Here is a 72,089-nt window from a genome sequence, read left to right on the forward strand (position 1 = left end):
CATGAGTGGATGGCTAGGTGGGGGAGCAAGGAGTTTGAGGATAGGGGGTGGGTGCAAAGGGAGGAAAGAGAGGGGTGAGGAGGCGGAGGGAAGATGGAGAGCAGTAGATCTTTCCAAGAAAGGAGGAAAGGTTTAAAGGATTTCATTACAGTAAGCCAGACTGGAGGGAAGAGGAAGGAACATCTTAAAGTTAAGACCATGCTACCATCCAATATGTGTCCCAAAATGTTACAATAATATTACCACCATTCGATAGGCACTTTTATCCAAAGCAGACAAAGTTTTGGAAACGTAACTTCAATGCCTTTAAATTGTCAAACTGGGTCAGAGAAAATGGCTGCCCTTCCACGACATAATGTACCTAACCCATAATGCATTATATCAATGACTTACACTACCGTTCAAATGTTTGGGGTCACTTAGAAATGTCCTTGTTTTTGAAAGAAAAGCACATTATCAGCAACCATCACTCCTGTGTTCCAATGGCACGTTGTGTTAGCTAATCCAAGTTCATAATTTTAAAAGGCTAATTGATAATTAGAAAACCCTTTTGCAATTATGTTAGCACAGCTGAAAACTGTTGTTCTGATTAAAGAAGCAATAAAACTGGCCTTCTTTAAACTAGTTGACTATCTGGAGCATCAGCATTTGTGTGTTCGATTACAGGCTCAAAATGGCCAGAAACAAATAACTTTCTTTGTCTGTCTATTCTTGTTCTGAGAAATGAAGGCTATTCCATGCGAGAAATTGCCAAGAAACTGAAGATCTCGTACAACGCTGTGTACTACTCCCTTCACAGAAGAGCGCAAACTGGCTCCAGATAGTCAACTAGTCTAAAGAAGGCCAGATTTATTGCTTCTTTAATCAGAACAACAGTTTTCAGCTGTGCTAACATAATTGCAAAAGGGTTTTCTAATTATCAATTAGCCTTTTAAAATTATGAACTTGAATTAGCTAACACAACGTGCCATTGGAACACAGGATTGATGGTTGCTGATAATGTGCCTCTGTACGCCTATGTAGATATTCCATAAAACATCTGCCGTTTCATGCTACAATAGTCATTTACAACATTAACAATGTCTACACTGTATTTCTGATCAATTTGATATTATTTTAATGGACAAAACATTTAGCTTTTCTTTCAAAAACAAGGACATTTTTAAGTGACCCCAAACTTTTGAACGGTAGTGAATATACTATACACTAGATCTCTGACAGTGGGGGTGCCTCCATCTTGAAGTCAAATCAAATCAAATGAAATCAAATTGTATTGGTCACATACACATATTTAGCAGATGTTATTGCGAGTGTAGCGAAATGCTTGTGTTCCTAGCTCCAACAGTGCAGTAATATCTAACAATTCACAACAATACACAAATCTAAAAGTAAAATAATGGAATTAAGAAATATATAAATATTAGATTGAGCAACTGAAATTGAGCATTGACTAAAATACAGTAGAATAGAATACAGTATATTCATATGAGATGAGTAAAGCAGTATGTAAACATTATTAAAGTGACTAGCATTCCATTATTAAAGTGGCCAGTGATTCCAAGTCTATATATATAGGGCAGCAGCCTCTAAGGTGCAAGGTTGCGTAACTGGGTGGAAGCCAGCTAGTGATGGCTATTTAACAGTATGATTGCCTTGAGATAGAAGCTGTTTTTGAGTCTCTCAGTCCCAGCTTTGATGCACATGTACTGACCTCGCCTTCTGGATGATAGGGGGGTGAACAGGCCGTGGCTCGGGTGGTTGATATCCTTGATGATCTTTTTGACCTTCCTGTAACATCGGGTGCTGTAGATATCCTGGGGGGCAGGTAGTTTGCCCCCGGTGATGTGTTGGGCAGACCGCACCACCCTCTGGAGAGTCCTGCGGTTGCGGACGGTGTAGTTGCCGTACCAGGCTGAGATACAGCCCGACAGGATGCTCTCAATTGTGCAAGTTTGTGAGGGTTTTAGGTGACAAGCCAAATGTCTTCAGCCTCCTGAGGTTGAAGAGGAGCTGTTGCGCCTTTTTCACCACACTGTCTGTGTGGGTGGACAGATCATTTCCATTCCAGATTGTCAGTGATGTGTACGCCGAGGAACTTGAAGCTTTCCACCTTCTCCACAAAATCGATTTAGATGGCGCCGACTGATATGGCAGCTCTGCTTTTAGCTCCATCTTGGCACTCCCCCAACAGTGCAAAAAAATATTTTGGGAGCTACAGCAATGCATTTATTAATATCTACATTGTTTTTTTCCACGTTTTGTCTCCTACAGAAACCTTAGTACATACTTTAAAATTATATTATGTGAGCTAAACATACAAAAATTTAAAGAAAATACATTAAAAAAAATGTCCTTAAATTATATCTTTTTGAAAGTTAAAATGTCACTGTCCACAACACAACCACATTTGTTTTGAATGCATGTACTTTTGTTCCTTGAAACATTCAAATACAGTAGAATTCCTATTGAGGACTGGTTCTTCTGGGGAGAGCCAATATGGTCGACCGGTGGATTTAAAGCCTCTCATTGGCCAATACATAGCATCTGCAACCCTGAGTTTATATACAGCATTGCATTATATCCAGTGTTAGGGTGCTAAGCTTAGTGCTAAGCTTAGCAACGTTAGCAACCGGTTCAAAACATGACTATTCTATTTCGTTCTTTTTCTTTATTACACTGATTTATATATTGTTAACGAGCTATATTTAACAAATATGATCGATAGTTGCTTTTATATTGTCTCTCACAACCGAGCGTGTATCTGGTTCCATTCATCCGTAGGAGATGAGGACTAGTTTCCCTGTCTGTTTGGGTAATCCTGTCTTTGTATGGCCTTAATGAGATGTAAATCCACGTCCTAAAGTGATTTGCTTTCCCGTGTTTGAAATAATTATACCAACTCTGTCTTGGCTGAAAACCTCTTCAGTTTCGATTGGAACATGACTTTTGTGTCGTTGCGGCAGAAATGTGCCTTGTTGTGAACATCTAAATCCAGCTGCACTGTTTGTTTACCCCTGTTGAGAGTGATACGGCGAGGTGAAGCAGAGCCGTAGTATCTTGGAGGGTAACATGGTTGTTAGACGGCCAACAATGCAAATCTTTAGAGGACTAAAGATTTGCTAGGCTAGAACAAGTGGCATGATATCTCTGTGGATATTAAAAGAGAATTATTGTGTCGCACGCAATCAAAGCAATTTTCTATGGTCACATCAAATCATTGCTGTAAACAATGCAGATGTGCAGATTACCTCATTGCACTGGAATTGTAATAAATATGAACATTGTTGAAGTCTCTTGAGTTGATATTACACGAGACCGTGCAAAAGAAAAGAGGTCTCTCCTTCTCTCTCTCTCTCTGCCTGGTGTCTCCCCATCCCAGCGAAACAGAGTATGACAGTGTGTGTGTGTCTCCCGTCTGGCATATGGAGTGTGAGAGTGTGTGTGGGATGTGAATTGGTTCCGTGTGGGGGCCGTATTAAATGTAACGCTCGTGGTCCAAAGTCGACGGGTTCCCTTTACACCTTGTGATTAGAGGGCCTGGTGTGAGAAAGCAGGAGGTGTGTGTGTGTGTTTGTGAATTCCTACGTGCATGTGTGTTTGTGTGTGTTAGAGAATCCATCACCTTAATCCCCTCTGGCCGACGGTGCTCGGGCTCCCAGGTGAGACAGAAAAGCGGAGAGGAGGAAAAGAGGTGGAGGAAAGGAGAGAGGGAACCAGAGAGGAGGAGAGGGGTTGTGCCCGACCGTGGCCTCAGAGACGTGACCAGACAAGGACAATCCTCTCCCCGGCTCCGGCCCCCACGCCTGAAGAAGGCAGGCAACCAGGAAGGTAGGCTGGCCCTCTGCTTCACCTGTGGAACGATTTAACTGGCCAACCACTGGGAGGGTAAAGAGTTGTCTGACCTCCCCCCTCGTCTCCCCCTCCTCCCCCACAGACAGGGTGTGTGTACAGGAACACAAAGCGAGCAAGCCTCTTTTCTGACACACGATGTGACCAAACATAGTCCTGGAACAAAGTCGCAGCAGGATGCTGTAAAGTTTGGTTCAGACAGGCTGGGTCAAGGAGAAAGAGCAGAGGAACTAATACTACATGTGGAGAACAGTGGGAGACATGGGCTGGGACATGAAGTCAATACAAACACACATCTCCTACAGACACAGTGTGGCAGGGGCGATGCCAGGCCCTCAACTCGCGCCACTGGGATGTAGGGCTGAGGGACGGAGGGTTAAGGGGTGAACGAAAGAGAGGAGATGGAGAGATGAGGAGGTGAGTGGTTGAAGCAGCAGATGGGTGAAGTTATGAGTGGATGCAGGGAGAGGAAGAGAATAGAGTGGCTGCTTGTGTGTGTGTGTGTGTGTGTGTGTGTGTGTGTGTGTGTGTGTGTGTGTGTGTGTGTGTGTGTGTGTGTGTGTGTGTGTGTGTGTGTGTGTGTGTTAGGTGAAGAGGTACATGGGTGAGGTGTGCATGCGCGTCATGATCTGTGTGTCTAGTTCTGCAAGCTATTCCCAAGGAGATGTATTACGTTTTGATCTTTGCACTTCTGTTGAATTATTTGGACCATGTGATGTTTACCGTAATACTTTAGCTGGGAATGTGTAACATGTTTAACATTTGAACCACAATGGAAATACTTACATTTTATATTGTGTTATCCTCAACAACAAAAAATGCACGCAATTGTATCCACATTTGTGGTTGTATTGTGTTCTTCATTTGGCAAATTGAACCAACCTATCACGACTTCCGCCGAAGTCGGTTCCTCTCCTTGTTCGGGCGGCGTTCGGCACCTTTCATTTTTCCATTTGTTCTGTCTTGTTTTCCCACACACCTGGTTCACATTCCCTCATGATTTGACGTGTATTCAACCTCTGTTCCCCCCATGTCTGTGTGTGGAATTGTTTGTTGTAAAGTGTATGTGCACGTTAGACTGGTTTGCGCTAGGTTATGTCAACCTGTATTGTGTTTAGTGTTCTTAGTGCCGTGTGTTTTGTTCGCTGAAATAAAAGGCTCCGTTTGCTACCCAAATTCTGCTCTCCTGCGCCTGACTCCCTTACATACCTAACACAACCAAATCAAACAGGACGAGGTGTGTGTGTCTAAGGCAAATGGTTCATGACTATGAGGGGGAGACCAGTTAGGGGACGTCTGTGTGTTGGCAACCAGTTCTAATTCCTAATTCTATGGTTGGCACCAATCACCTCCTAACCAGCTTTACCTGCTGTTCTCCTGGTGTTGAGCAGTTTACTGGTCTACTAATGCCATGCTGCCACCACACACACACACACACACACACACACACACACACACACACACACACACACACACACACACACACACACACACACACACACACACACACACACACACACACACACACACACACACACACACACACACACAGTTACCCTGCAACTCCTTGCCAGGCTGTTCAGGAGATCCTCATGTGATCCAGTGTCCCTATATGAACTTACTGTTTTACTAGCCTATTAGGCAAAGAGAATTACAGCTTTAGACTTTAATTGTATAATATAGGTTATCCCTGTCCGTTATTCTTTCCTCTCTGAGTCTTGAACCTTTGTTCCTTGTGAGAAGTTCACCCGTACTGATATACTCTCTGAGTTACACCATATGGCTCACACAACAACAGTCAGTCAAACACCTGCTCAGAGAGAGAGAGAGAGAGAGAGAGAGAGAGAGAGAGAGAGAGAGAGAGATGGGCCTTAGCCTCCCTACCCTTTGCTATATTAATCAGTGCGTCTCAGCAGCAGGCTCTAGGCAGTGAAATCCAGATATTTTACCACAGAACATACATGAATTACAACCAGTGAATAGGTCATGTGTCGCTTCTGTGGACTCATGGTTAAATGTGCACACTCATCAATGGAGATGAAACTAATTTCAAACTCACACATGAACATGTCGTGAGGCGATTGTTGTTTATTGAGATGTCAGTTTGACTTGTGTAGAAGTTGTGTGGAGTTTCTCCGTAGTGAAATCTCTCAGCGGGGAAAATTGTGTTGTATTTACGGATACAGTCATTGACTGAGCAGTGAATCGCAACTACTTGGTGGGCGGAGTTTGTGACATGATACCAAATCCCAAGACTTCAATAACACACACAAGCACGCATGCACACACACGCACATCATAATGTGTGTGTCTACGCGTGCAGTAATCAGTAGAGGTGTAAGAAGTGGCCTGGGGGAGACTTGGCATCCTGAAGGAAGTTTAAGTTTCAACAAGTCATTTATTTGACTGATTTACTGTAGCTGTCCTGCACAAAGTCAACAGAGCGTGAAAAACCCTGCTGCTCCGAACCCAAGCCAAGCCTCATTGGCATCGCACACCTCACACAACTGACACACACACCTGATACATAGGCACACACACACACACACACGCAGCACACACACACCTTACAGTAAGAAACACCTCTGTTGTCGTGAGACGAATCTGCATCCTGGATTTACACTTGCATGCTGTAAGTCAACGTCTGTGGTACTCTCCTTCCTCTCTCTTCCTCTCTCTCCCTTCCCTCTGTATTTATCTCTCTGTCCCTTCCCCTCTGTCTCTCTCTCCTTCTCTCTTCTGTGCCCTCTGTCTCTCTCTCTCTCTTCCTTACCCTCTGTCTCTCTTTCTCTCTCTCCCCCTCTCTTTCCTTTCATCTCTATTTCTCTCTCTTTTCCTTGTCTCTCTCTTGCCGGTGTAGGATCTTAATTTGATCACCCTGTTGCAAGAGAACTTTCCTTCAATTCAGGAAATGTAAAACTTGTAGTGTATTTGACGTTTTAAGTTTGCAATTTCCACTTTGAAATATCAGACTTGATTTACCTTTACAAAAAAGGTTCCAACCCCTACAAAAATGTCCATGAATTAAAATCCACATAATAATTCTAATTTCCTGTTGCTGCAGGATTATTTTCCTGTTGTAGCAAACTGGCTCAAATTAAGATCCTACATCTGTACCTATTCTCTCCTCATACAGTGGCAAGAAAAAGTATGTGAACCCTTTGGAATTACCTGGATTTCTGCATAAATGGTCATCAAATTTGATCTGATATTCATCTAAGTCACAACAATAGACAAACAGTGTGCTTAAACTAATAATACACAAATTATTGTATTTTTCTTGTCTATATTAAATATATATATATATATATATATATATATATATATATATATATATATTATTTCACCTTTATTTAACCAGGTAGGTGTAACGGCTGTCTTCGTGAAGAGAGGACCAAGGCGCAGCGGGTTGCGTGCTCAACATTATAATTTATTAAATGTGAACACCAAAAACAATACACAAAGACAGGAAACAGTTTTGCATGCTGCACCAACTCAATGCAAAAACAACTACCCACAATTAACAAACAAAACACATCCCTATATATAGGACTCAATCAAAGGCAACTACAAACACCTGCCTTCAATTGAGAGTCCAACACCCAATTACCTAACATAGAAAATACTAAACTAGAAAGAACATAGAAATACAAAAACATAGAACATAACCCAAAACCCGGAAATAATAAATCAAACACCCTTCTAAACAAACCACCACCACGAACCACATAAAACAAATACCCTTCTGCCACGTCCTGACCAAACTACAATCACAAATAACCCCTATACTGGTCAGGACGTGACAGTAGGATAGTTGAGAACAAGTTCTCAGTTGCAACTGCGACCTGGCCAAGATAAAGCATAGCAATTCGACACATACAACAACACAAAGTTACACATGGGATAAACAAAACATACAGTCAATAATACAGTAGAAAAAAATAATATATTGAATACATCATTTAAACATTCACACTGTGGGTTGGAAAAAGTATGTGAACCCCTAGGCTAATGACTTCTCCAAAGGTTAATTGCAGTCAGGAGTCAGCTAACCTGGAGGCCAATCAATGAGACATTGGTTAGAGCTGCCTTGCCCTATAAAAACACAACATTTGAGTTTGCTATTCACAAGAAGCATTACCAGATGTCAACCATGCCTCGAACAAAGATATCGCAGAAGACCTAAGAGTAGGAACTGTTGACTTGCATTAAGCTGGAAAGGGTTACAAAAGTATCTCTAAAGGCCTTGATGTTCATCAGTCCATGGTAAGACAAATTGTCTATAAATGGAGAAAGTTCAGCACTGTTGCTACTCTCCTTAGGAGTGGCCTTCCTGCAAAGATGATTGCAAGAGCACAGCGCAGAACGCTCAATGCGGTTAAGAAGAATCCTAGAGCGTCAGCTAAAGACTTACAAAAATCTCTGGAACATGCTAACATCTATGTTGACCAGTCTACGATACGTAAAACACTAAACAAGAATGGTGTTCATGGGAGGACACCATGGAAGACGCCACTGCTGTCCAAGAAAACCATTGCTGCACGTCTGTTTGCAAAAGTGCACCTGGATGTTCCACAGCGCCACAGCGCTACTGGCAAAATATTCTGTGGACAGATGAAACTACAGTTGAGTTTTTTGGAAGGAACATACAACACTATGTGTGGAGAAAAAAAAGGCTCACCACACCAACATCAAAACCTCATTCCAACTGTAAAGTATGGTGGAGGGAGCATCATGGTTTGGGACTGCTTTGCTGCCTCAGGGCCTGGACAGCTTGCTATCGAGGGAAAAATAAATTCCCAAGTTTATCAAGACTATCTGTCCGCCAATTGAAGCTCAACAGAAGTTGGGTGATGCAACAGGACAATGACCCAAAACACAGAGGTAAATCAACAACAGAATGGCTTCAACAGAAGAGAATACACCTTCTGGAGTGTCCCAGTCAGAGTCCTGACCTCAACCTGATTGAGATGCTGTGGCATGACCTCAAGAAAGCAGTACACACCAGACATCCCAAATATAGTGCTGAACTGAAACCGTTTTGTAAAGAGGAATGGTCCAAAATTCCTCCTGACCGTTGTGCAGGTCTGATCCACAACTACAGAAAATGTTTAGTTGAGGTTATTGGTGCCAAAGGAGGGTCAACCAGTTATTAAATTAAAAAGGGTTCACATACTTTTCCCACCCTGCACTGTGAATGTTTACAGTGTGTTCAATAAAGACATGAAAACGTATCATTGTTTGTGTGTTATTAGTTTAAGCAGACTGTGTTTGTCTATTGTTGTGACTTAGATGAAGATCAGATCACATTTTATGCAGAAATCCAGCTATTTCCAAAGGGTTCACATACTTTTCATTGCCACTGTATCTATTTTATCACCTTGATGCTTTTTTTCCTCTTTCCCCCCCCATCTCCTTTCACCTGTGGCATTGTTAACAAACAGGCGTCTACATCTCAGGGAGAACCGTGATGTTGCAGCATTTGGACACATTAGATACGGGATTCGAACCCATCTCACAACAACACAACATACAAAAGCGCTAAACCAACCATATACCGATAGAAGCCAAGGCACTCATAGATCTGAGATGACAGTACCATAAATACCGGAAAACACCACTTAGCAATTCTAGCCCTACCTTTTTCTGCGTGCACTAGTGTAACCATTAGAGCAGGTATGGGGTAAATGCCTTTATTATCTCTCATCTCTCTCTGACTTGACAAAAACACTGGCAGGGACATTCACCATGATTAAGGTAGCAACACTCAATAAGAAGCAGAATGAGGGGGAGAGAGAGAGGCCTAGTTCCACCACGCTCCCAGCAGTGGCCCCCTTCTCTTTCTCTGTCTCTCTCTCTCTTTCTCTCTCTCTGTCTCTCTCTCTCTCTCTCTCTCTCTTTCTCCGTCTCTCTCTCTCACTCTCTTCCCTCTTTGTTTTTCCCTGTCTTCTCTGTGTGTGAGTAATTGTCTACACAGCAGTGACAGATGTGCAATATAGCCTCTTTTCTCAGGGAAGAAATGCCAGGTTTGTCCTGCATGTGTCAGCTCTCTCTCTTTAGTGCTGCTGAGGTCCTGCCCCCATTACGGCTCATTTAGACACGGAGAGAGCAGCACACACACACACACACACACACACACACACACACACACACACACACACACACACACACACACACACACACACACACACACACACACACACACACACACACACACACACACACACACACACACACACACACACACACACAAGGAGCTAGAATGTACCGAGAGCATTCATCTGCATTCCATTGTCCACTTATGCAGTGTGTGTGTGTGTGTGTGTGTGTGTGTGTGTGTGTGTGTGTGTGTGTGTGTGTGTGTGTGTGTGTGTGTGTGTGTGTGTGTGTGTGTGTGTGTGTGTGTGTGTGTGTGTGTGTGTGTGTGTGTGTGTTTCGGTAGGCAGCCCTCTGGCCAGAGGATGAGTGGCCAGTGACAGGGCCTTGATTTGCTGAGCGGTAGAATAAATGGGTTTCTCTGAGGAGGAGGAAATATCACCATTACCAGGTCATTTAGCTCTCCTTATCTGTTCCTCAAACATGTCACTTCTGGTACTGCTGCATGGTAATTACTCCCCTCCTACCCTCCATCCCTTACCTCTTACCCTCCATCCCCTACCTCCTACCCTCCATCCCCTACCACCTACCCTGTTTCTGTGACAGTGAGGGTTGGCAGGAAAGGGGTGGAAAAGTGTGTTTGTGTGTGTTTTTGGTGTTTTGGTGGGGGGGTGGTATGTGAAAAATATTTTGATTGTGTGCATGCGGATGAACATGTGCATGTGCGCGTGCATGCGCCTCTGTGTGTGCGCGTGCATGCGTGTGTGATTGAGAGAGGATTGGCTTATATGTTCAGATGGGCCTCGCAATCCTTTAATCCTGATAAATACCTATTCATGATACTCTGTGGTGATGGGCTCATTTTAATTCTGAATAGCTGCACTTCCCAGTAAATAGGCTTCAGAATTGGATTGCGTAGATTACGGTTATCTACAAATCCTAGCGACGTGCGCGTGTGTAAGTGTGTGTGTGTCTGTCCCCACGCTTGTATGTGCATGCATGTGTATTTTTGTATGTGAGAGAAACAGGTGTGTCACTGAGGGCCACAGCAGAGTTCGAGGACAGCGACTAGCGAATTAGAACACAGTAAAAACAAATTGAACACAAAGTGTGTGGTGGAGGGCTCGGATTCATGCACTCTCTCTTGTGAGGAGGAAGAGCTAGGGGTAGTTCAGGTCAAGACAATTTAGGTCCGGAGGCGACTCGCTCAACACACTCAACACATTCATGTGTAGATAAATAGAAGTGAAAGTACAGTCTGGATACATGAAAACCAACCCTAAGTGTTCAGTCGATATGAGAGCGAACAGAGGAATCTGAAGAGAACTGATTGGATTACGTCATCGTTAGACGCAAAACAAAGTTGTTGGGATCGTATATGGTGAATTTCAAATGAACCGCTAGCCATGTCATCAATGCTAACGGTTAACGCTTACGTAGCATATTATGGAATGAAACTCTTCGAATTCTAAACAGTACACAACTGTATCAGTGTCATCTGCTTTCTCTCTCCTCTCCCCTCCCCTCCTCCTGTCTCAGCCAATGAATTAGCAGGCCCATTAACGGCAGGCCAAGCCATGTAACGCTTGCCCAGCTGACACTTGTGTGCATAAAGACTTTCTTCATGAGAATCAGGAGCGAATTTGCAATTAGCAGGACTACACTTAGCTAGTAATGACAGGGCAGCCATATTGGCCATGTGCTACAGTGACCTCTCGGCAGTCTTGCTAGCTTCACAATACCAGCATTCATTTTCAAAACCTTTCATTTCACAATCTTCCATGAAGATCTTTGTGCGGACTTTAAGAAGTGTATGTAATGTGCTCAATATTCAGTATTCCAAAACTCACATCGAACCGTGCTGAGTGTGTATGAGCATTTATAATGCTGTGGTTGTTTTTGGTAACATATTCTGTCAAGATGTCTTTGCTGGGATCATATGTGTTGTGTGTGTGTGTGTGTGTGTGTGTGTGTGTGTGTGTGTGTGTGTGTGTGTGTGTGTGTGTGTGTGTGTGTGTGTGTGTGTGTGTGTGTGTGTGTGTGTGTGTGTGTGTGTGTGTGTGTGACAATGCCCTCCAGTAGTTCTGGACCTCTCCTGACCTTGAGAATATCAGTAGACGTGGGGAGAATTTTGGTGTAATACTCAGACAATATGTCAAAATGACTCTCCCTCGATGTGTGCGACGAAGGAATGTGAGAACGTGGGCTCATGTCTTTGTGGGAGGTTTCAGACGGAGCTAATGTCTCTTTTGTCTTACTCCTGCTCTGCTTCCTGTTTGCATTCGTCCAGGTTATTACCCGTTCTCAGCTCTCAACTTATCAACCCCAGAAAAGCCCCACACACGCCCTAAGTTAGAGTGGAGAAGATGAACCGTCTGCTGGACCAGCCGTAAATTCCGACTTAGCTTCTTGGGAAAAGACAATTTCAATTTCACCCTCTCTCCCCGCCTCCATTCAGTCTGCACACAGGAGCTTTCAGTAAGCTCTTGTGTGATTGGTTGTGTTGGGATAATACAACCCCGGCCCTTCCTCTGTCTGTAACATAGAAACAATACTCCCATCAGAACCTTTACACCAGGATTATAGAACTATACAATTATCGAATTGCAGGATTGTAGAATTAGAGCTATAGAATAATGGAATTGTATCATTGTAGAACTATAGAATGATAGAATGGATCAGGGACATCATACGGTGCGTGCGTATGCTTTCCAATCCTGTTACAGGCCTAACTCTACAATCCTTCTGCTCTCCCTCTCGCTGCTTATTGTCACACCGTCCAGACTCAAGTCTTTAAGAGGGAAACTCAAATTTAATTTGGGCCCCATTATCTGGCCTGGCTAAACTGCTCACTGTGAAGTGGCTGTGCTTTGTGTCAGTAAGCTGCTGAATGGGAGAGACTAGGTAGAGATCTTCCCTGTGTGAGTTTTGTCTCATAGTCTCTTAACCTTATTAATTATGGCCATGGTAATGATGGTGTGATGTACTGTCGCGTGTGTGTGTGTTTTGGTGTATGAGTGTGTGATGTATTGTCACGTGCGTGTGTGTTGTTTGACATGCTAGTGAGGTTAGCAGGAAATGACATTGAGCTGGATTAACTAGGAAGTACTAAATGCATGTATGCAATGCAGTGTACTCTGATTGGTCAATTGGTTAACCAACCAACAAACTTTTGTGATAATGGTGGAAACAATTCACACGAGTACGGACACACGCACGCACACACACACACACACACACACACACACACACACACGCACACACAGACACACACACGCACACCAGGAGACAGAGTAGAGAGGGGTAGCCGTGGCCCCAGCAGGTTTGATGTGATGACAGTGGACAAAGTGCTGGGAGCTTGGCTGTCAACCTGTCACTTACTGACACATCTGCTGTTCAAATGCAGTCCAGGCAACGCCACAGAGAGAGAGAGAGAGAGAGAGTGTGTGTGTGTGTGTGTGAATGCGTGCGTGCGTGTATGAGAGAGAGATCAAGCCATCAATACCAGTCATGATGTCTCACTCCTGTACACCCAAACAGCATCAAGTAGTTGACCCAGTGCTGTAAATACACGGTATTGTATAATCATGTCTCTGGGCAGGAGAGGAAGAGGAGAGGAAAAGAGGAGCGAGGAAGCCTCAGCCATACGCAGTCCTCTTGCTCCATTGAATATGATCTTTGTTCTGTGTGGAGATTATAGTGACCAAGACTGACAGGCTGTCTGGGGCTAACCACTACGACAAGAGGATAAATTATTTTAGCAATCTCCTGTTAGGGCCTCTCTCTCTCTCGCGCGCTCTCACTCATTCTCACTCTCTCTCATCCCTTTCTCGAACACATCCTGAGTCACGCTGACAGCAGCATCGATTCAACTCTCCAGAAGCCTTCAGGAAATGAACAAATCAAAATGCACACGCACACACACACACACACACACACACACACACAAATGTAACACAAGTACACACACACACACACACACCTGTGCTTGGCAGATTGGTCCATCAAAACATATCAGTAAGTTGTGAGAATAAGGTTATGAGACTTTCAGAATAGCCTTGATTTGAAGCTAGTGAGTGATCGAGGTGAGCAGGTTTTGAGTTGATATCTTTATGAAAAGGAAAAGGAAATACACAGCGATCATTTTAGAGTAAATTTACAGCACAGTACTCAGGGTTTGGGTTCAGTAAAAGGTTGCAGGCGGGTTGAGGTTTAGCTATAGATTTGAGGAATGAGAAGTTGAGTCTAACCAAATGGAATTGATGATGTCTTTACAGAGTCAACAGAGTACCTACTCTACCCAACTACAGATGGAATACCAGTCACAAACATGCATGCAAACACACACTCACACACACACACACCAGAACCTTTGGCTGACCCCTTGGAGCCAAGGATTGTGGGTAGATGGAGGATTACCTGCAGTTCTAGAGGGTGTGTGTCTGTGCGTGTACTTTTGATGTGTGTGTGTGTGTGTGATTTCCTGTGTGAAGAGAGCAGGATGAACAGATGGCATCAGGCTGACAGACACAGTGTGAGGTGAGACGTCTCCCACTGAACTTCAATATACACACACACACACACACACACACACACACACACACACACACACACACACACACACACACACACACACACACACACACACACACACACACACACACACACACACGGGGCGGGATTGGCCATCTGGCAATTCTGGCAAATATCAGATGGGCTGAACCATTTGTTAGTTGGTGGGCTAGTGGAAATTGACGTATCCAAAATTGTTTTTTTTTTTTTTTACATAAAAATATAACAAGGAAGAAGATGGCATGGCTAGCGGTCCATGGGTCAGTTTAAGATTTTTGTGCAATTTATTACATTTACATTTACATTTAAGTCATTTAGCAGACACTCTTATCCAGAGCGACTTACAAATTGGTGCATTCACCTTATGATATCCAGTGGAACAACCACTTTACAATAGTGCATCTAAATCTTTTAAGGGGGGGGTTAGAAGGATTACTTTATCCTATCCTAGGTATTCCTTAAACAGGTGGGGTTTCAGGTGTATCCGGAAGGTGGTGATTGACTCCGCTGTCCTGGCGTCGTGAGGGAGCTTGTTCCACCATTGGGGTGCCAGAGCAGCGAACAGTTTTGACAATTTATCTTTTGTGCTAATCTATAATAAGCCTTTGCCTGATCAAGAAGGGCTGGCCCAGTTTTCTGATAGGCTGGGCCAAGGTCACGCAAACTCACATTTAAAGTCAAACGCGACAGCAGCAAAGAGACCAGCTCCGACTCTGTCATCAGTCAGACAGCCAAGATCAAGGAGCGTTAAATAAAACGGAAAAGGGTGCCGGTAGAAAACGTAGAAAAAGCACATTCTACATTGTCACTTTACTCAAAAGGTCCTGTTGTTGGGGCAGCTAAAACCATGATTTGGTTCAACAGTACATTCCTGTAATGAAATGAGATGAGTGAGCCACCCCTTCAAGCCCCCCCGCTCGAGAGAGAAAAGCGTTCGAATCGTATAACATTTCAAAATGCAATTTCCGGGACAAACACAGCTTTGGAAGCTTTGTCCCCTTGTCCCTGTTTAAGATAGAGAGGTGGCTCTCAGCTTTCTGTAGGCATCATTTTTATTTCTCAACCCTCAAGATTCAGCTCAATAGCAACTATTTTACAACCAAGATATTTGATAAGGCTTTGAGATATGGGGCATAGCGTGTGAGAAATGGGTACCGGCCACAGTGAGTGTACAGGCCTATGGGTAGTAACCTCCAACTGCAACGTTTTACTAAGACATTACATTTAGTGTTGGATGAATACATGGCTACTAGCAGTGAGTATTATATTTACAGTTAGCGATCTAGTTAATGTGTTCTGAGTGTCCACTTCCTCAGGTGTTGAACCCCAAATGAATGCACCTATGATATCACTTAGTGAACATAAAGATGGACACTGAGTGTACAAAACATTAAGAACACAGCAGCTCTTTCCATGACAGACTGACCAGGTGAATCCAGGTGAAAAGCCCTTATTGATGTCACTTGTTAAATCCACTTCAATCAGTGTAGATGAAGGGGAGGAGACAGGTTAAAGAAGGATTTTTAAGCCTTGAGACAATTGAGACATGGATTGTGTATGTGTGACGTTCAGAGGGTGAATAGGGAAGACATACTATTTAAGTGTCTTTGAACGGGGTATGGTAGTAAGTGCCAGGAGTACCGGTTGGTGTCAAGAACTGCAACGCTGCTGGATTTTTCAAGCTCAACAGTTTTCCGTGTCTATCAGGAATGGTCCACCACCCAAAGGACATCCAGTCAACTTGACACGAATGTGGGAAGCATTGGAGTCAACATGGGCCACTATCCCTGTGGAACACTTTTGACACATTGTAGATGCCCTGTAGAGTCCATGCCCTGTAATAGTAATGAACACTGAGGGTAGGTGATGATTCAGGGGAACATGTTAGTCTGCAGCCCTGTAATAGTAATGAACACTTAGGGTAGGTGATGATTCAGGGGAACATGTTAGTCTGCAGCCCTGTAATAGTAATGAACACTGAGGGTAGGTGATGATTCAGGGGAACACATATGACAGGCACTAATTAAGCAAGACAGCCTAAGTCGTTAAGTCGGCTTTAATAATGTATAAGTCATAAAGGAGAAATCCACAGTTGCTAGTGCCTGCAGTGAGGTGGGCTGGTGTGGATAAATTCACTACCCCTGACCATACACACACAAACACACACACACACACACACTTACACTCATACACACACACAAACATACACACATTCACACACGTAATATACACATCAAACCTTCTCACACAGAGCATTAATATCATTATCATAACTCTAGTCCGTGTTAGGTAGTATTTTCCTTATTACATTGTAATTAACATCACTGTCATTGTTTACATTGTTATCATTGTTTACATTGTTTATTTTCTATATCGTTTCCTTGTTTAAGAAACATCACACTTCATTCCTTCCTAAATGTGGTTCCAGAAAATTGAGTAATTACGTGGTTAAAAGCTTTAAAAAGAATTCTACTTACTTTGAAGTCGAAGAAACTGTGTGAACACAAAAGCCTAAAATAACTGGAAAAGTTAAAAGCCTAAAAAACGGTTTATAGTTATAAACACAGGAAACTGCTAATTAACCTCATAATGGTTCAGTCCAAATCAAAGCCCCGTTGGTTTGTTTACTTCATTAGTGATTAGCCATCCTTTAGCTAAAGCCTGGGCTGAGCAGCCATTGATTGTGTGTTAGTTGTCTATAGATCTGGGCTGGGCTGGGAGAGCTATCTCTAATCCTGCCTGGATATCTCCTCCACCTCTCTGCTTAAAGCTGCTACTCTCTGCTGGGAGCTGGGATGAAGCTCTCTACTGGACTGGTGGACACCCACATATGTACATATATATATACACACAGCCACTTGGACACAAAGACACACCAACACACACTGATTTGGTCCACTGTACACACAGAGCACAACATAAAGATTTGTGTGTGTATGTGCGTTCGTGCGAGTGTTTGCCTGTGTGTGTGTGTGTGTGTGTGTGTGTGTGTGTGTGTGCCTGTGTGTGTGTGCTTGGCGGAGGGGGATATTTACGGTGAAGCTAAGGAAATGAAAGGCTTTTCCATGTTAATGAGTGGTAAACAGCAGTGGAGAAATATTTTTCATTAGGCTGTAATCTGCTGCTGCTTGACTGCGCTTCCTTCTGCCTGGATTTAAATGAGCCACTCAACTCCAGCCGTTTGTATGCTAATTAAAGAGCCATTTTACTGTCAACATCTGGGCCCTGTTTTTAAGGCTGAGATTAACCCGCACACACACACATACCATGAGCATACACATACACACAAACACACACTCTCACTCACAATTTCACTTTTGCATGTGCACACACACGCGCACACACAGTACAGGTCTAGAAGTGACAGTGGGACTCTTCCACTGGTGCATATTAGAGAAGATTACAGCTGTGACACATCTTCATTAATCACAGACAGCAACGCACACACGCACACACTCACACACACACACACACACACACACACACACACACACACACACACACACACACACACACACACACAGAGAGAGAGGTGTGATGCTGGAGCCTGGCAGCACATGGACACCCCACTGAGCAGCCCAACCCAGACCAGAGCTCACCAAGCTGGACCCTGTCTCCCCCTGTCTCCCTCCTCCTCCTCCCGCCTCCCCCAACTCCCACCAAACCTCTCCATGTCACAGCTGCTACTGCTCTCAGGCCCTTCACCTCACCCGAATGAGTCGCCCTCCCCATCCCAGACTAGAGTTACCCATGCTGGGCTCAGACTCGCCCCATCTCCCCCTGTCTCCCCCTGTCTCCCCCCAGCACGACAGCTGCCACTAATACCACCGCTGTTCCTACCCCCCCACAGTGCAGGCATCCACATCCCAGCCACCAGTCACCAGTCACCAGCCACCACCATACCCCCACTCCACTGACTGCCAGCAGAGCACTGGTGTCACAGTCAACCGTCCCAGCTGCCCCAGTGGTTTGTGGGATATGTGTCAGGCCATATGGCCAAGGCCTTCTGGGACTGAGAGGGAATTAGGCCAGTTGACTATGATATAGTCACAAACACACAAGCGCACACAAACACACACACAAATGCACACACCTGCAGCAGAAAAACATACCTTTGTTCTAAGTTCTCAGGAAAGTAGGACATAGAAGGAGAACAGGAAAGACCACATTGCCTCCGGTGGGTGTTTGGCTGGGCCACAGTACCATTTGGAGAATGGCAACAAAGGCACTATAGTGTTTCACTGTTGACATTTTTATGACAATATTGTCAACCGAACACAGGCCATCAACTCACATATTCTGTCATTTACGTGATCATGTCCCATGATCTCAGTTGGTTTATGTCAACCCCCTGGCACACACATATATACACACACACACACACACACACACACACCCTTCCTGACACTAACCCGGCCCGTGCCAGGTGTCTCTAATGGACAGCCAGATTTCCCCAGCCAGGTGGTTGAGGGAATGAAAGTATGGTGTATGACACTAAGTCTCACACACACACACACACACACACACACACACACACACACACACACACACACACACACACACACACACACACACACACACACACACAGAAGCCCAAACATGCCAACACACACATACGTATACCTTCTTTTATCCCCCCAACACACTGGGTGTGGCTGCTGGGTAGAGTTTGTCTCCATATTCTGCTGTTCATGTTAACTACACCATTAAAGAGGACTCTAGTGTAGCCTCCTGCATTCTGTACAGTCTGACCAGGGACTCATAAACCTGTGTGTGTGTGTGTGTGGGGGGGGGGAGTGTGTGTGTGTGTGTGTTTTTTTGTGTGCGTATGTGTGTTCTCTGTGCAGTAAGCAGGGACTCATAAAGGCTGAACAGATGCTAACAGTTCCTATATTTAAAGATTAGCAGCCTCTGAACATGCTATAAAGTTGCCCTGGGAACACACACAGTAATGCAGTGACTTTATAGTGCGCCACACACAGAGCTGAGGGACAGGGTACAACCCAGAGAAAGTGAGGAACGAGAACAGAGGAAGCGAAGGGAAGGAGAGAGGGAGAGAGGGGTGAGAGACAGAGAGAGCGAGGGAGAGAGAGAGAGAGAGAGAGTGAGAGAGAGAGAGAGAGAGAGAGAGAGAGAGAGAGAAAGGGAGAGAGAGAGAGCGAGAGAAAGGGAGAGAAAGGGAGAGAGAGAGAGAGAGAGAAAGAGAGAAAGAGAGAAAGAGATGTGTGTGTGTTCTCCTTCCTCTGAATGATTGCTCCTGTCTCCACGGCATAGGACTTTATTTTGGGAATGTTCCTATAAATCATTTTTGCCATTTACACAGCCACTGTTGTTCTGGACACCACTGATTTGGAATGGGGGGGGTGTTTTATAAATAAATGCATGTTGATGGTGAGTGTGTGATTGAGGTGTGAGGTGTGTGTGTGTGTGTGTGTGTGTGTGTGTGTGTGTGTGTGTAGAGGGTTAACACATACTGTACCTGCGGTGACACAAGCATTACTCACCCTACGCCACTGAGCCCACTGAGTTATGACAGACCCTGAGTGGAGAAACAGGGTGTGTTTGTGAGTGTGTATTGTTTTGCGCCCCTTGTCCTTGTCCATCTCTTAGTGAACTTCACTGTACACGATCCTATTTCACAGTAATCAATACACATAGCATTGCAAAATTCATAGGAATTTCCCCAAACGGTGCAGATTTTTTTGGGAAGTATGATGGAATCAGGAGTGCATAACCAGGACATCTGGAATCCTTCAACCAGGATTTCTAGAAAACCAGGGAATTTTTGGGAAAGTTACCGGATGAATGCAACCCTGCACACAAAGAATATTTTGAATATTTGTATTATGTTTTAACAAATAAGACTCTAAACCCTTTCTATGCCTGAACCTTACTGCTTTTAGCCCATACAAACACATTTAATAACAGATTCACTACATGGAACAACAGAACATCCCAAAATAAAAATCTATAGGAAGTTTGTTCTGAGAGATATAAGAAAGATTAGGAAACACATATATATATATATATATATATATATAATTTTTTTTTACATGTACTGCATATAACCGCTTATTTTTGTCACTAAACAGTCTCTATATATACACTACATAGACAAAAGTATTGTAGTGTATTAGTGTAGTATATGTGTGTGTGTGTGGGTAGAGTCCAGTGAGTGTGTGGGTAGAGTCTAGTGAGTGTGTGGGTAGAGTCTAGTGAGTGTGTGGGTAAAGTCTAGTGAGTGTGTGGGTAAAGTCTAGTGAGTGTGTGGGTAAAGTCTAGTGAGTGTGCGGGTAGAGTCTAGTGAGTGTGTGGGTAAAGTCTAGTGAGTGTGCGGGTAGAGTCTAGTGAGTGTGTGGGTAAAGTCTAGTGAGTGTGCGGGTAGAGTCTAGTGAGTGTGTGGGTAGAGTCCAGTGAGTGTGTGGGTAGAGTCTAGTGAGTGTGTGGGTAGAGTCTAGTGAGTGTGTGGGTAGAGTCTAGTGAGTGTGTGGGTAGAGTCTAGTGAGTGTGTGGGTAGAGTCTAGTGAGTGTGTGGGTAGAGTCTAGTGAGTGTGTGGGTAAAGTCTAGTGAGTGTGCGGGTAGAGTCTAGTGAGTGTGCGGGTAGAGTCTAGTGAGTGTGTGGGTAGAGTCTAGTGAGTGTGCGGGTAGAGTCTAGTGAGTGTGCGGGTAGAGTCTAGTGAGTGTGCGGGTAGAGTCTAGTGAGTGTGTGGGTAGAGTCTAGTGAGTGTGCGGGTAGAGTCTAGTGAGTGTGCGGGTAGAGTCTAGTGAGTGTGTGGGTAGAGTCTAGTGAGTGTGCGGGTAGAGTCTAGTGAGTGTGCATTGAGTCAGTGCAAAAAACAACAACAAATATTATACAAAAGGGGGTCAATGTAAATAGTCCGGGTCGACATGCACTCAAACGTATTCAGCTCTCGGGGGAACTGTGGGGGGGATCTTGGCGGGTTGGTGGCCTGGTGGCTGAGAGCTTGGGACGGTGGCTGATAGATCGCTGGTTCGGGTCCCCGTTTTTGACCTTGTGGGAGATCTGTCGACGTACCCTTCAGCAGTCTTATGGCTTGGGGGTAGAAGCTGTACCAGACTTGGCCCTCCAGTACCGCTTGCCGTGCGGTAGCAGAGAGAACAGTCTATGACTTGGATGGCGGAGTCTTTGACAATTTTTAGGGCCTTCCTCTGACGGCAGGGAGTTCGGCCCCAGTGATGTACTATACTTCCATACATTTTTTTCAACTTGTACCAGGGGACCTTCAGACAAATCTTGTGGGCATCCTAGAGCAAAACAACTGACATGTGTGTGTTCGTGAGAGTCTCACCTTTGCACAAATGGGTCATATTAGTGTGTAGCCCATACTGTTCGGTCGCTACAGACAGAAGTTGGCAGATCAGCTATACTGACATCAGAGGAGTCCCAAGACGCTTGTGGCCAAACTATTCAGACGCCACAGATGATTTTGTGAGAAGACCGATTTTTCAGGATGTCTCATGGTCTGACGAACACCGCACTAGCTCTGTCACCTTTTGAAGGATAGAGTCGCATCCAAAGCAAAAAATAACAGATATCGCTAGCATAAACTGACAGAAGTTTATGGGGATGTTTTGATTATGCTAATTCTACTTCCGGGGGGCGCGGACGTCAACCTTAGGGGGTGTTTTAACATTGTTTAAAGCAGTTTAGCAGTCCTCCAGTCATTGGAGGGCACTTATATATCTCTAGTGTGGGGGAGATACAAAACTAGAGGACTGGAGTTGTGCTTCTCACTGGACATATTTCTCTCTCTCGCTCTCACACACACACACACACACACACACACACACACACACACACACACACACACACACACACACACACACACACACACACACACACACACACACAAGGAGACTTCACCTTGACCTGGTCATGAGGTGACCAGACAAGCACAAAACGCTGCTATAAATAAAGCCCCTTGAGTGGTGTGTGTGTGTGTGTGTGTGTGTGTGTGTGTGTGTGTGTGTACGAGCATGTGTGTCTATGTGTGTGTTCGTGCATAAAGTGTGTGTGTGTGTGTGTGTGAGGCCACGCTGGAGGCTGATCATATGCCCGCAGAGCACTGAATCTTGGAAGCGCTCTTTCAGAAGGGATTTGAGGAGTGTGGAGAGAGACTACCTTTCTCTGAGTCGACAGCAAGGTCTTCAGGCTAGGTGCAGTGCAGTGAGAGAGGGAGAGAGAGAGAGAGAGAGAGAGAGAGAGAGAGAGAGAGAGAGAGAGAGAGAGAGAGAGAGAGAGAGAGAGAGAGGAAGAGAAAGAGAAAGAGAGGGAAAGAGAGAGAGAGAGAGAGAGAGAGAGAGAGAGAGAGAGAGAGAGAGAGAGAGAGAGAGAGAGAGAGAGAGAGAGAGAGAGAGAGAGAGAGAGCTGCATATATATACAAACTGATTGTCTCTAATTAGGGTTCTAGACCTAGCCAGGGTTTCAGCCTGGCAGACATGAGGGACAATAATGCCTGTGGAAAATGAGCCGCACAAACACACACACAGATACAACATCATGGTTCCAATGTACAGAGGCTGATTCAAAACCACGTCAGGTATTTGACATACAGGACAGCATGTCATGTACTTGACAAAGCTCTGGATGTTTCGGACCCTACTTGTCCTGATACTGATGTTTTCATATTTTCTTAACCCCCCTTCCACCCATCTTCCATCCTTCCTCCCATCTTCCATCCTTTCCCCCATCTCCCATCCTTCTACCCATCTTCCATCCTTCCAACAATCTTCCATCCTTCCACCAATCTTCCATCCTTCTACCCATCTTCCATCCTTCCACCCATCTTCCATCCTTTCACCCATCTTCCATCCTTTCACCCATCTTCCCCCCTTCCACCCATCTTCCATCCCGCCACCAATCTTCCATCCTTCTACCCATCTTCCATCCTTCCACCCATCTTCCATCCTTCCACCCATCTTCCCCCTTCTACCCATCTCCAACCTTTCACACATCTTCCATCCTTCCACCCATCTTCCCCCCTTCCACCCATCTTCCATCCCTCCATTAATCTTCCCCCCTTTCACCCATCTTCCATCATTTCACCCATCTTCCCCCCTTCCACCCATCTTCCATCCCTCTTTCCATCTTTCCCCCATTCCACCCATCTTCCCCACTTCCACCCATCTTCCACCCCACCTTCCATCCTTCCACCCATCTTCCCCCTTCCACCCATCTTCCCCACTTCCACCCATCTTCCACCCCATCTTCCATCCTTCCACCCATCTTCCCCCCTTCTACCTATCTCCATCCTTTCACACATCTTCCATCCCTCCACCCATCTTCCCCTTCCACCCATCTTCCCCCTTCCACCCATCTTCCCCACTTCCACCCATCTTCCACCCCATCTTCCATCCTTCCACCCATCTTCCCCCCTTCTACCCATCTCCATCCTTTCACACATCTTCCATCCTTCCACCCATCTTCCCCCCTTCTACCCATCTCCATCCTTTTACCCATCTTCCATCCTTCCACCCATCTTCCATCGTTCCACCCATCTTCCATCCTTCCACCCATCTTCCATCCCTCCACCCATCTTCCCCCTTCCACCCATCTTTCCCCCTTCCACCCATCTTCCATCTCTCTACCCATCTTCCCCCTTCCACCCATCTTTCCCCCTTCCACCCATCTTCCATCCTTCCACCCATCTTCCATCGTTCCACCCATCTTCCATCCTTCCACCCATCTTCCATCCCTCCACCCATCTTCCCCCTTACACCCATCTTCCATCCATCCACCCATCTTCCATCTTTTCACCCATCGTCCCCCCTTCCACCATCTTCCATCCTTCTACCCATCCTCCATCCTTCCACCCATCTTCCATCCTTCCACCCATCATCCCCCTTCCACCCATCTTCCATCCTTTCACACATCTTCCATCCTTCCACCCATCTCCCCCTTCCACCCATCTTCCATCCTTTCACACATCTTCCATCCCTCCACCCATCTTCCATCCTTCCAACCATCTTCCATCATTTCACCCATCTTTCCCCTTCCACCCATCTTCCATCCCTCCACCCATCTTCCATCCTTCCACCCATCTTCCGTCATTTCACCCATCTTCCCCCCTTCCACCCATATTCCATCCCTCCACCCATCTTCCATCCTTCCACCCATCTTCCCCCCCTTCCACCCATCTTCCATCCTTCCACCCATCTTCCATACATCTTCCCCCCTTCTACCCATCTCCATCCTTCCACACATCTTTCATCCTTCTACCCATCTTCCCCCCTTCCACCTATCTTCCATCCTTCCACCCATCTTTCCCCCTTCTACCCATCTCTATCCTTTCACATATCTTCCATCCTTCCACCCATCTCCATCCTTTCACCCATCTTCCACCCATCTTCCCCCCATCTTCCATCCTTCCATTCATCTTCCCCCCTTTCACCCATCTTCCATCCTTCCACCCATCTTCTATCATTTCACCCATCTTCCCCTCTTCCACCCATCTTCCCCCCTTCCACCCATCTTCCATCCCTCTTTCCATCTTTCCCCCATTCCACCCATCTTCCCCACTTCCACCCATCCTTTCACACATCTTCCATCCTTTCACCCATCTTCGATCCTTCCACCCATTTTCCCCCCTTCCACCCATCATCCCCCCTTCCACCCATCTTCCATCCTTCCACCCATTTTCCATCCTTTCCTTACTCAATTCAGCTTCCAATAACCCTGCTGGGTTCCGCAAAGTCCCTCCGCCATGCCAGTGACCTGGCCAACCACCTCTCCTTATGGGATTAGTGGTCCTCCAATCATATGGCCTCCCTCTGTCTCTGTCCCCACGACAACACGACACTGCAGGACCAATAATAAAACATAAACACACCGACCACAGACAATCGGATACACGCTGGGGTCTTAGAAACTCTTTGGGAGACTGTGTATTTCCGCCATGCGATGCGTGTGTGTGTGTGTGTGTGTGTGTGTGTGTGTGTGTGTGTGTGTGTGTGTGTGTGCACGCCCGTACATGCCTATTGTGTACAGGAGCACTCCTATGGCTTTGTTTATATTTAAGTGTGAGATTGAATGGAAATATACAGGTAACTGCCAAAATAAAAGAAACACTTGAGTAAATGAGGGGTACAAAGTACATCGAAAGCAGGTGCTTCCACACAGGTGTGGTTCCCGAGTTAATTAACATCCCATCATGCTTAGGGTAATGGAAATGCTACCATGGCTAAAAGAAGAGATCTCAGTGACTTTGAAAGAGGCGTCTCAAAGGGGAATAGGGGGTTTAAATAGTGTGTGTGCGTGTGTCTATGTGTGCATGTGTGCGTGTGTGTGTAAGACAGCGTTTTTCACCACCATTAAAAAAATAGAGAAAATAATGGAATTTCTGGAGGAAGAATGGTGTTGCATCCCTCCGATAGAGTTCAGACACTTGTAGAATCTATTCCAAGGCGCATTAAAGTTGTTCTGGCAGCTGGTGGAATTAATGGTTACAGGGTTTAAACGGAAACAACTCAAAGGGTAAGAGTTCAGCTATGAATTCCGAGTGGTTAAGGTCTATGGTTTGGGGAAGTCTTAAAAGAAAATAATCATAAGTTCACACCCATTGCTGGGCAATCATTTTTATTTTAAAAAATCCCTCCGAAGAAGGCATACAGTTGAAGTCGGAAGTTTACATACACCTTAGGCAAATACATTTAAACTCAGCTTTTCACAATTCCTGACATTTAATCCGATTAAAAATTCCCTGTCTTAGGTCAGTTAGAATCACCAATTTATTTTAAGAATGTGAAATGTCAGAATAATAGTAGAGAGAATGATTTATTTCAGCTTTTATTTCTTTCATCCCATTCCCAGTGGGTCAGAAGTTTACATACACTCAATTAGTATTTGGTAGCATTGCCTTTAAATGGTTTAAATTGGATCAAACGTTTCGGGTAGCCTTCCACAAGCTTCCCACAATAAGTTGGATGAATGTTGGCCCATTCCTCCTGACAGAGCTGGTGTAACAGAATCAGGTTTATAGGCCTCCTTGCTCGCACACGCTTTTTCAGTTCTACCCACAAATTGTCTATGGGACATGAGGTCAGGGCTTTGTGATGGCCACTCCAATACCTTGACTTTGTTGTCCTTAAGCCATTTTGCCACAACTTTGGAAGTATGCTTGGGGTCATTGTCCATTTGGAAGATCCATTTGCGACCAAGCTTTAACTTCCTGACTGATGTCTTGAGATGTTGCTTCAATATATCCACATATTTTTACTTCCTCATGATGCCATCTATATTGTAAAGTGCACCAGTCCCTCCTGCAGCAAAGCACCCCCACAACATGATGCTGCCACCCCCGTGCTTCATGGTTGGGATGGTGTTCTTCAGCTTGCAAGCCTCCCCCTTTTTCCTACAAACGTAACGATGGCCATTATGGCCAAACAGTTCTACTCTTCTTTCATCAGACCAGAGGACATTTCTCCAAAAAGTACGATGTTTGTCCCCATGTGCAGTTGCAAACCGTAGTCTGGCTTTTTTATGGCGGTTTTGGAGCAGTGGCTTCTTCCTTGCTGAGCGGCCTTTCAGGTTATGTCGATATAGGACTCGTTTTACTGTGGAAATAGATACTTTTGTACCTATTTCCTCCAGCATCTTCACAAGGTCCTTTGCTGTTGTTCTGGGATTGATTTGCACTTTTCACACCAAAGTACTTTAATCTCAAGGAGACAGAACGCGTCTCCTTCCTGAGCAGTATGACGGCTGCGTGGTCCCATGGTGTTTATACTTGCGTACTATTGTTTGTACCGATGAACATGGTACCTTCAGGCGTTTGGAAATTGCTCCCAAGGATGAACCAGACTACAATTTTTTTGTGAGATCTTGGCTGATTTCAATTGATTTTCCCATGATGTTAAGCAAAGAGGCACTGAGTCTGAAGGTAGGCCTTGAAATACATCCACAGGTACACCTCCAATTGAGTCAAATTATGTCAATTAGCCTATCAGAAGCTTCTAAAGCCATGACATCATTTTCTGGAATTTTCCAAGCTGTTTAAAGGCACAGCCAACTTAGTGAATGTACACTTCTGACCTACTGGAATTGTGATACAGTGAATTATAAGTGAAATAATCTGTCTGTAAACAATTGTTGGAAAAATTACTTGTGACATGCACAAAGTAGATGTCCTAACCGACTTGACAAAACTATAGTTTGCTGACAAGAAATTTGTGGAGTGGTTGAAAAACGAGTTTTAATGACTACAACCTAAACTTCTGACTTCAACTGTATATCAGCGTTCTCAGGTCCTTTTCAAACGTCCAGAATCAACATCGATTGGGCCCAAAGTCCTATTAAAACACTGTGTATTGGTGTTTCCTTTATTTTGGCAGTTACCTGAATATGAAACACAGAGAGAGGGTGGATGGGAGAGCCCCTCGCACAAGAACACTCTATTTTGGGAAGCTGAGGGAGGGCTGAAGGTGGGAGGGCTGAAGGTGGGGATGATGACAAGACTCATTTGGGGTGAAATTGATGTCACATCTTCTCACTGTCGGAAGCGTCTTATACATCTCCCGTGTGTGTGTGTGTGTGTGCGTGGGTGAGTGTTTGTGTGTCTAACGCGGATATGTCTATTTAACATCCTTGCAAACACACACGCACGCACGCACACACACACGCACACACACACACGTAAAAACACAGCATACACAGAACAATACACACAGAAAAATACAAACATACACACAAAGCAGAGAAAACACACACAAAGCAGAGAAAGCACACACACACACACACACACACACACACACACACACACACACACACACACACACACACACACACACACACTGAAATGATGACGGAGTACATAATTACCCTGTTATCAATAGGGTCCTGTTACTTCCCTTATCTGGACCACTGGAGTGTGTCATTACGTTTCTCTGTGGCTCCATCTGTCACACACACACACACACACACACACACACACACACACACACACACACACACACACACACACACACACACACACACACACACACACACACACACACACACACACACACACACACACACACACACACACACACACACACACACACACACACACACACACGAGACAGGGCCCTATTATCAACAGAGTAACAGTACAGATGTAGAAGTGTAGAGGAGGAGTCAACGATTTAAATTGCATATGACTGCCACCGCTTAAATGTCATTAAATATAGGACATCCCGATAATGAAATGCGCTTTTATGATAGACGTTGTAAAATTAGTGACAAAAGTTGTTCAAACAACTATGACGGATGTACAGTATCTGAAGTAGTGTTATGTGTCTGCAGATGTGTGTGTGTTGACATAGCTAAAGCCACCTGTCACAGCTGATGTATGAGGTGCACTCAGTGTGTGTGTGTGTGCGTGTGTGTGTACAGTATGTGCGTGTGTGTGTGTGCGTGATATTTGAGGTCCACTTGGAGAGGAATCATAGATTGCAATGGTGACGATGCGGCAGTCTTGTGGTCAGAGAGCTGTCAGTCTGGAGAAGACTATTCTGGGATGTCTCACTCTCCCTCTCTCTCTTTCTCTTTCTCTCTCTCTTTTCACTCCCTCTCTCTCCATCTCTCTCTTTCTCCTTATCCCCTTCCATTTCTACTTTTCTCTCTCTCTCTCTCTCTCTCTCTCTCTCTCTCTCTAGACTGGGTAACCTGAACTTACTACAGGAAGGAATCAATACCAGACCGGAAAGAGAACAGACAGACCCATGCAACTTCCCCTGACAGAGAGACCGAGAGATGCAGGAATGGAGGGATGGAGGAATGGAAGGGGGAGAGAGATGTAGGTAAGAGAGAGGGAGTGGAAAAAAGAAAAGGGTGAGTATGGCAGAGAGAGGGGGAAGTGAGGAGAGAGGAAAATGAATAGGAGAAATATAATGGAAAGCCGATCTACCGTTGGATGCTGCCTTCTCCAATTGTTTTGTGTTTCACTGGATGGGTTTTATATTGTGTTTGAAAGCTGTAACCCCCTTTTATACATGCAAATTTACCCTAGACACACATACCCTGTATCTCTCTGTCTCTCTCTTTCTTTCTGTACTGGAACACAAACAAAAACTCACACTCACACACACACACACACACACACACACACACACACACACACACACACACACACACACACAAGCCAGCACACACACAAGCAGCACACACACACACACACACACACACACACACACACACACACACACACACACACACACACACACACACACACACACACACACACACACACACACACACACACACACACACACACACACACACACACACACACACACACACACACACACAGATCACCTGGAGTCAGAGCTGACAGAGATGCGTTAAGGCAGAGAGCAGCGGCACTTTCACGTCTACATGCCTGAGCGCCCTACCGTGTGTGTGTGTGACTCCATGCCTGAGCGCCCTACCGTGTGTGTGTGTGACTACATGCCTGAGCGCCCTACCGTGTGTGTGTGTGACTCCATGCCTGAGCGCCCTACCGTGTGTGTGTGTGTGTGACTCCATGCCTGAGCGCCCTACCGTGTGTGTGTGTGACTACATGCCTGAGCGCCCTACCGTGTGTGTGTGTGACTCCATGCCTGAGCGCCCTACCGTGTGTGTGTGTGACTCCATGCCTGAGCGCCCTACCGTGTGTGTGTGTGACTCCATGCCTGAGCGCCCTACCGTGTGTGTGTGTGACTCCATGCCTGAGCGCCCTACCGTGTGTGTGTGTGACTCCATGCCTGAGCGCCCTACCGTGTGTGTGTGTGACTCCATGCCTGAGCGCCCTGACGTGTGTGTGTGTGACTCCATGCCTGAGCGCCCTACCGTGTGTGTGTGTGACTCCATGCCTGAGCGCCCTACCGTGTGTGTGTGTGTGACTCCATGCCTGAGCGCCCTACCGTGTGTGTGTGTGACTCCATGCCTGAGCGCCCTACCGTGTGTGTGTGTGACTCCATGCCTGAGCGCCCTACCGTGTGTGTGTGTGTGTAACTCCATGCCTGAGCGCCCTACCGTGTGTGTGTGTGACTCCATGCCTGAGCGCCCTACCGTGTGTGTGTGTGTGACTCCATGCCTGAGTGCCCTACCGTGTGTGTGTGTGTAACTCCATGCCTGAGCGCCCTACCGTGTGTGTGTGTGACTCCATGCCTGAGTGCCCTACCGTGTGTGTGTGTGTAACTCCATGCCTGAGTGCCCAGCTGCCATCAACAACAATTACAGCAGTCAGCGTCCAATGCCTTCAGACAGGCTCAAGTACCCTGGCATCCCCTGTTTTCCCCTTCCCCCCACCCTACCCCCTTTCTCACAACAACCCCCCACAACCCCTCACTACACACCCCTCTCTCCCCCATAGTGCCTCTCTACCTCAAAGCTTCGCCCACCACCCTTCTCCCAACAAAAGCCCCCCCCCACAGTCCCCCACCACAGTCCCCCTAGTGTTAGTCTTTCACCCCCCTGGCAGACCTGGGCTTTGCTCTTTTCTCCCCCTTTGTGTTGATTATTCCCTGTCTGTCAGAAAGTGACAGGGGAAGTGTATCGCTCACACCGTCACACACACACACACAGTGACAGGGGAAGTGTATCATTCCAACGCGCCCCGTCTATCACCACTTTTACAGTTTCTTAGTTAATGAACCAACCAGGGGAGGAGGGGAGAGAGGGTACAGGAGGGTGAAAAGGACAAGGAGGGAGGAGAGAAGACTGGAGAGGTGAGAGTATAAAAGGGACATTTTGGGGGCAGGGATGCAGTGTCTTGTGGGATATTGTTTCTCTCAGCGTGTCATCACATTATGATTATCTTAATAACAATAGACTTAGGGCTCAATACTATACAGTTGCACTACTGAAACAGTAGCATACAGGCATATCATTTTTGACACGTCCATTTACATTTAAAAAAAACGTATTTGCTCTTTTCTATTTTCACAAGTACGTGGCGAATTTTCAAAACTCAGTACAAAACTCCAAATCGTGACCTGTAAAGCACCAAGTCACATTCTAAACCGTTTACTCTGCATTCCTTTTTTTTTTTCCTTTTTGTTTTCACCACACAAACATTGATCCCAAATAGAAGTTTACTGTGTAATACCGCGAGAATATGGGTTTAATCGCCAAAACACGGCGTACTGCTCTCTTCTCAATGCAGTCATTTAATCTACCAGTTAATCCAATAGCAGAGAACGCAAGATACATGTTTCAAGTCTCCTTTAGAATGTAATATTCAGACTGTAAAGTTCAGTACGTTACACTGTTTTACACTGCCCCATGTGTGATCAAAGGTGTCATCATCGAAGACATATTTCACAGCCGTTGATGAAAAAAAAAAACAATTTGTGTGGTTCAGATCAGTGGAGGCTGCTGAGGGGAGGACGTCTCATAATAATGTCCGGAACGGAGTAAGTGGAATGGCATCGAACACATGGAAACCATATGGTTTCATATGTTAGATGTATTTGATAACGTTCCACTGATTCCGCTCCAGTCATTACCAAGAGCCCGTCCTCCCCAATTAAGGTCCCCACCAACCTCCTGTGGTTCAGATATAATTACACTGTAAGTGTACTGTAATCAAATGAATGAAAGACACATTATGTTCAGCAGGCAGTCGTTCGCATCAAACCTGTCTTGAGCATTTTGGCATTTTGGCTATATCGACATCACAGTACATGTCTGTTCATGCACCTGGGGGAAAAAACCTATTGGCATGGTGAATCCAAGCCTGACATAGGTCTGGAACAAAATCATTGCATGCCTCATCCATGGCCCGAAGGAGGGTGGTACAGTCATAGGGATGGCAATCATACACCTTCCATTTTGTATTGTAATCAGGTATTGTATTTTACAGTATTGTACTGTACTTACCGGTATTTATTTGAGTGATCCTGTATGGCTCAGTTACTGTAGTAAAGAGCATGGCACGAGCTACATCAGATTTATGCTTTCAATTCCCACTGGTGTCACATGCGAAAATGTGTGGACTCACTGTTGTCATTTTGGATAAAAGTGGCAGTTACATAAATGGCATATATTACAGCAGTACAGTATTGTATTGGCCAATACTAACACAATACTAACACAGTAAAGCAGCGTGTTCCCTGTGGAACACTTTTGACACCTTGTAGAGTCCATACCCCAAAGAATTGAGGCTGTTCTGAGGGCAAAAGGAGGGAGGGGGGTGCAACTCAATATTAGGAAGGTGTTCCTAATGTTTTTGTACCCTCAGTGTACTATATATGTTTATACTTTACAAACATACATTTTCATTACAGTTTTTTTAATTGCTTTGGTACTATATCCACAAGTATGTGGTACATTTTCTCTTAGTACAAAACTCCAAATGGGTAACACTTGTAACGCAGTATGTTTTGTACACCAGTATATTAAAAACCTGTCATTATGTTTGTTGACATCTTTCACCACACCGATTTTTTTTTGTAACATTTACTGTGGAGTGAAATCGTAATAGTCATCATCATAGTAGTACATTCAAGTATATATCATACTTTTATGTTTCTACTTTACAGACATACAGTACAGTACATGTTCATTATGTAGTTCTCTAAATATGTAGGTAACAAAGCAGTTTACATTTCAAATCTATAGGTTTACTAAACGTTTAAGTGATCAATTAAGAGCTGTCAGATTACGTACTGTAACAGTAAAATGACTTTTAACAAAAGAGAATAGAATTATATCAAAAAGAAATGTGAGCTTTGCATTGTGAAATACATTTACTTTATATGCACATTTATTGCAATGTGTAACATGTACTGTATTTCTAAATGAAGCACTGATTATATTTTGTAAAAAACTTGCTGCATGTTTTTGTGTGTTGTACTTAGTACATTTAAAATGTGCTTAGAGTTTTGCAACAACTGCCTTTCTGATGATCTCTTTTGAGTTTTGTACTAAGAAAATGTACCACATATTAATGAAAATTGCACCAAACCGATTTAAATAAACTGTCAAATTACTGTGAAAATACCAATTGGATCTTGGAAAGATTAATAATTGTCTATAGCAAAGGTCGTTCTGTAATTTACGCTCACATTTGACTGAATCTGGTCCATCATTCTCTCCTCTCTCCTCTCCTTTCTTCTCGCCTCTTTTTCTCTATCTTTTTTGGCTTCTATCTTTCCCTGTCATCCAACACTCCTCTTCTGACAGAGAGAGAGAGAAAGAGAGAGAGAGCTAGAGAGGGAAAGAGAGAGAGGGAGAGAGATGTGAAGTGACAATAGCCCCAGAGAGGTATAGACGCAGGGCAGAGAACCAGAGAACCAGGACTGGACCCTCTTACCCTGGGGCCTGTACCCAGGACTGAGGTCTCTCAGCCGGGCGGCCTTACTGCCTGGCCTGGCCTTACACACAAACACAGAGAGAGATACCAAAGGCTATGCTGTAGTAGTGTTGTAGGCTGTGTGTAGCTGTAATACCTTGTGAAGGGCCACTTTGCCAACAGTACTAGTTAGAGGTCATGGTTTGGAAAATCTGTCCCTTTGTCTGCTCAGAGCCAGAGCATGTGTGTGTGTGTGTGTGTGTGTGTGTGTGTGTGTATGTGAGGAATTATTGTATCAGAAGGTAACAGGATTTGGACCTAGCCATGGAAACCAGAGATAGGTAGATACATGTAATGTAGCTGAGATACAGGCAGACGGTCTGATTGACAGGTGTCAATAAGAAAGGGATGCTGCTGGGTGAGAGAGATGCTGCTGGGTGCAGGAGAGAGATGCTATGGATTTCTGACTGAGTGGTTCTCCTCCATCCCTGGCTGTCATTAGATAGCTGTCTGCTTCCTCTGCATGGACGGATTTCACAAATATCACAAATCATGTTTTAATCTCTCTCACACACACACACTCTTGCTCTCTTTATCTCTTTCTCTCTATGTTGAATACAGACAAACAGCAGTGAAGCGATTGGGACAGATGACACCCCTGGACGGGGGTGGAGGATCTACCCAAATCCTCCATCCCCCCTCCCTCCACAGCTGTCCATTCAAATAGTTGGGCAGGGTCTCATAGGCTAATCCTAATTCAGTTAATTCTGGATGTGATTTGAAATCTCAAATCGTAAACAGAGCACTGTCAATTGGTTTTAAGAGATTTCAGTTCAGCATCATTGTCACTATCATGATTAATTGTATGATCTTACTATGACCATCAGGTAGAGTTTTCCTGCTGGTAAATCACTTGGTCAAAGTACTATTTTTGTTCCGTATTTGATCATCAATTGAAATAAAATGTAGATGTTTTACTCTTCTTGATTCTTGTGTCATTTCTACTCCACTAAGCTGTCTTTTCTTCCCCTCCCATACCAGTTGTTTTGACTGTAAAGAAACACACACACAGTCACTGGCCTGTCTCTCCCACTGAGTTCTTCCAAGGCTTGTATATTCATTTAAACAGTTTGGTGAGAACTTCAGATTGTTTATTGATTTTTATTTGTGTGTTGAGGAGCAGCGTAGTCCCCTCGGGGCTCTGAGCACTATGGGGGCATCGCCACACACACACAGACACACACACACACACACACACACACACACACACACACACACACACACACACACACACACACACACACACACACACACACACACACACACACACACACTCATATGCACACACACACACACACACGCACACACACACACACACTCATATGCACACACACACACACACACACACACACACACACACACACACACACACACACACACACACACACACACACACACACACACACACACACACACACACACACACACACACACACTCATATGCACAGTGACGTGCAGACAGGGTAGGCAGTGTTTACCCTGAGATAATGTAATGTTATGAAAAGTCAAAAAAAGATTTATATATATATATATATAAAAGAAAAGTCATTATTTTTTGTTATCTAATGTTTTTTCTCAATGACTCTGATGTTTTTTTTTAAAATTGCAATAACTGCATCAAAACCATTAGGAAAGGCGCCAGGGTATTTATACTGTTATTTCCATCCATTCAAAGTCATTCAAATCCTTGACGCGCACTGCCTTTCCTAACTCCAGCTACTTTAAATGGACAACGTAGGCTTCGCTGCTTTGCCTGGCTTGAAGGAGCTTCATTTGAGACCATTTCATATTTTGCACATGCGTATTGCCTAAACATGTTGTGTGGGTTTTGCCTTGCCGTAAGCTGTGCATATTTGGAGCTTGTCTACATAATTTGGCGCTCGCATACCTTGAACTGAACAATGCTAGCTAGCTAGCAACAACAACCTGACAAATGGACACCATTGCACCTCAAACAATTTTCCAAGTTGGAATAATGTAACACGCCGTTTGGAAGGTCAGAGTGGAAGAGTGGAACGTTAACTATAATGATAGTTAAGACCAGATAGAGGCAGCACACAGACGCTCGACACGCACGACGTGACATGAGAGGCAACCACCATGACAACATCTCGCTCAATGCTAGTTGTCGGGCAGGCGAACAATGAGTACTGGACTGTCCACTTGTCTGAAATGTCCTTACCAATTAATACTTTTTACCCAGACTTTTACACATCTTTAACATTTTACTTTTGCTTTGTGGACATAATGGGCCTTGGGGATGACTGTGGGTCTGCTGTGTGCATGCAGAATAAAATAGTGGACATGGGGTTATGGTGTCACCGAGACGGTGATTCAACCAGTGGGTGCCTACATGCCTGCACAGACACACACAAGCACTCTGGTCCCCTGGGAGCTTGATGCGGGCATTGCGTTACAGTCGTACCATACAGTCATGTTAACATCAAAATGGAGAGAGACAGAGAGAGAGAGAGAGAGAGAGAGAGAGAGAGAGAGAGAGAGAGAGAAAAGAAACTGTAAAGCCAGTATTGTTTAGTTACAGTCACCCATTTCTTCCCCAGTACATACATGTAAACCTGTCTAATTGTAAACCCCGTCTTGTTTACTGGACTAAAACACATTCTCAATCAAAATCCATTGAACTTGTTTTTAGTCTAAGGCTTAAACCATCAACAAGCCTACAATACAATTTGTCCATGTATCTGTTAGCTTCTGGTTGTATTGTTGCTAATAACACAGTATCATAAGCACACTGTACATGCCACGCTCTGATGGCAAAGTATCAAGTATGTTAACTCCCCTGACTATCTCTCGACAACAGCTACAGACAAACACTGACGAAGGAAGCGCCATTAGAGAGCATTTGAAACGTAAATGATTCATCTCAGTCACTTGCAGGGTAAACGTGTTGGCTCACTGATGACTGCAACAGATGCCTAATGCCTTTGACACCATGATGCCATAAAGAGAGAAGCACGGAGGTGTCACTCTAAAGAGCTGCCTGTCAACTCATTACCGTAACAATTTTGGCAACACGACAGACACTGGAGACAGGAGACAGAGAGGGAGAGAGACGGAAAAAAAGAGAGAGGAGAGGGAGAGAGACCCTAAAAGAAGAGGAGGAAAAGCAAAGAGAGAGAAAGAGGTCGACAGACAGGGGGAGCGAGCTGGCAGACGTTGCGGCAGCCTCTTAAGTGGAGGGTGAGGTTGTTTTCTTAGGTATGTCAGTATCAAATGAATAGCATTGATTAAAGTGCTAACCACTCCACGGCAGCTGTGCCTTTTGGCAGCCGGAGACTCTAGTTGGCACACACACACACACACACACACACACACACACACACACACACACACACACACACACACACACACATACACAAACACACACACGGTCTTATTCCCATTGTTGTGCGTTCTTAAAGCAGAATAAATAGGACACCAGTTACCTTCCGTCTCCTCCTGGATACTGTGTGTGTGTGTGTGTGTGTGTGTGTGTGTGTGTGTGTGTGTGTGTGTGTGTGTGTGTGTGTGTGTGTGTGTGTGTGTGTGTGTGTGTGTGTGTGTGTGTGTGTGTGTGTGTGTGTGTGTGTGTGTGTGTGTGTGTGTGTGTGGCCCGTTGGCTCTTTGAAGAGTTGGGATGTTCATTTACTCAGAAACAAACACACAGACACCAGAGGCCCCCTGCTCCTCCTACATTACCCCCTGGAGCCACTTTACGCCAGATGTACCCAATACCCCCCCCACACACACACACACGCACACACACACACACACACAACCCTCCTGAACCAAAACTCTCGGGACACAGAATCACACACAAGCCCTTAGCACCAAAACACAGAATCTATCCAAAAAACATCCCATCCGCAAATACACTTAACGAGATGATCCCAGGTGATCCAAAAACGGCACGTCATGGATCAACTAGTTGGCAGTTTATGAAAGGAATTCACTACCAGTCTACATCCATGTGAGTTCACCCAAATATCTATCTCTGAAATGTATCATTTTGGGTGAGTGAGCATAAATAAAGGGGCGAACCAAAAGTCCCCAGAGGGGATGCGTTTCTCCACAACACCAGTGGTGCGTTCAGCTCGAGTTGACGCGATGATGTGGGACCCATCTGTTGCTTCGCAGCCGTCATTTGAGGCGCAGCTTGGTGCCCCAGAAATTATACAGTCAATACCTTTGCTCTCACTTTAAAGCCTTCATCTCTGGAACATGAAACAGAGCGACGCAGATAAGGCTTCAAACGCTACCTGCCTTTAAAGGTGAAGCAGCAAAGGTGAGATGCATGGTAGGACTGTTTCTCAGGAGGGAGGACAGCTTGCTCAGCCGTTGTTGTTTACATCTGCACTAGCATGAGAGATGTGAAAACAGTTTGTTTTTGTTGTTTACTCTAGATTGTTTTTTTAACATTAAAAAAAAGAGAGATGGATTATGCTAAGCTATGTACATAAACAACTAGCATGGTGGTTGAGGTCTTGGAAGTTTTTTTGTCTTCTCTCATCGAGTTTACTGAGTAAAATGTATCCGGGAAAAAGAAAGAAAGAAAGTCAGCGATAGACAGAGAAAGAGAAGGAGAGAAAGCTTAAGAGTAATACAGAGGGAGAAAGGAGACAAAGAGACAAAGAGAGAGAGAGCAGAGAGAGAGAAAGCGAGAGGCAGGAAAGAGAGACGGAGAGAGAACGACACAAAGCGAGCGATGAGAGGTGAGTTCATCGCTGAGGGTGTGACTGGATAGAGACAAGTCATAGGGTGGTGCTGTGTAGAGTCCATAGTCATTAAATCCATCCTACTGTACAGTCTGTGAGTGGATCACCTCTGGACAACACCCAGCATACTGTCTCTCTCTCTCTGTCTGTCTGTTTCTCCTCCCTCTCTCCTCCCTCTCTCCTCCCTCTCTCCTCCCTTCTCTTCTCCTACTCCTTCACCTCGGCATTGCTTTCTTCAACAACAACACATATCTTGTCCCCTCTTTTCCTCCACTCAGCTCCTCCCCTTCCACCTCTCCTTCCGTTCTCCTACAAAATTGTAAACGCGCATAATTCGTGGCCCTGATCATATTCATATTTCCCATCTGGCAGAAATTATATCTGTGGATGGAAATCATTTCATTTCACTCTGGTGTTATATTTTTGGTGTTGTTGTATTAGTGAGTGTTCTGTGATACGGAGTTGTACGGCGGAGTCGACTTTATTTCTCCTAAGCGTAACATCACAACAGATAAGTGGGGAAACTTGCCTAAATTTCCCGGGGAAACCTCTCCCCCCTCTCTCACTTCAAACGCTCGGCTCCCGCTGTCGTCGACAACTGTAATATAAGTGTCTAAATGCGTAGATGTAAAACCACGTCCGTATATATCATCCCTAAGCATGAATATTAACTGCCTCTAAAAAAAAAATAAAGACAAAAAAAATAAAAAAAAGAAGGGAGAGAAAAGAGAAAGAGAAAATGACGGAATGAGAGTGGTTGCATTCATGTCTGTTTCAAAGGCGCTAGTGTTCCCCCTGCATGGCTGGCCTGTTCTACATGCTAATCAGCAGCTTCCTGCACTCTGCTCTGTTACGCCTAATTGTCTACAAATTATTCTCTGGCTAATGTATGCATGGCCTCCGATGATACACACACACACACACACACACACACACACACACACACACACACACACACACACACACACACACACACACACACACACACACACAGGGCTCTGCCGCAAGCTGAATTGCAACATTTAAATATAGACTTGCAGTTCTATATTTAAACACACTTGACTCTCCCTGCTCGTTGTTAATGGCGTAGGAACATTTTGATTTGGTTTTGTTTTGAGTAAAGCCTCTTTGGAGGAGGATGGGTGTTATTCTGCTCGGGTTGAAGACAGAGTGAAATTAGAAGCAGCGTTTTAATTACACGACGATTGTCTTCATTGATTGAATCCCACTCGTCCCCTCTGGGAATATGACAACACAAAAACCCACAGCCGAGAGCGCTGGAGAGTGAACACACACACACACACACCAGAATGGGAACTTTACTCAGCACTGTGAACACACAACACACACACACACACACACACACACACACACACACACACACACACACACAGAATGGGAACTTTACTCAGCACTGTGAAACCCACACACACACACACACACACACACACACACACACACACACACACACACACACACACGCGAACACACACAGAATGGTAACTTTACTCAGCACTGTGAACACACACACACACACACGCGAACACACACAGAATGGTAACTTTACTCAGCACTGTGAACACACACACACTCACACAAATACATGCACAGTCACACTGTAGTGGAGCGGGTCAAGAGTTTCAAGTTCAAACACACCAAGACAGTCGTGAAGAGGGCACGACAACACCTTTTCCCCCTCAGGAGACTGAAAAGATTTGTCATGGGTCCCCAGATCCTCCAAAAGTTAGACAGCTGCACCATCGAGAGCATCCTGACCAGTTGCATCACTGCCTGGTACGGCAACTGCTCGGCATCTGACCGTAAGGCACTACAGAGGGTAGTAAGTACGGCCCAGTACATCACTGGGGCCAAGCTTCCTGACATCCAGGACCTCTATACTAGGCGGTGTCAGAGGAAGGCCCAAAAAATGGTCCAAGACTCAAAGCCCCCCCCGTTTTGACACTGCTGCTACTCGCTGTTTATTATCTATGCATAGTCACTTTTCCCCTACCTACACTACCAGTCATACGTTTTAGAACACCTATTCAATCAAGGGGTTTTCTTTATTTGTACTATCTTCAGCTTCTGGCCTGGAAACATTGAGTAATCATCATGCGCACACACATACACATTCACACACACGCTCAATAAACCATATACTGTACCAGTCAAAAGTTTGGACACATCTACTCATTCCAGGGATTGTCTTTATTTTTACTATTTTATACATTGTAGAATAATAGTGAAGACATAAAAACTATGAAATAACACATATGGAATCATGTAGTAACCAAAAAAGTGTCAAACAAATCTAAATATATTTTAGATTTTAGATTATTTAAATAGCCACCCTTTGCCTTGATGACAGCTTTGCACACTCTTGGTATTCTCTCAACCAGCTTCACCTGGAATGCTTTTCCAACAGTCTTGAAGGAATTCCCACATATGCTGAGCACTTGTTGGCTGCTTTTCCTTCACTCTGCGGTCCAACTCATCCCAAACCATCTCAATTGGGTTGAGGTTTGGTGATTGTGGAGGCCAGGTCATCTGACGCAGCACTCCATCACTCTCCTTCTTGGTCAAATAGCCCATACACAGCCTGGAGATGTGTTGGATCATTGTCCTGTTGAAAAACAAATTACAATACCACTAATTGCAAATCAGATGGGACGGCTTATCGCTGCAGAATGCTGTGGTAGCCATGCTGGTTAAGTGTGCCGTCATTTCTAAATAAATCACCGACAGTGTCACGAGAAAAGCACCCCACACTTCCTCTTCCATGCTTCACGGTGGGAACCACACATGCAGAGATCATCCGTTCACCTACTCTGCGTCTCACAAAGACACGGCGGTTGGAACCAAAAATCAAAAATTTGGATTTCCACTGGTCTAATGTCCATTGCTTGGGTTTTTTGGCCCAAGCAAGTCTCTTCTTATTATTGGTGTCCTTTAGTAGTGGTTTCTTTGCAGCAATTCGACCATGAAGGCCTGATTCACACAGTCTCCTCTGAACAGTTGATGTTGAGATGTGTCTGCTTCTTGAACTCTCTGAAGCATTTATTTGGGCTGCAATTTCTGAGGCTGGTAACTCTAATGAACTTATCCTTCCTGTGGCAGTCCTCATGAGAGGCAGTTTCATCATAGCGCTTGATTGTTTTTGCGACTTCACTTGAAGAAATGTTAAAAGTTCTTTAAATTTTCCGTATTGACTGACCTTCATGTCTTAAAGTAATGATGAACTGTCGTTTCTCTTTGCTTATTTGAGCTGTACTTATCATAATATGGACTTGGTCTTTTACCAAATAGGGCTATATTCTGTTTACCACCCCTACCTTGTCACAACACAACTGATTGACTCAAGCGCATTAAGAAGGAACGAAATTCCGCAAATTAACTTTTAAGAAGGCACAACTGTTAATTTAAATGAATTCCTGGTGACTACCTCATGAAGCTGGTTGAGAGAATGCCAAGAGTGTGCAAAGCTGTCATCAAGGCAAAGTGTGACTATTTGAAGAATCTCAAATCTAAAATATATTTTGATTTTGTTTAACACTTTTTTGGTTGCTACATGATTCCATATGTGTTATTTCATAGTTTTGATGTCTTCACTATTATTCTGCAATGTAGAAAACCCCTTGAATGAGTAGGCGTTCTAAAACTTTTGACCGGTAGTGTACATGTACAAATTAACTTGACTAACCTGTACCCCACGCAATTTTTTTTAAACTTTAGTTTATTCAGTAAATATTTTCTTTGCTCTATTTCTTGAACTGCATTGTTAGCACTTTTTGCAACCTGCATAAAATCTTAAACTTTAGCATCCAAATTGACCAGACTGATCACAGTGATCTCTCCACTCACATCGATACAGGCCCATCCTTTTCTCCTCTGCCTGCCTTTCTGCCTCCTTTCCATCCACAACATAATCATATTAATTTATACCCCCTATCAATTATGCATTCAGATTCTGCTGATAGCTTGTCTCTTTCCATCCATCCCTCTTTGTGTGGAGCTGGTAGATAAATAACTATAGGAAGTAAATAAATACCTGAGTGTGTATCAGTCAGCCCACCCAGCGTTGCATCAGGGAGGGACTGACGTCTCAACGAGTTGCTGGAGATTTAAGGGTTATTATAGGAGAGAGGGGGTGGGAGGGTGTGTGTGTGTGTGTGTGTGTGTGTGTGTGTGTGTGTGTGTGTGTGTGTGTGTGTGTGTGTGTGTGTGTGTGTGTGTGTGTGTGTGTGTGTGTGTGCGCGCGCGCGCGCATGCATGTGTTTGTGTAGAGTGAATGGTAATTCTGGCAGGACAGGGGAGTAAGTTACATTAGTGGTAGACAGTTCTGGCTAACAGGGGCTTTAGCTGTGTCAGTGAATGCTGCTGCTCTGGGGGACACAGGCCAGGCGAGTCCCAGGCTTGTCCTGATCCAAGGCCTCATCTGTTTAAGTGTGTGCCATCTGGAGACAAAGTTAATGACTCTACGCTAGGCCTCCCATGTTAGAGAGAGAACTGTCTCATATCCCCTGACACATCGCTGGCCCTGCCAACACTGTAAGGTGACATCCTTTCCTTGTCTTCTTAATGAATGAAGAGACTAGTGCCACACCTCTGACACACTGCTGGCCCTGTCACATGCACTGGGCTACACACCAATACGTTTAAACTCTTTTGCCTATTCGTCTCCTTGCCCATCGTAATAGCTGACACAATAAACTGAATGGGTGTATCTCAATACTGTTCAGCAGTGTAGTGCTTCATATTGTGTGATGTCAACAAGAAGAGAAGAGATAAATAAAACGCTATAGTGAGTGAGGGATTAGTTCTCTCTTCACTGCCCGAAAATGTTGTCTTTTTCATGTACTTTATTTTCATGGCTATTTTTGTCCGCTTCCTGGTAGGTTTTTATTTTATTCTTAACTTTTTTGTCAAATAATTCCCCAAATAAATGATTTGTCACTTAGGTTAATCATTTTATTCACAGTTTATCTATAGCCGTATCCTTACAATTTAGTATAAAGCATCAATGAATAGACCGAATAACGGTATGAATATACTCTATATATACAAAAGTATGTGGACACCCCTTTGAATTAGTGGATTTGGCTATTTCAGCCACACCCGTTGCTGACAGGTGTATACAATCAAGCACACAGCCATGCAATCTCCATAGACAAACATTGGCAGTATATATTAGGGTGCCATCTTTCCAACAATCAGTTTGGCAAATTTCTGCCTTGCTAGAGCTGCCCCAGTCAACTTTAAGTGCTGCACTTCGCTCCGCCGCAAAGTGGTAAGCCTTACAAGCACACAGAACAGGACCACCGAGTGCTGACGCGCGTAGTGCGTAAAAATTGTCTGTCCTCGGTTGCAACACTCACTACCAAATTCCAAACTGCCTCTGGAAGCAACGTCAGCACAATAACTGTTCGTCGGGAGCTTCATGAAATGGGTTTCCAAAGCCGAGCTGCAGCACACAAGTCTAAGATCACCATGCGCAATGCCAAGCGTCGGCTGGAGTGTTGTAAAGCTCACCCCCATTGGACTCTGGAGTCAACTGTAAAGTTTGGTGGAAGAGGAATAATGGTCTGGGGCTGTTTTTCATGGTTCGGGGTAGGCCCCTTAGTTCCAGTGAAGGGAAATCTTAGCGCTACAGTGTACAATGACATTCTAGACGATTCTGTGCTTTCAACTTGGTGGCAACAGTTTGGGGAAAGTCCTTTTCCTATTTCAGCATGACAATGTCCCCCGTAAACAAAGCGAGGTCCATACAGAAATGGTTTGTTGAGATCGGTGTGGAAGAACCTCAATCCCATCGAACACGTTTAGGATTAATTTTAACGCCAACTGCGAGCCAAGCCTAATCGCCCAACATCATTGCCTGACCTCACTAATACTCTTGTGGCTGAATGGAAGCAAGTCCCTGCAGAAATGTTCCAACATCTAGTGGAAAGCCTTCCCAGATGAGTGGAGGCTGTTATAGCAGCAAAGGGAGACCAAGTCCATATTAATGCCCATGATTTTGGAATGAGATGTTCGAGGAGCAGGTGTCCACATACTTTTGGTCATGTAGTGCATATGCCTTATGAAATCAATGCTTGTAATGCTTGCAGCGACAGAGTGATATCAACTCTAGCGGCAATCTCTCTCTGTCGCGCTCTCTTTCTCTCTTTTGCTCTATTTTCTCTCTCTCCCGGGCCTAACGTGAGGTAACAGAGATCAGGTTTCTATATAGGCCCATAGAACGGAGCGCATCAATTAATTTCCAAATGCGAGGCAATCTGACCCGATCCTAAATTGTGGGATTCAGCACTATATTATGTTACAGAAGATTGAGAGGGACAGAGATATTCAACACCTTTCGCTGTAGTCCGTGGCACTGCAAAATCAGAACGGGGCAAGACGCATTTCCGACGCTGCATTCTGCGATTCTTTGGATTAGGAAATGTAGGCTTTGCAGTGTGAGCCTTAGCACTCTCCACAGGCACGCGAGCGCGTGCGCGCACACACATCTTTAGTAAGTGTGAGTGTAGCAGAATGTGTCATTATATATTGAATTATTTCGTTTTTTATTTTGTTTTTTAATAGGCTATTAACGTTTCTCAAACCGACGTCTTATGACGGAGACGGGTGTCATTCGACATAAAAAGCATTTCAACAGTGACACTTATCGTAAAAGAAAACGTGTGTTCATGAAGCAAGTTAAACAATCACCAGACAGAAACCAGCCTAATGTTATTTGCAGTCAGATACTTGAATGTATCACAGGCTATGTAGGCTATCTGTTCTTCCACTGTGTATGGGAGAGGAGAATAAACGTGTCTCGAGGCACCAATGACACGGAGAGGTCACCGGGCGGTTGATGAAGTGGTTGGCGCGTGTTGACGTTGTGGAAGTCCCCTGCACGAGACGAGCACTTTTAGACAAAGTGGTGATTGGGGCTCCTGGGAGCGCTTTGCTCATTCGTGCAATAACCCCTTGCATAAAGGATACAAAGATTGAAGAAAAATAAAATAAAATCAACAAATAGAATAGCAGTAGGTTGAAAGTTACTAAACATATGTAGCCTACCTCCTTTCGTGTGAACAGCAAGGTTCTGCTCAGGATGGTGCAACGTTACAGAACGTTGAAGATAGACAGGGCCGGACCTACGCATAAGTGGTCAGTTTAGGGCCGCCGGCCGCTAGGGGGCCCCGACCCCTAAATAATTATAATGTATAAATAAACAAATATTATACAAATTTAAAAAATCAACAAATATATATATATATATATATTACATAAATAAATATATATATATATATATATATATATATTACATAAATAAATAAATATATATATATATATATATATATATATACACACACACACACACACACACACACACACACATATATATATATTAGGAACTCAATCTGGGTCTCAACTTACTGTTGCAAATAATAGAATACATAAGGTGTAGTTTCTAAATTTGGTTGTGTATCAGCAGTTTATCTCTTGTTATGTCTGTCACTGACATTCACTCAATTAGCCCATGTTAGCTAACATTTTTAAGATTAGTAAATTATTCTAATCAGCTATATAAACGTGTAGTAATCATGGCCGAATTACAGAACAGACACAATGGGCACGTGCCCAGAGGCCCTGACCTCCAGGGGGGCCCCATTGATTTTGTTAGTTACTCTCACTCAGATATCATGTTACTGTAACATGGCATATGCTAAGTCAAGGCAAAATGTGTAGAATTTCTGGAAATTAGCTTTAAAACTGCAAACATTTCTCTCCACCCATGGCAGAATGTGTAGAATAGCAGGAAATGTACTTTAAAATGTACCAATTTTTCTATCCGCTGTCAAGAGGGGGACCATTAAAATGCTTTGCCCGCTAGATGGCAAAATCTCACTTAGTGCCCCCAAATCACTAGGGCTGGCCCTGAAGATAAACATATATTGTGGAGAACAGATTGTTTGTCATGTAGAATAGGGAATCTTGTCATGTTTATTAATTGTATTTCTATCTGCAACGTTCACCTGGTTGAAAACGCTCCAAATGACTAAGGCAAGTCCGGGGAGAGAGAAGACAGAAGAGCCCTTCAACACCATGGACAGTTCCACTCTCATCACAGCCACTAGAATCAGAAGGAGTGAAACAGTTCGGAAAGTAATATTTAAAACCCCCAAAATGTAGAATATTTCAAAATGAGAATCCATTTATAAGAGGCTAATTAATTTCAGATACATTATTCATTTAGGTTTTTCTTTTTTTAAATTAATAAAAACCAGAGTGGCAATTCACTATTGCCTGCTGAAGAAAAAAAGAGGAATGGGAACTTTTTTACCAAGCTATAGGTCTACTCGAAAATAATGTGCACACTTTTTAAAAGCAGTATAAGTAGGCTAGTAAAATAACTCATGTTGCACTTATGACTTCATATGTGAGATATTAACAAAAATGTGTTTTATTAACCTAAAGATGTGCGAAAGCCAAACTAAAACATGCGACTCCGAAACGCAATTATTCTAACCGCCAGCCGTCTGTCCCCTGGTAACAACTGAAGACAATAACAAGTGAGAAATGTTTTTAAAGTGCAAGATTTTACACAATATACCACATCATCATAACTTTCATCCGTGTCACCTGCGTGAGGTGACATGTGTCACCACCGCCATAAAAACCCGCCATAATTGCCGCGCGCACGCCTGCTGTCAAGGACATGGCGCGCTCTGGATGTTCTATTATCCCGCGCTAATAATCGTCAATATCCTAGAGCAAGCAGTGCGTGTGCGTGCCTTGCGTGCATGCTCTATCAAAATACAATTAGTAATCACGTGGTGAAATGAGTGTTAAAATATATTATAATTGCATTGAAAAGTTCAAATAAGTCAAGAATGGAAATGAGCTACCCTCAGCATGCATGTTTATGAATGAACATTAACAACGAATCTCTCAAATGTCCCCGTTACCAGTCCAAAAGAAAAGCCTTCTATATGTGCTCAGCGGGACATGATGCAAAGAAATAAAATATTTCAATCAGGATCTTTTTTTTCTGTCTCCTTTAACTCGATGAATCATCTGCATGTCACAAACAGCCGCTTTTCCCGCGCTCTGCGCCAGGTGGAATAATCCTTTGGCGGCCTTTTGTTATTAGTTTATGGGCCATGAGATTAGGTATGAATATGAAACACAGAAACACACCCGCCAACATTAATCACCCGCCAAACCTGTGGGAGACACTCACATCCCCACATTCTCCAACCCTGAGACTATACATGTATTACTAATGTGTGCGCGTGTGTGCTTGTGCTTGTGCGTGAGAGAGAGAGAGAGAGAGAGAGAGAGAGAGAGAGATGTTCTGCTGTGGTGGGAGTAGCCATACTTTTTCCGACTCTTTTTTTCTATTTTTTTTCTCTATGTGAACAATAACGAAATACACTATGGTCAAACATAGATATTATAAGTTCATAACCAATATTCTGTAGGTTCATAACATTACAAATATTTTGTCAGAAGTGTACTGTTGTATTTTGCATAATGGTTGATGAAGGCTACAATACATGCCTATAATTGATTCACATATGTCGAGGTTATGAAATAATAAGACATCTTTTTTTATATACTAACTTAGCTGGTCAATGATTAATGCAATGTACATTTTCTAGGCTATAATTTGCGTGTTGGTAGGCTATTAGGCTACTCTGCTTTAGTAGCTTATTTCAAAAGTAGGCTCGCCTAACTGTCGTTTAGGATACCCCCTCTTTCATTAACAGCGACTTTCAGATCAAGGTGAACCAGAGAAATGTCCCGTTAAAAATACATGCAGAGTTATTGAAAGATCAACAGAATATCACATCTACAGGTGTAGATAGCTAGCCTACGGGCTACTAAACAGACTTATTGTACCCTATTTCAATAGGCCTACGCATATTTTTCACCGAGGCCTCGTCGGGACAATCTACCCTCTACCATATATCTGCCCGCTATCTCCACGTGCCAATACCGTCACTCGTGTTGACAGTTACCCGCAGGGCTCCGGTCCCACCCGCGTGCCCAGAGCAGCGGAAACCCGTCACCGAATAATTCCCGCGACAAACACCTGTCAACGGAAAAAGATCCACTCTGATAACATGCGTCTGTCAATGGCGGCTCCCGAGGTAAGGTTACATTTTTTTTGCTGACATCTGTTTGTCTCAGTACACACACACACACACACACACACACACACACACACACACACACACACACACACACACACACACACACACACACACACACACACACACACACACACACACACACACACACACACACACACACACACACACACACACACACACACACACACACACACTAGTAGTAGCATATTATTTAGTTACTTTCAAATAGATAGGATAGGAAACGTGATTTGAAACACGTTTTATTCTATTTTTAGAGACTGGATATAATGAAACTTTTAACTGGGGATTTTGAGTTCTTTGCAATTTTTGACTGATTTACAACAACAACAAAAACACGTTTGTTGTGATATATGTATTTGCACTGAGGGAGACGTGTTCGGTTACATTGTGGTAACTAAACTCGCTGCATGACATCTTGATTATCAAACGAGTTGATGGGCGCACTGTGGGAACGATAGACTACTATGTGGGCGATGCTGTCACTGTTTCGATGTGTGAGGTGCGTGTGTTTTATCCGGAACTGGTCAGTCTCTGTCGCTGGAGAGTGTGACATTAACGGACGTCCTAATTCCTTCTTGTGTTCATGTCACGCGTGCGCTCCCGTGCGCCACTGTGTGCAACGCGTTCTCTCCAATCCCGATTTGAACACTGGCCGGCGCTTATGCGTTGGTTGCTGGCTGGTTACTGACTGGTATCTGTGACATCTACTTCGGTGACAGAGGCCACCTCACATTTTACATGAACATATATCTACCACCTAAGTGAGTGGTGCTTGGTTTCGTTCCTGCAAATTAAAGTCAGGCTATATCACAATGTCAAAGAAATTAGAAAAATCATCTACTCCCAATAAACCACTTTTCAATTTTCATGACACGAATTATTTCATAAACATTTTCAACTAGCTGTGTATCCGTGGAGTGTAGCGGGCACCCCTGTCTGCCCAGAGAGAGAGAGAGAAAAGAGGGTCTCGCGAATCCGTCCTATAGCCGCGCAAAAACCATGCCTTCCTATCTATTTTGTCCCCGTTTGCCATCAAAAAAAGTTACCTATTTATAGTCTCCCCTCTCCCATCTCTCTTTCTCTCCCTCTGTCTGTCGGCATTAGAAAGCACCTGCAGGCATCCCTAATCCTGAAACCCGCGACCCTTACAGATTGAAGCCCCACAACGCAAAGCGCTGCTCGAGACCCGAAGCAAATCACCGCCCAGGCTGGCTCGCGCTCAGAGCGACCAAAGAAGAAGAAAAAGCCACCACCAACCCCAGAACCTCAACCCCTCTCCGACCGCCGCAGCCCAGTCCACTAATATACTACTCAGAGGTGACACCAGGCGAGCATGTGAGTAACCAGGATCATTATACGTTTATGGTTGGCAGAGTCAGATTAGTGAGGGAGTGAGTTAGTTAAAACCATATGTTGGTCAGAGTTGGCGTATCTTTTACATCAACACGGGGCTAATTAGCCCCAAAAGGCATCACAGGCTTGCCAAAGGCGCACATACCCCTACGCGCGCACACAGTCACGCACGCGCACGGACACACACACACACACACACACACACACACACACACTTGCCGTGGAAATAGCCTATATCAGATTTACAACAGTATAATTTTGGCATATAGGCTACACTAACTAGGATATCTATTTTTAGAGGTTGGGGGTATTCTAAAAAGTAAAGAAAATATAAAAGCTGTTAAACATAGAATAATGTTTTACTGAAGGCTCTATATTAAACTCGACGGAGCGGGCTAGTTAGAATGTTGACTGGCCTTAATCGTTCGGCCCATGCAGTCAGGACCGTGCCTGCCGCGTGCAGTTTTGGGAGATTTATAGATTTGCTTTCGCGCGCCATTGAATTATCTCGCAGGTTGCATTAATCCGGGTGATTACATTTGATTTAATTTTCATAATAATTAAAGTGAACCATCACTAAAATGAAAAGCTGTGGTGCGGATGGAGTGGGGGGGGGGGCGTCAGATGAAAGGGGCTGCTGTGGTATTTGTGCACGCGATGGCTCCAGCTCAGCGCTCCCGGTGCGAATCCTGATTAAGTGATTAGATTGATAGGTGGAAGGGCCGGTAGACAGAAATGATTAAATTAGCATATCACAAATGCCTTGTGCGACGCCGAAAATCACGGTTACCTGCAGTGGTGCAAGCCGCTCTGTTGCCGGTCGTGTGGCTGTGAATTCCCCAGCCCCGAGATTAAACGATGTAAGACCCGGGTGTGTAATATCTGCATTAGGTGGCAGCAAAGATACAGTACTCTCTATACAGTGGCCTCTCTCCCTTTTCCTTCCTCTCTCTGCTTCTCTGTTCTCTCTCTCTCTCTCTCTCTCTCTCTCTCTCTCTCTCTCTCACCCTCTCATTCTCTCATTCTCTTACTCTCAAAAACTAGACAACGCCACGCAAGAGAATGCCATTTCGAGGGAGCAGGTTTAAAATAACAACCTCATACAATCCTATATGCAAAATAATAATCTAAAATAAAAAAATAAAAAAACATTACAGACAAAAGTGTAGGCTATAATTTATAATAATGTATAATTACACATTTACACGAGGAGGAACATTCGAGAACACTATAGTCAATGATGGCAAAATAGACCGTCGTGATTGAAGCAGCACGGCCAGCGTGTCATTCGAAGAGTGAGCTTACTGTCTCGTGGTGCAGAATCCCGTTGCTCTATAGAGTTGACCGGGAGAAAAGATCTGTACAATGAACTAATCGAATCAAATGTGCAGTGCGGTTTGCATGTTAATGCGATGGCATGTCAATAGCGTTTAAAGGTGTCAGCTCCCTCATACGGAGACGGATGGCTCCACACTTACGTTTTCAATTCTGCACAGCTGCAAGTTAAACGAGCTTCTCTTCAATAGAGAACTTCAACAGCTATTCAGATGGAGCACTGCGACTGACGGAACGCCATAGCCGCCTGACCTCAAAAGGCAAATTGCGACACATTGATGTTGTTGTTGTTTTTAATCGATAGGAGTTTTATACTGTAACGTTAGATTGGCAAACGTGTAATAAAGCGCATAGAGAGACTGTGAGTACTTGTCTGAAATCGATGTGTAGACCTAATGCCACGCAGAGGACAATGTGACTTCTAGACTCATAACAGTTTAACAGCGACAAGAGCGTGTCAATAGCACGTGTAGGCCTATTGTCGTCCCTCCAACAATTAGGTATAGTTGCATTGATGCTTGTGAATAGCATTTTTTTTTTAATAGATAATAGATATCAGTCCATTTTCCAAGTGAAACTCAAAAAGAGACAATGATTTTTCAACGTAAACATTTATGTAGGCTAAATGTATGGGTTGTATTTGCCAAATTTCAGAGGGATCCATGCTCAATTTGACAGAGCGTGTTTTCAAGCGGAGCTGTCCATGGTGCTGAAGGCATCTCCTAAACGTGCAGTCCAAGCTCGTCATCCGGGCCACGCTCAGGAGGGCGCAACATTAGAACGTTGCAGATAGAAATACCACGAATAGAGCTGACAAGATGGTATACTGGTACTCTACTTGTCAGAGAGGCTTGTCTGTTCTACACAATATATGCACCTGAATGTTCGACCATCGTTGTGCATGAACGCTGCCCCATGAGTATCAGCTCTTAATATGCGTTTACACTTAAGAAACACTGCTTACAATCTACCTACCAACACAATTGTTTTATTTTATTAAGTCTTATCATATAGGCCTATCCCTATCCTAAAAAGAATGCTATCCCTATGGTGATTGTGTGAATAGTGTACTATGTGTACATAAGAGTCTTAGTCCAGTTTGATAGCCTATGTGTTTGAGCAATGGGTCCCGTTCACCCCTTTTAATGTACTTCTACTTCTAGTATCTATAACAGTTGCTGTTGTTTTCAGTCTCGTCATCATCCTCTATCTCAGCCAAGCAGTTTTAATTTCATTTTGAAGACTTCAATGAAACATGTCATCCTATAGGAATGGATAGCACACAGTGTTTCTCCCACTTTGAGAGGAGTGCAGGAGGGAACTGATTGCCCTAGCTCGGTTTCTCTCGGCCCTGTTTTTGGGATGATTTACCGAATAAATAAAGCTAAGATCCAATTAGTCTTAAGTCTAATAAATGAGTCATAAATTCAATCAACAGGATATTAAAGGATTAAGATTCATGGTTTAGGTCATGGAAATAGATTTCCTGCAACTCCGTTATTAGTGCAGAGGCATAAATAAATCGCCATGGCGATCCCAGGGGCGATATCATTACAGCGTAAACAAAGCACACTCTGTAGCCATGACACTGAATAGTGACAAGGTGGTAGGGGGCAGAAAATAGTCTGCGTACAGGGAGAGGAGGGGAGTGTGTGTGTGTTTGTGTGCAGTAACCCAGGGGTGTAGTGTGTTTAGGGATGGCTTGGGTGTCACCTAATGACCAGGGCACTTGAGGAATGGACAAAGTTGAGGGTTAACGCTGGGCTCCTGTCTCATCTCTCCAAGCCAAGCCGCTGTCGATCTAAAACAATACTGGAGCTGCTATATCTGTCTGTACCTCCTGTACTGGCGTCAGTCAGCCACTGTCCCCCCCCCCTCTCGTCCCTGGTGCTTTCGTTCATTCTCTGGAGCTCTAACCTGTGTGACCTCTCAGAGTAGGTGACTTTCCTCCAAGTCCCAGTCCTGTAGAAGTCTCAGACTAGGTGACTTTCCTCCCAGTCCCAGTCCTGTAGAAGTCTCAGACTAGGTGACTTTCCTCCCAGTCCCAGTCCTGTAGAAGTCTCAGACTAGGTGACTTTCCTCCCAGTCCCAGTCCTGTAGAAGTCTCAGACTAGGTGACTTTCCTCCCAGTCCCAGTCCTGTAGAAGTCTCAGACTAGGTGACTTTCCTCCCAGTCCCAGTCCTGTAGAAGTCTCAGACTAGGTGACTTTCCTCCCAGTCCCAGTCCTGTAGAAGTCTCAGACTAGGTGACTTTCCTCCCAGTCCCAGTCCTGTAGAAGTCTCAGACTAGGTGACTTTCCTCCCAGTCCCAGTCCTGTGTGACCTCACAGACTAGGTGACTTTCCTCCCAGTCCCGTAGAAGTCAGAGCTAGAGAGATAGAGCTCCATGCCACAGATATGAGCAGCTTTTCCCCCTCGTCAGCACTAAAGTGTGTGTGGATCCTGTTGCGTTCGAGTCATCCAGTCCTCCGACTGTGTCTGTGTGAGATTGATTGTTGGGGGTAAATTAGGAGCGGGGCTGTTTTTTTGGAGGTGGGTTACCGCGTCCTCTTCCTGTTCTAAGAAAGAACTGTCACCCTACCTCACCCTGCTGTATCATTAGACTGAACTGTTTACAGAACACAGATCTAACTTTATTGGCGCGCTGAGAAGTTGGAGGAATTAAGTGTTGGCTTTCAATAGTTAATGTTAGTTCTGTTGTGATATCTTTCACTTCCTGTCCTGGTCCCCTTTGGGTCGCTATACGTTACCTGTTCAGAATAACATGATGTAAAGGTTAGAGTATATCGGAATGTTTAGATTCTATTGATCTCCCTCCGGCGTTTCTCCTAGCTGAGTTACAGTACATTCAACTTTCATTCTTCAAAGCAAAATTGTACACAATATTCTAAATAAATGAAAAACATGTTTTACTGCACTGTACAGTATGTGTACATGCTAATTTGACTTGTTTGTGCAAAAACCTGTAGCAAAGAGTGGGGTGGGGGGGGGTTACAATTTATATGATCAATTATTATTCTAATAATAATAATTGATTTGGTGGTCAGAATGCCCTTTTCTCTAACCTAAACTGACCAAAAAATGTAGCCTCTGTACGCCAATCATTTTCATCAGCGAATATGAAACAATTCGGGGGAAAAAAAGCATACTAAGATATTTTATTGGAATTCCAACGATGGCATGATTCATTCTTTCAAGCCTTTTCATGAAACAGTGAAGACCAAGATGCAACAGAATGAAGGGCAGAAACAAGTACTATAGCTAGTGAGAAAATACTATAGACATAACCATTAACAATGTAAATGATTTCAATGAATTATCACTTTGAGTTGGACAACGTTTATTTCCAGAAGGCTGTGCATTTGCAACGCTGTCCCTACATTGTCTGTCGGCGAAGGCACACACACACACACACACACACACACACACACACACACACACACACACACACACACACACACACACACACACACACACACACACACACACACACACACACACACACGATTCTAATTGATCACATCTGCAATAAGCTACCGCTGATGCCTGCATTTACATAGGGAATCAATGGCGGTATCAATGCATTGCTATAGGCAAACTATAACTTCCCTTTGGCTCTGGCCATATGGATTGATTAGCTGCTTGTCCCCTTCTTTAGATCCATGTGTCTGTTTTACTATACAGAGACACGGGATATGTAATGCACATAATGGGCCTGGTAGGCTTAGGATCAAATATGCACTGATATCCTGCAGGGCTGGCAGGTGCAGCTGTCTTTGGTTTTGACTGGCTTCTGTCCCTCACCTTGTGTCCAAGGTGCTACAGCCATAATACTGACCCACAAGGTAATAACCCATTACTAAGCTTTCTCCTCGGGTTGCACTATTTCCGTCAATAAGAATCTTACTCCGAGTCTTACTTCTGAAATGTAGGCTACGCTATTCATTTTGGACAGGTCACTCTCAAACAGGATGTGCAAGACGAAATGCAAAAAGGGGTATTTCTGTACTTTGCACAAGCAAGCCTCAAGGGCACGGGTAGCCTAGTCGATAGGTAGACCGGTTATTTTGAAATATATATTATTGATAATTCACCGGTATGTCAAGTTGCATATTTACGCTATTCTGTGCTTTTTTCCAGGAGGACTTGTTCTATGCCTCTCAATGTTTCCCCTAACTTCAACCGTGGTGTGCTGCTGGGTATTATTCAGTGGGAGACTTGTCCTTAAAATGTTTTCTGACGCTGATAAGGACACGGACTGTGGCGGGCTAAAATCGATTCATACCTTTTGTATCTGCTGAGAAACTGTTGTATTTGATTCGGGTCGACCGGTTTTATATTATCATTTCCACCGCCATATGGAGCTCTGTCTGTCAGGCAAGAGAGGTAGAGAGAGTGGGGGGGGGGGCACCCCCATTGGATGAATAAAAATCAGGCTTGAGACATTCTGTTGTGACATGAGACACTGTATACAAAAACCAAAAGCATCACCTCTTGTCCTCTGTGAAATATTACATGCTCCCACCTCATTTAGTTTGTACACTTCAAAAAAAGGGTGCTATCTAGAACCTAAAAGTGTTCTTCGGCTGTCCCCTTAAATAACCCTTTTTGGTTCCAAGTAGAACCCTTTTGAGTTCCATGTAGAACGCTTTCCACAGACGGTTCTACATGGAGCCCAAAAGAGTTCTACCTGGAACCAAAAAGGGTTCTCCTATGGTGACAGCAGAAGAACCCTTTTGGGACCCTTTTTTCTTAGAGTGTATAGACTACAGTGGTCAGGTAAGCAGATCAAGGAGCAGATCAAGGATACAGTAGTTTAGAATAAGCTTGGACAGTATACCATATATACCGTATACCACGCATTTGGAAATAGCCACTGGATGTTTTTTTAATACCGTCAATACCTTTGAAACTATTTATTTGAAGTTTTTCAATACATTTAACAGTTTTTTTAAGTAAATGCCTGTTATTCTTTCATTTTACCAGAGAAAATAGGCTGGCTACACCGAAAAAAAGTACCGGATGAAAGTAGCTACACATCATTCAGAGCATTGTCTGCTGATAGAATGCCCCTTCGTGAATTCTCATCCAAGTGGAGAAGTGCAAATGAAGCACAAAATGAGTCTGACGCCGAGCAGAAATTACAAGAAGCCTTTTAGATCTGCGTTTACAAAACTCAAGCAAGATATTGCTTATGCGTTTTATAATTTCATTCCTGCGTGAAAAACACATCATTCTGCGTTAATGCGACCCCTAAGTTTCACTTGCAAGTGGCTGAATTAATAAGGTGACGGGGCATCATATACTGCAGTGTTCGCTTTCTGCCGGGTTTGAGAAGTCAAAGCCTGTTGGATGAGTTATCTGTACAGCTGCCACTGCTTGATTTCCTTGCGTTTTTTCTCCTCTCTGTTTTCGGCTCGTCTGCTCCTCCCCCCTCTTCTCCAAGCAGAGCAGGCAGGCCCGTTGCCCTAGCGACTCCAGACTCCAGACTCCACACAGACACAGCTACTCCTTCAGAGCCAGTACTGTTCTTCCTTCAGACAAGCATCGTCAAAACTAATTTGCACAATGTCTCTCTTTCACATTCACTTGTAAATGTCCAAACTCACCAAAACGGACATTCGGTAGCTCCTACCTATATATGAATAACTTTATGAGTTGGATTGCCTGTCTTTGTCATTTGTTTTCTTTTCTGTTTGTACTCATATACTCGCATATTTAGCTAGCAGCCTCCATGGAAATTTGCTATTACTTGTGCTAATTTTGTTAGCATTCTGGTAATAGACGCTCAATGGGCTTTTTAACGTTTTGTTTTTGGCGACCCCTTGTGTACTAAACCGGTAATACCGTAAATCTCATGATGAGAGAAGGACGGTATCACGATATGAAAATATGGAAACCGCCCAACCCTAGTTTAGAACCAGGATAGAATTGTGAATGATATTGATACTCGCCATAAAGTATACAAAAAATAACCAGTATTTATAGTGTTGACAATGAATAGGTAAAGCTAAATGTTCTTCTGATACAGTGTCTGGTTTTCTGAAGCTATGCAGTAGTACTCGTAGTAGACTAGCCTATGTCAATACAGTATCTTCTCCCAGTGTGTATTAGCCCAAACAGGGAAACACGGTTGTTGCACATGCACTGCTGATGTGTACAAGAAACAGAAAAAGCAGCAATGGGCAACATAAGCAGGAAACACAAGCTCTCTCTTTAAACAAACATTTGTTTGTTTCTTTGTTTGTTTATCGAAGCCCTTTTCTCAATTCAGCTAGGGGGCATTTTTCACGTGAGACAGCTGGGCTTTGGGGACCGAGTAGCGCTGAGTAGACTGAGACTTCCTCTCCAGTCCTGTCCTGTCCCAGTCCTCTCTCTCTCTCCCTCTCTCTTCCCTGAAATGTGATGCTGGTGCTTTTCAGTAAAGTAGGCTGTTTTCTGCAGGCTTGCAATAGGAGCCTGCCATAGCCAGTTCTGCGTAGAGTGTGTGTGTGTGTCGGTGTGTGTGTGTGTGTGTGTGTGTGTGTACCAGTACACAGGCAGGGGAATGAGTCGGTCAGTTCACCCAGCACTCCTTTTTCTCTCTCTTTCCCCTCCCTCTCTCCCTCCTTCCCTCGCTCCCTTGCTCTCACAAGCCACACTCGCCAAGAGAGAGGTCCCGCTTGGCAGTACACAGAGAAACACTCTGATCCAGTGGCAACAGACGGAGAGAAGAGAGGCAGAAACGAGAGAACGAGAGACAGAGAGAGAGCGTCACATTCTCATTTGTTGTGGCTGCAGCGACAGAGAGGAGGACGAGAGAGAGAAAGAGAGAGAGGGGGAGACGACCGACGAGTGTGTCCTTGAAAACTGCACCACAACTCTTTCGAGAAAGCCAGGAAGACTTTGTGAGTAACGTGCACCTAGTCAGGGCAACGTGTGTGTGTGTGTGTGTGTGTGTGTGAGAGTGTGTGTGCATGTGAGTGTGTGCAGGGGAAACCTGCTGCTCCTACTCTGACCTGCCAAGCTGGGAGTGAAGGGGCTTGCTGTTGGTTGTGCTGCTATTGTTTCACTGCCTAAATGCTTCTGACAGGGGATTATGGAGAATACAAATCGCCGTATGGTTCAGGAGAAACTGCCAAGCTTGAAGTGTGTGTGTGTGTGTGTGTGTGTGTGTGTGTGTGTGTGTGTGTGTGTGTGTGTGTGTGTGTGTGTGTGTGTGTGTGAGAGAGAGAGAGAGAGATTGAATTCCTATGTGTGCAGTTTAGCCCATCTCTTTGGGCAGTTTGGTTAGATTGTGATTGTGAGGTTATCTGGACAGACTAGTAGGGGACCTGTAGGGCCTTCCAGATGTAGGATCTGAATTTGATCACTCTTTTGTTGCTGAGAATTATTCTGCACAGCAGGAAATGCAAACTTGTGGTGTATTTGAGGTTTAAAAAGGATTCTGAAGTATGTCTTTTCCACTTTGCAATATCAGACTTGATTTGCCCTTGTATCAACCCCCACAAAAAATGTCCATTCATTGTAATCCACATAATAATTCACATTTCCTATTGCTGCAGGATTATTTTCCTGCAGTAGGAAACTGGCTCAAATGAAGATCCTACATCTGTATATAAAATCCTACTCTATCTGCTCCTTTATTAAAGCCAAATGTATCCCCGATCCTCTTCCAATATGCCAAAATGTCAACTTATGCAGTATATCTGGCGTTAATTTACATATATATGTAAGCACAATTTAGATGTGAATACAATATTCCTTATGTGGCCATCATGGTCCTCCTCAGTATCTGCCACTATGTGTGATGTATATTTAGAATATTAGCAGATTCTCTGGAGCGATAGGATGTGGGGATTTTTCAACAGCCAATTAAGGTCACTCACTCAATAATTAAAAAAGTCAGTGGTCATTGGCCACATCTTTGCCCAGTCGCACTGAGCCATGTCAGGCCAGATACAAAGTGAGAGGATGGGTGGCTGTAGCTGGTATCTGACGGCGACACCACTTGTATTAAGACGAGAAGTGAAAGATATGGAGAAATTACACTTCTTGTTTGAATGAACGCATTTCTAAAAAAAAAAAATATTCTCCTTGATACTACAGAATTCTAAAGGAATCAGGATAGCTGAACTGCTAGACTGACAACGATAGTACTAAGAATCCAAGTGCTTGGAGGCAGCAACACGACGACGTCCCGGTCTATGGTTGGCCAGACTCTCTCTATAACTAGCATGATACTCACAATGGGGGTCTTATCACTGTGGATAACTCTGTTCTTGATGTATCCTCTGAGGGTATTTCTAGACTGAAACACAGCTGCTCCTAAATGCTGATCTAAGGTCAGTTTTGCCCCGCTAATGGTTCAGTTTATGTTTTGAAGCTGATCCTAGATCAGTGCCTAAGGGTAGGTTCCAGCCTGAGGCCTTTCTCTATGACGTGTGTCCCTATTAATACCCATGCAGAGGGAGAGAGGCTGCTGGCCTACACGCGCACGCACGCACGCACACACGCACTAATCAGAGATCTACAGCCCTTAGGCAGCTGCAGTCCTCTCCCTGCGATGTAGGCAGTGACGTCACGTCAAGCAGGAAGTGGGTTTTAGAAGGCATCGTTGTTGTGATCTGAGGCAAGCCGAAGGGGCCTAAAGCCTGAAAGGAGAGTGAAAGCTGTACTTTCTTTCTTCCGTTCTTTCTTTCGTTCTTTTCTCTCTCTCTCTCTCTCTCTCTCTCTCTCTCTCTCTCCCTTTCCATCTCTCGCTCTTTCCGCTGAGCGTTAGAGAAAGTCACTATTTAGGATCTTTCCCGGATTGTTTCAAGTCGTGTGTTTGTCCAGTCTATCTCTCTGTTCTCTCTAATCCCGTATTTACTTCTAATCCAGGCTTTGCCTCGGCCAGTGAAAGCCAAGTGAAATCCTGTAGACTTAGACCCAGGCTGATCCAATCATTAGTATTCCACTGCCATAATGTATCCATCAATTTAAGGTTCCCCCCCCTCCCCTCCCCGTCTCAATGTATTCCTGTGCATGGTGGAGTGTGTGTGTGTGTATATAGTGCAGCAGGATAAGACTGCGTGGTCAGGAGAAGAACCCGTGCATTAATGTAGCGGGGACAGATGTGTTTCCCATGAAGTCACCCATCCTCTTAATGACACGAGCAGAGCCGGTCAGCTCTGCATGAATTGAATTAATTGGCTTGAATAGGAGTATTTAGAATCTTAATCCCATGGATTACTGGCGCTCTGGATTGAACCGCATTTCAGGGAATATTCATCCCCGTCCTCCGTCCTCCGCTCTCCTCCGAGGCGACCACCTTTAGTTCTTCGTTCCAAGTACGCTTTTCACGAGCCGTCAAGTGTAGGATTATTACCTCGGGATGTGGTTGGATAGCTACCGTAAATAATAAACTGAACATTATTTTACAGTATGTTTATATGTAGTGCACCTTTGTCTGTCTTAGTCATGTAGTTCACACGATTGTCTGTTGACTCTGTAGGTTAAGTGGTTGTTATGCCATGTACGCCCTAGTTGCTATGTGCTGGAAGTACGTCGGTAATCAGGAAGTCATTGCCTACAGTAGCAGATAAGGAATATAGGCCTATTATATAGAAGATGCATAGTAACACATCTCTTGTTTTCTCTGTGCTGCGCCTCATTTACATTTGAGTCATTTAGCAGACACTCTTATCCAGAGCGACTTACAGTAGTGACTGTATACATTCCCTTGCTTTTTTTGACATCCTGGTCCCCCGTGGGAATCAAACCCACAACCCTGGTGTTGCAAACACCACGCTCGACCAACTGAGCCACGCGGGGCCATCTCCTTTCCTCTTCCTCTCCTTTCCTCCTCTTCTCCTCCTCTCCTCCCTGTGAAGCGTTCCACAGTGAGAGAGTGTTACACCTAGCCAAGATTGTTAGCCGATCGATAGCTATAGATCGTCTCATTGGAAGCCATTAGTTATGGGTTTTATAAAGCTAGTAATTATTGTGTGTAACCTTGCAGAAAATTAAATTTGGAGTTGTGTACAGTGTTTTCGTTAGAAGTTTATTATTATTTTTTCATTCACCAGCTGCCAGTCTTGGGATCCTCCTCTTATGCTCTCAGAAGGAGAGAGTTTTTATGCTGCTCTCTGAGATGATGGCGAAAGCTCTGTTGGCGGTGGGTCCTGAGTCTGAGTAACGATACAGGCTGCTGGTCATTGTTGATACCATCATGCGCCTTTGAGTTCTGCCAAAAGCCCTTCAATAAACACTTCCTACAATATGGGCCTGGGCCGGGCTTAACCCACCGTACACATTAGGCTTGGAACGCCACGTTGGCAAAACCCTTTATTGGTGACGGTACTGAGTGGCTTTAATAACTTAAGAGTGATGGTTTGTGTATAAAGAGTGATGTGTGTTTTTCTCCCACTCCTTTTGTTGCAGAATGGCCTCATGGCTTGTTTTTGTTCCAGGTTTCATTTTCAGAATTGGGCCACTAGCGTGAACTCTTGTACCTTGCCACCCCACCCCTCCCCTCCCCTCCCCTCCCTTACTGTCAACCTCATGCCCCGGGCCCGCTGCGGAATCCTCTCTCTCCTAGTGTCCCCTCTCTCTTTCTCTCCCCCCCCTTTCCCTGCTTTTCTCTCTCTCCCTCTCTCTTCAAGTGCCCCCTTTCTCTCTCTCTCTATCTCTCTCTCTCTCTCTCTCTCTCTCTCTCCCCCAAAAGCCCCCTTTCTCTATTACCAAACAAAAGGGTATATAGAATATAGCATATTTTGGCTTTAGCTCACATTGGTGGAAGGGGGATTTGTTTTTACCCCCCCCCCCACCCTCCACCAACACTTAACCCAGCAGCCCCTGATATGCAGAGCAGCTTTTGTTTAGCTGTGTAAATGAAAATTGCTAATCAATTTTCCCCCTTATTTCATGCCGTGTAGTTCCCAGCCCTCCCCCGCCAGCTGTCAGAGCAGCCCCACGCTGAAAGCTTCATTAGCCGGGACACGTTTAGCCCTCAGCGCTTCCCCGGCGCTACAGGAGAGCGCGCTATTTATTCAGGTAACACAGGTAAGAGGTGGAGGGACAGCCAAACTGACAGGGAGGGAAATGAATATAGCTCCTAGGAAGCTTCTGGCTAGTCCTCTCTCTTTCACTAGTCTCTTGTTATGTTGTTCTTCTTCTCTATCTCTGTCCTCTCTCCCTAGCCCTATTTCACTCTATCACCAGTTTCTCACTCTCATCTCGCTCTCCATCTCATTTCTCTCTCCCTCTCTCCTTCTTCTCCTTTTCATCCTTCCTCTCTCTACTCTCTCTCTCTCTCTCTCTCTCTCTCTCTCTCTCTCTCTCTCTCTCTCTCTCTCTCTCTCTCTCTCTCTCTCTCTCTCTCTCTCTCTCTCTCTCTCTCTCTCTCTCTCTCTCTCTCTCTCTCTCTCTGTCTCTCGTCTCTCTCTCTCTCTCTCTCTCTCTCTCTCTCTCTCTCTCTCTCTCTCTCTCTCTCTCTCTCTCTCTCTCTTTATCTATATATATATATATATATATATATATATATATATATATCTGAGGAAGGAGTGAGAGAAAGCCCTGAGAGTTAGGCAGTGTCATAAGGAGAGATGAATTGGCTCTGTTGGAGAGAAGAGCTCTCTGTTCAAACATTGGCAACGACCATGCTGTCTTCATACTCTCTCGTTCTTTCTCTCTCTCTCTCTCTCTCTCTCTCTCTCTCTCTCTCTCTGCCCCTTTTTTGATCTTTTTGTATGCGGATATTCTGTCCCTGCCACCACCTGTCCTATGAAGCCGAGAGAGAGGGAGAGCGAAAGAGAGCGAGGGAGAGAGAGAGAGCGAGGGAGAGAGAGAGAGCCGTACAGCATATATGATCCTGTTCATTCCATCACAGTCTCACTGAGCAGGGTTGGAGTGTGTGTACAGTTTATCCTAGTTAGCAATGCCTGCCTGTTTGATAGAACTAATCTGTTGTTTGTCCTGTACTGCTCGGTGAGAAACAGTCCCTAATGTATGCAGGATAGGCTGCCTCTTTGTCCACACCTTTGTTGAATCTCGTATTATTTAGGAAAAGAATGATCCATTTTGGTAACTTTTCATGAATATCTCCCTACGTACTTTTGAAAACTTGAGGCAGACCATTGCTGAATCATAAGTCTTTCCTTGCTTCCTTGAGTCCTCTCGTCGCGTCCTTCACTCACTTTCTACTGAAAGGTCAGAGGGAAGCTTGGAGGGGAAACTTTGAAGTAAGGATCAATGGAAACACATTTGTAGGAAAAGAGAATGCTCTCCCGACTCTTCTTCACTATAACATCTGACCATCAAGCTTACTTGACCACGACCCAGTTGTGACCCCAACCTATCACAGTCAGGGTCATGATGACAACTGCTGCTGTGGAAAACTTGGTCAATTCATGTCCCTCCCTCCATCCTTTTTGGTGACCCCATGGAATCCATTGGTCCCTGTCCCATGATCAGTCCCCTTTCACCTCCTTCCCTCGCTCCCTCAATCCCTTCCTCTGGTGACCCCAACGAGTCCTTTGGTCCCATTGCTTGTGTTGGTCCCTGTCCACCCGTCTCCCTATAAATACCCCTATGTCCATCTTTTTACCCTGCTCCCTGGTGTCTGGTTGCCACTTGAGGCCGATTTATACTATCCCCCCCCAGTGATAAGACATGCCTGTCATAATTCAATCAGCCAGCCAGCTGTGCTACGCTCAGTCACTTTTTCCCCTGACCCACCTTCCGGGTGTGAGGAGGGGGACAAGGGTGTGTGTGGAGGGGGGGGACCAGGGTGTGTGTGAGGAGGGAGACCAGGGTGTGTGTGTGGGAGACCAGGGTGTGTGTGTGGGGGGAGACCAGGGTGTGTGTGTGGGGGGGGGACCAGGGTGTGTGTGAGGAGGGAGACCAGGGTGTGTGTGAGGAGGAGAACCAGGGTGTGTGTGAGGAGGAGGACCAGGGTGTGTGTGAGGAGGAGAACCAGGGTGTGTGTGAGGAGGAGGACCAGGGTGTGTGTGAGGAGGGAGACCAGGGTGTGTGTGAGGAGGAGGACCAGGGTGTGTGTGAGGAGGGAGACCAGGGTGTGTGTGAGGAGGAGGACCAGGGTGTGTGTGAGGAGGAGGACCAGGGTGTGTGTGAGGAGGAGGACCAGGGTGTGTGTGAGGAGGGAGACCAGGGTGTGTGTGAGGAGGAGGACCAGGGTGTGTGTGAGGAGGAGGACCAGGGTGTGTGTGAGGAGGAGGACCAGGGTGTGTGTGAGGAGGGAGACCAGGGTGTGTGTGAGGAGGAGGACCAGGGTGTGTGTGAGGAGGAGGACCAGGGTGTGTGTGTGTGGGGGAGGGGACCAGGGTGTGTGTGAGGAGGGGGACCAGGTGTGTGTGTGTGTGTGTGTGTGTGTGCATGTATGGGTGAGTGTCATATTTTCCCTTGACTCTTTCTTGGCCGTGAAATGGGGTCGAAGGTGTAACTCTGTGTGTGTGTGTGTGTGTGTGTGTGTGTGTGTGTGTGTGTGTGTGTGTGTGTGATGTACAGAGTGGTGATCGCTCCTGGCTTTAGTCCCTGTGTATCACGTCCCAGCCCTAGTATTTTCATTGAAACCCGAGCGCGGCCACCTATCACGTGTATTTACATGTAAATGTCAGTGTGAGGTATGGAAAGACTGAGAAGGAAGAATGATGACACCGCCGCTCAGGCCTTTTTCCATTGCCATTTCCAAGCCCAAGGAGAGTGTCTGTGTGTGTGTGTGTGTGTGTGTGTGTGTGTGTGTGTGTGTGTGTGTGCGTGTGTGTGCGTGTGTGTGAATAGCTAATAGTCTGTTCTTTTAGGCTTTTAAGGTGCAGGAAGGTGTGTGTGAGATGGACCCTAGAGTGCTGCTCAAATCAAATCAAATGTATTTGTCACATACACATGGTTAGCAGGTGTTAATGCGAGTGTAGCGAAATGCTTGTGCTTCTAGTTCCGACCATGCAGTAATATCTAACAAGTAATATAACCTAACAATTTCACAACAACTACCTTATCACACACAAGTGTAAAGGAATGAATAAGAATATGTACATAGAAATATATGAATGAGCGATGGCCGAAAGGCGTAGGCAAGATGCAGTAGATGGTATAGAGTACAGTATATACATAAGAGATGAGTAATGTAGGGTATGAGAACATTATATAATATAAAATGGCTAGTGATAAATTGATTACATCAATTTTTCCATTATGAAAGTGGGTGGAGTTGAGTCAGTATGTTGGCAGCAGCCACTCAATGTTAGTGATGGCTGTTTAACAGTCTGATGGCCTTGAGATAGAAGCTGTTTTTCAGTCTCTCGGTCCCAGCTTTGATGCACCTGTACTGACCTCGCCTTCTGGATGGTCGCGGGGTGAACAGGCAGTGGCTCGGGTGGTTGTTGTCCTTCTGGATGAAATGGCGTGAGGAACGCAATGGAAACTTCATCGACTGGAGGAGAGGGGTAAGAGTGGATGGAGGGGGAAAGAAGGGGGCCAGTGGGGTACAGAGGGGACATGGAGGGAGAGAGAGGATGGGGACAGAGGAGGGGTAAGAAGGGTTGAAGGGTTCTGTTAATATCAACGCAATCTGCTCCGGAGTGGCTCAGCGGTCTACGCTGCATCGCCGTGCTGGAGGTGTCACTACAGATCCGGGTTGGATACCGGGCTGTGTCGCAGCCGGCCGCGACTGAGAGACCCATGAGGCGGCGCACAATTGGCCCAGCTTCGCCCGGGTTAAGGGAGGGTTTGACCGGCCGGGATGTCCTTGTCTCATCGCGCTCTAGCGACTCCTGTGGCGGGCCGGGCGCAGCGCACGCTGACACGGTCGCCAGTTGGACGGTGTTTCCTGTGACACATTGGTGCGGCTGGCTTCCGGGTTCAGCGAGCAGTGTGTCAAAAAGCAGTGTGGCTTAGCGGGCTGTGTTTCCTGAGGACGCACGGCTCTCGATATTCGTCTCTCCCGAGTCCGTGCGGGAGTTGCAACGATGGGACAGGACTGTAACGATCAATTGGGGAGAAAAAGGGGTAAAAAGTAGAAATAAAAGAAATAAAGAAATAAAATGTCAACACAATTTGTGTCTGAGCTCACATAGACGCATTTTGGATCCACTCCCCCCCTCATCCCCCCCATCTCTTCTCTTCTTCCTCCACCCCTCTCTCCTCCCTACCTTTATAACTAGCCACTATCATAGGCCTCTGGTTGTCTTCCTCTCTCTGACCTGGTTTTCTCCCACTCGCCCTGGGGTCAGACATTACCACAGTGGTCCCCATGTCAACCCCGCGTGAGTCACATCCGCCGGTGGGGGAGAGGGCGTTGGACTGACTGGGGTGATGGTTAGGGAGTGACTGGGGGCCATGCCGGGTGAATGGAGGAGTGAAGTGAAAGGGTTGGTGTTTAGTGGAAAAACAGATATCAGGTTGGGTATACCTACCTGGGATCTATTTATGTTGACTTAAAAATATCAATAGAAAATAAAATGTCATTTTGTGGTCAGTATGAGAGGAGGAAGAGAGAAAAAGGACTGATGCTACACTCAGAGAAAGGAGAGAGAGGTGAATCAGAATCATACTGTAGTTGTGTAGTTGTGTCTTTGTGTAGTTGTGTAGTTGTGTCTTCGTGTAGTTGTGTAGTTGTGTATGCTCTGGGAAACTCCTCCTCAACCCCATCCCTCTATTTCTCACAGAACATAACAGATTTTTTTCTCACTGTGCGTTTCTCACAGTATCTGTGTTTTTGTGTGCGTGTGAATGTTTGCGCGTGGGTACATATGTGTGTGTGTGTGTTTGTGTGTGTGTAGGGCTGATGAGCCCAGTAAAGATGGGGAAGAGAGAGTTGCTAATCCGTGTGATTGGCCAGGCAGAGAGGGCAGACATATTTATAGAAGGTTGAATCATGCTCATACAGACACTGACCACAACACAGGACTGACCAGTACAGACACAGACCACAACACAGGACTGACCAGTACAGACACAGACCACAACACAGGACTGACCAGCACAGACACTGACCAGAACACAGGACTGACCAGCACAGACACAGACCACAACACAGGACTGACCAGTACAGACACAGACCAGAACACAGGACTGACCAGTACAGACACTGACCACAACACAGGACTGACCAGTACAGACACTGACCACAACACAGGACTGACCAGCACAGACACTGACCACAACACAGGACTGACCAGCACAGACACAGACCACAACACAGGACTGACCAGCCACAGACACACAGGACCAAAACACAGGACTGACCAGCACAGACACTGACCAAAACACAGGACTGACCAGCACAACCACTGACCACAACACAGGACTGACCAGTACAGACACTGACCACAACACAGGACTGACCAGTACAGACACTGACCAGAACACAGGACTGACCAGTACAGACACTGACCAAAACACAGGACTGACCAGCACAGACACTGACCAAAACACAGGACTGACCAGTACAGACACTGACCAAAACACAGGACTGACCAGTACAAAAGACAAAACACAGGACTGACCAGTACAGACACTGACCAGAACACAGGACTGACCAGCACAGACACAGACCACAACACAGGACTGACCAGTACAGACACTGACCACAACACAGGACTGACCAGTACAGACACTGACCACAACACAGGACTGACCAGCACAGACACTGACCACAACACAGGACTGACCAGCACAGACACTGACCACAACACAGGACTGACCAGCACAGACACAGACCACAACACAGGACTGACCAGTACAACCACTGACCAAAACACAGGACTGACCAAAACACAGGACTGACCAGCACAGACACTGACCAAAACACAGGACTGACCAGTACAACCACTGACCACAACACAGGACTGACCAGTACAACCACTGACCACAACACAGGACTGACCAGCACAGACACAGACCACAACACAGGACTGACCAGCACAGACACAGACCACAACACAGGACTGACCAGCACAGACACTGACCACAACACAGGACTGACCAGCACAGACACTGACCACAACACAGGACTGACCAGCACAGACACTGACCAGAACACAGGACTGACCAGCACAGACACTGACCAGAACACAGGACTGACACTAGCCACAACACTGACCACAACACAGGACTGACCAGCACAGACACTGACCACAACACAGGACTGACACTAGCCACAACACTGACCAGTACAGACAAAACCCAGATCTAACACAGTTCATTTGACTGACTCTCTCTTGCGCGCCACAAGACTGTAGTAGCCCTCTGAGCTAAAGCATTAGCATGGGGAGCTCACACAAGTCTTTAGTTCTCAGCCAAGGTTACTCATCTCATGAGTATGATTCACCAGTACTGACCAGCACCTGACCCTGCTCGGACTGTGTGTTTGTGGATCTGAGTGTGTGTTTGTGTTTTTTTGTGTTGCGTGTGCGTGTCTGTGTACATTCCTGTGTGTGTGTGTGTGTGTGTGTGTGTGTGTGTGTGTGTGTGTGTGTGTGTGTGTGTGTGTGTGTGTGTGTGTGTGTGTGTGTGTGTGTGTGTCCTGCAGTGTTATAAGTCCAATGGGGTATTTTGGGAGAACAGACTGTTCTTTCTGTTTGAACTCCTGTCAGTGTGACATTCACATGAATCATGTCGCTGGCCGAGATGCTTGACTGTCCCCAACACGCACGCACGCACACACACGCACACGGGCACAAGCACACACACACACCACATACAGACACACACACACACACACACACGTAGCCCAAAAGGACACTTAGACTCACCTCCAGGATGATGTCAGGAGAGGGAGCGTGTAGTCCTAACTCAAGCCCAGGATGGATGTGCTCTGTTGGGCATACACGGCAGATCTGCCCCCCTGCTATGGTCCTTTGAGACAGACCTCCACAGTATCTCTCTCATTGCATGGAAGACCTGCTCTGTGTGTCCCCTTCTATGGTTCTGGGCTGAAATCCTATAGTTCGGGAGTTAACCCATTAACCGTTCACCTACAAGACATTTGGCCTATTTAGGCTCGTCATTTTATCAAACGTACAGGGTCTAAAGTCAATTGAAACAAATAAGACTCATATTCTAGTCCATCGTCATTTCTGAGCGGTTATTGTCGGTTAACACTAGCCTTCTCTTTGTACTCTGTTTTTTAAAAGTAATAATAATAATAAGTAAATAAAAAGTATGCGCTTTTGAAGACACCCATAGTCACTTTACATCAGGGTTTCCCAAATCCGGTCCTCAGGACCCCAAAGGGTGCCCATTTCGTTTTTTCCCTTAGCACCACTCAGCTGATTCAAATAATCAACTAATCATCAAGCTTTCATCATTTGAATCAGCTGTGTAGTGTTAGGGGGAGAAAAAAAAACTAGTTTACGTAGACAAGATAATCAACAAGATACAAAACTCCAAAGTCACACATTAAAATAAGTTAGCACTGTATGTAAAAATGCTCCAATCATCAGGACAGACTAACCAGGGAAAACCCGAGGTGTGTGAATCAGAAAGGGGTGAAATGAAGCATTGTGTTGGGGTTGAGGGTATGGAATATAGACATATAGAGTGATGGATGGAAATGGAGAGAGTTTGTTGAGCTTAGTGTTTTTCCCATCCCCTGGTTCCTGTTTTTAAACCCCACCAGTGCTTGACTAGGCAGCACAGTATACTGTATATAAGTGTCTATACGTCTCACAGTCCATATGTCTACTCTGCTCACTGCCCCTTCTCCCCGGGGACGAGTGACGGAGGTGACAAACTGTGATAGATAACGCCAAGATAGATAGAGAGAGAGAGAGAGAGCGAGGGAGGGAGAAAGAATGGGGGGTGAGAGAGAGAGATGGAGAGATGGATAGAGGTGTGATGTGAGCAGATAAAGTATAGAAAGAGACACAGAGAGAGAAAGAGATAAGGTGGATGAAGGGGAGAGAGAGAGAGAGAGAGAGAGAGAGAGAGAGAGGTGAAGCAGATAAACAGAGAGGGCTGTGACGTACAGTAGGTGACATGTAATGATAGATATTTCCAGGATTAGTCTAAAGCCCATCGGAGCAGAGACGACATCTCTTTTTTCTGCTAGGACAGCCTAAACCAGCCAAGCAATACTATGACATCCCATCTCTCTCTCTCTCTCTCTCTCTCTCTCTCTTTCCCTCACTATCTTACCCTCTCTCGCTGTAAACAGTATATTTATACAACGGGTGGTTTGGAATTCCCATTGTTAGAGTCTATGCTGCCCGTGATATAATAGACAACATACACATGGCCACATTCAGAAAAAGGGCCATCGTTTACATCATTACCTAGCAACATACTACTACTACATTTACAGATCCACTTTCTCATCTGCCCAGCCATGCAATTTATAAACTTGATCTCCATTGTTAAAAGCATCTAGACATTATCTCCGACATTTACAGCATTGTTGCGATATTGAAATCTAATAATAATAAATGTATCGAGAGTCGGGACGAGACAGACAGGCAGCTTTTCTTAGCCAGTCGAAATAATGAATCAGCATAATTTTCATGGATATATACAAAGAAATGTCAATAGCAAAACTGGTGAAACTAAAAGAAATGTAGCTAGTCTTTCCAGCTTCAGTCAGAAGTGATTGTGTTAGCTGTGTAGTTGGCTAACTAGCAAGGGGGAAGAGCCTCCTTAACAACCCTTTTTGTTTGCCATAGCAACCTGCAAAGTTCTGGAACTATCAACCAGCGCTTGGGTAGTTTTGCTATACATGGTAGTCAATACAAATAGAACTAACGACCAGAGAAGGCCTACAACTGCACATGACAACCAGTGTTAGTGAATGAAGCTTCACGTTTTGTTGAGAAATTGATGGTTTGGGAAAGAATCTTGTTTTTTAATGCTGGTAACCCTGTTGTATAACAGCAATAATACACTCGAGTCCTCCTATAACCAGTTTTCTCTCTCTCTCTCTCTCTCTCTCTCTCTCTCTCTCTCTCTCTCTCTCTCTCTCTCTCTCTCTCTCTCTCTCTCTCTCTATATATATATATATATATATATATATACACTGAACACCTTCCTTATATTGATTTGCACCCCCTTTTGCCCTCAGAACAGCCTCAATTTGTTGGGGCATGAACACTACAATATATCGGAAGCGCTCCAAAGGGAGGATGCTTGCCAGTGTTGACTCCAGTGCTTCACACAGTTGTGTCAAGTTGGCTGGATGTCCTTTGGGTTATGGACCATTCTTGATACACATGGAAAGCTGTTGAGGGGGAAAAACCCAGCAGTGGTGCAGTTCTTGACACAAACCTCTGCGCCTGCCACCCACTACCATACCCCGTTCAAAGGCACTTACATCTTTTGTCTTGCCCATTCACCCTCTGAATGGCACGTATACACACTCCATGTCTCAATTATCTCAAGACATAAAAATCCTTCTTTAACCTGTTTCCTCCCCGTCATCTACACTGATTGAAGTGGATTTTACAGGTGACATCAATAAGGGATCATAGCTTTCACCTGGATTCACCTGGTCAGTCTATGTCATTTAAATAGCAGTGTTTCTAATGTTTTGTACACTCAGTGTTTCTCTCTCTCTCTCTCTCTCTCTCTCTCTCTCTCTCTCTCTCTCTCTCTCTCTCTCTCTCTCTCTCTCTCTCTCTCTCTCTCTCGCTGAGTATCTACCCACATGAAAAAAAAACTACAGGGTTGAGGTCAATTCCATTTGAATTCCAGTCAA

This window comes from Salmo salar, chromosome ssa09 (assembly GCF_905237065.1).
Source record: "Salmo salar chromosome ssa09, Ssal_v3.1, whole genome shotgun sequence".
In the NCBI taxonomy this organism is placed as follows: Eukaryota; Metazoa; Chordata; class Actinopteri; order Salmoniformes; family Salmonidae; genus Salmo; species Salmo salar.